Source organism: Ictalurus punctatus, chromosome 26, assembly GCF_001660625.3.
Source record: "Ictalurus punctatus breed USDA103 chromosome 26, Coco_2.0, whole genome shotgun sequence".
Lineage (NCBI taxonomy): Eukaryota > Metazoa > Chordata > Actinopteri > Siluriformes > Ictaluridae > Ictalurus > Ictalurus punctatus.
Window position 1 is genome coordinate 1,553,792 of NC_030441.2, and position 60,948 is coordinate 1,614,739.

The 60,948-nt window shown below is 40.4% G+C and overlaps 3 protein-coding genes and 1 long non-coding RNA gene across 8 annotated transcripts; 2 read left to right on the plus strand and 2 right to left on the minus strand.

The window, feature by feature from the left end:
- The first annotated feature begins 17,177 nt into the window (after positions 1–17,177).
- Positions 17,178–38,189, plus strand: LOC124627521 (interferon-induced protein 44-like). 2 transcript variants are annotated; one of them, XM_053676185.1, is made up of 8 exons: positions 17,178–17,861; positions 18,842–18,929; positions 19,431–19,464; positions 19,704–19,902; positions 20,257–20,406; positions 20,608–20,773; positions 21,356–21,456; positions 37,780–38,189. In XM_053676185.1, exons 2-8 carry the CDS (start codon positions 18,875–18,877, stop codon positions 37,960–37,962), a joined length of 888 nt encoding a protein of 295 aa, XP_053532160.1. In that variant the 5' UTR covers positions 17,178–17,861; positions 18,842–18,874; the 3' UTR covers positions 37,963–38,189. The 2 variants fall into 2 exon arrangements, with proteins under 2 accessions (XP_053532160.1, XP_053532159.1); XM_053676184.1 differs by lacking the exon at positions 37,780–38,189 and adding an exon at positions 22,000–22,393 and having other exon boundaries at positions 17,182–17,861.
- On the minus strand, positions 25,503–33,923 carry LOC128628755 (interferon-induced protein 44-like). 3 transcript variants are annotated; one of them, XM_053676147.1, is made up of 9 exons: positions 33,631–33,923; positions 31,841–31,888; positions 31,572–31,605; positions 30,675–30,867; positions 28,824–28,967; positions 27,343–27,514; positions 26,688–26,788; positions 26,401–26,554; positions 25,503–25,631 (listed from the first exon to the last, which is right to left on the minus strand). In XM_053676147.1, the coding sequence occupies exons 1-9, from the start codon at positions 33,713–33,715 to the stop codon at positions 25,525–25,527; spliced, it is 1,038 nt and encodes a 345-aa protein (XP_053532122.1). In that variant the 5' UTR covers positions 33,716–33,923; the 3' UTR covers positions 25,503–25,524. The 3 variants fall into 3 exon arrangements, with proteins under 3 accessions (XP_053532122.1, XP_053532124.1, XP_053532123.1); XM_053676149.1 differs by lacking the exon at positions 33,631–33,923 and adding an exon at positions 32,184–32,890; XM_053676148.1 differs by having other exon boundaries at positions 25,503–26,554; positions 33,631–33,910.
- Positions 38,190–38,444: 255 nt separating the features above from the next.
- Positions 38,445–60,379, plus strand: LOC128629198 (caskin-1). 2 transcript variants are annotated; one of them, XM_053676162.1, is made up of 6 exons: positions 50,715–50,831; positions 52,432–52,546; positions 56,477–56,678; positions 56,889–57,465; positions 57,678–58,422; positions 58,523–60,379. In XM_053676162.1, exons 4-6 carry the CDS (start codon positions 57,063–57,065, stop codon positions 58,596–58,598), a joined length of 1,224 nt encoding a protein of 407 aa, XP_053532137.1. In that variant the 5' UTR covers positions 50,715–50,831; positions 52,432–52,546; positions 56,477–56,678; positions 56,889–57,062; the 3' UTR covers positions 58,599–60,379. The 2 variants fall into 2 exon arrangements, with proteins under 2 accessions (XP_053532138.1, XP_053532137.1); XM_053676163.1 differs by lacking the exons at positions 50,715–50,831; positions 52,432–52,546 and adding an exon at positions 38,445–38,571.
- Positions 41,705–52,135, minus strand: LOC128629211 (uncharacterized). The gene is made up of 2 exons (XR_008393552.1): positions 51,298–52,135; positions 41,705–49,809 (listed from the first exon to the last, which is right to left on the minus strand). It is a non-coding gene; the product is annotated as an uncharacterized LOC128629211 (long non-coding RNA).
- Positions 60,380–60,948: the final 569 nt, after the last annotated feature.

The window sequence follows — 60,948 nt, forward strand, 5'->3', positions numbered from 1 at the left end:
GACGAGGATACGGACAGGGTCGAGTTTTGCCAAGGCCAAATATGGCAACTGAAGGGTGTTGGGGATGCGGTGATCCTAGCCACTTCAGGAGAAATTGTCCACGTGTCCCACGACCAACTTGGGGAGACCGCGTGGATAGGGCTGAAAGAAGAGGTCAGGTGCTTGGACCGAGAGCACCGGAGAGCTATGGAATGCCACCTCGGTGCCAACCGCTACCCCCAGTACCCCAAGGTGGCCCCATGTATGGCCCCTATGGGGAGCCGGGACCCAGCCAGAGTTGAGGAGGCCGAGAGAAGCCCGGGGGGGAGCTCATGCAGTCCGTCACCACACTGCATCCAGAACAAGAGCCAACTGTTACAGTGACGATCGGAAACACCTTGCAAGCACCTTTTATGATCGACACTGGAGCTACATATTCAAGTATAGGGAAAGAAGGTTCACAGCTCCCCCTCACCTGTAAGGCTATTCAAACTATGGGCTTCTCAGGAAAAATACAGACCTTACGATTCACCGAGCCTCAAGAACTATCTCTGGATGGTGTGACAATACAAGCACCACTGTTATATTCGCCAGGAGCGCCTGTTAACTTACTGGGACGTGATGCCCTGTGTAAGTTGGGAGCTCAGATACAGTGCGAAGCGACTGGGATTTGGGTGACGTTCCCCAAATCAATATCCACACAATTCTTACTGTTGCACGAGCCACCTAGCACCGCCCGTAATGTGAGGATGGTATACTGGCTAGAGATGTCCGATCCAGCTAACTCGGAACTCTGGCACAGATACGCAGAATGGAAACCATGGTTACAGTACATGCGGCCCGATTGCACCGAAGTGGAGGCCCCTTTATATTGCACTATTAAAAATGATGACGGTGGACGAGACCAGGAATATGCTCAGCTTTGGGAGGACATGGAACAGGGACAAGTAATGGACATTAAAACCATGGAAATAATAAGCGGCCCACAGGGAGTGGCGGCTATTATAAAACTCCCAGATAGAATCGCTAACTGGTATCAGCTGGAAGGGACAGCGCCCCATGTCACACTCATGGTCACCAAAGGCCTGGAACGGGAAGAGGTAGAGCCAATGATAGGGCAGGCAAAAGAAGTACAAGAGTGGAAGCCAACTACCAATCCATCCTTGCACAAGTCGCCTGATGGAAAGTTTGTGCGAATCTCAGTAACAGCAGTTGATACCGCCGTGGCCACTAGTGTCTGCATATGCACGAACACGGACCGGAGTGGTTTACAAATGGCAGTTAAGGCAGCAAAAGATCAGGACAATGAGGAAATACTGAAAACTATTCCAGAAGAGCTATGGACAAAACATCCGACCGACGTAGGGTTGGTTAAATCCGCCGACCTAGCTCAGATTAAGGTAAAAGAGAATGCAAGGTTGCCCTACCAGAAACAGTATCCGTTGTCAGTGCAAGCTAGAGAAGGCATACGGCCCACAATACACGGATTGGTAGAGGCCGGAGTTCTAATCTCCACGCGAAGTCAGTGCAATACCCCCATTTTTCCAGTTAGAAAACCTGACTCAGAGAAGTGGAGGCTAGTACATGATTTGCGTGCTATTAATCAAATTGTGATACCGGAAACACCAGTAGTGCCAGACCCACACACCCTATTGTCGAACATTCCAGAAGGGACCAAATGGTATACTGTCATAGATTTATGCTCAGCATTTTTTAGCGTGCCACTGCACCCAGACTCACAGCATTTGTTTGCTTTCACATACGAAGGGCAGCAGTACACATACACTAGACTTCCGCAGGGATACTGTGAAAGCCCATCCATATTTAATCAGGTACTGGCTCAAGACCTCTCAGCCCTGGAGTGCCGTAGCACCATCTTGCAATATGTCGACGACCTTTTGATTTGTAGTGCGTCTAAAGAGCAATGCCAGCACGACTCTCTAAAGGTTCTAAGAATGTTGGCCGAAAATGGCCACAAAGTAAGTAAAGAAAAGTTGCAATTTTGTAGACAAAAGGTGGAATACCTAGGTCGTGTGTTAGAGGGAGAAAGCCGTACTATAGCACCAAAGCATGTAGAGGCCATACGCAAGGCCCCACAGCCAACCACCGTGCGACAGATGTTGGCATTTCTAGGAATGGCGGGGTTCAGTCGTCCATGGATATGTGAGTTCGCGCTAAGGGTCCAACCATTACGGGATATGATTAAGGCAGCAGACCAATCACAGCCAAATGCCCCCCTCGTCTGGACTCCTGAAGCTCTAGCTGCACTCGCAGATATTAAAATGGCCTTAATGACCGCTCCTGCATTGGCTAACCCAGATTATAGCAAACCTTTTCACCTCTATGTATCCGAAAGAAAGGGGTACGCATCGGCCGTCCTAACTCAGCAGCAACAAGGGATGGGAAAACAGGCCATCTCCTATTACAGCACGGCTCTTGATAACGTGGAAAAAGGGATGCCCCCCTGTTATCGGTCTTTGGCAGCGGCCGCATTTGCATATCAGAAAGCGTCCTCAATCACCATGGGGCACCCAGTTACATTATATACGACCCATGCACTGCATGCGCTCCTAACGAGTCAGACCTTTGTGATAACGAACTCCCGTCGAACAGGATATGACTCCATTCTGTCAGCCCCGGAGCTCACCATAGAACGGTGCACCACGGTGAATCCGGCCGATAAACTGGTAACCCCGATAGATGGTGTACCCCATGAGTGCGTAGCGGTATCAGAGATATTTTTGAAAGCGCGTTCAGATTTGGAGAACTGCCCTATTGATAATGCTAAGCATACGTATTTTGTGGACGGTTCCTGTTATCGTACTGATACGGGCAATAAGGCTGGGTTGGCAGTAGTAGAAGCACGACGAAACCCGGCGACGTTTGAGGTAGTGATGAGTGTTCCGCTCCCCCAACCCTGCTCGGCCCAGCTAGCTGAACTACGGGCGTTGACAGCTGCATGTAATTTGGGCCGTAATGAGAGTTGCAATATATATACGGACTCAGCCTATGCTCATGGAGTCTGCCATGTGTTTGGACCAATCTGGGCTCAAAGGGGATTCCAGCGGGCAGATGGGACCGCCGTGACCCACGGGGAGGCGATTTCAGATTTACTATATGCTATGACATTGCCCGCAAAATTAGCTGTAGTGAAATGCAGGGCACATAGGACCGATGACTCCTTTATCACTAAAGGGAACTCACTGGCGGATGAGGCAGCTAAGAAAGCTGCCGTAGGGCCGGGGCAGATGATGGCCCTAACTCAGCCAGGGGAAAGTCCGATGCGGCATCCGCAGGTAGACAATGTGGCCCACTTGGTGGAGCTGCAGAACACCGCAGGTGTGGCTGAAGTATCGGCGTGGATAAAACGGGGGGCGAGAAAAGAGGCGGGTACTGGATTGTGGCGCAGCATAGAAGGATTGTGTATAGCCCCAGCCAGTTACCTCCCGCTCTTGATCAAAGAAGCCCATGGCTTGGATCATGCCCATAGAACCGAAACAATCCGAAAAATCCGTCAGGAATGGTGGTCCCCATTTCTGGCCAGTATGGTGGACTATGCATTGAATAGATGTGAAGTGTGTATCAAGAACAATGTGCGAAAGAACTTCACTGCTCCGTTAGGACATATTCCCCCGCCGACAGGGCCATTCCGGCATATAATGATGGATTATGTAGACATAGGAGCAGACAACCGGAAAGAAGGGAAGCGCTACATTCTAGTAGTAGTAGACCGCTTCAGCAGGTGGGTGGAAGCAACTGCAACTTCCAAGGAAGATGCAAGGACCGCGGCTAAATTTCTATGTCGCGAAGTCATTCCCCGGTTCGGTATTCCAGATTTTCTGAGTTCGGACAACGGTACCCACTTTGTGAATAACGTCATTGACAATGTGGCATCTGCCTTGGGGATAGATCATAAGCTAGGATGTGTGTATCATCCTCAATCCCAGGGCATGGTAGAACGAGTGAATGGTACCCTAGTTAATAAACTGGCAAAAATATGCGAGAGCTCTCGCCTGAACTGGGTACAGGCCTTACCACTGGCCTTGATGAAGATGCGTTCTCAGACCAATCGTATGACGCACTTGACTCCTCATGAAATGCTTACTGGGCGCCCAATGCCTATGGCATTCACCCGAGGTCCATACACAGGGCCGTCTTTGGCACAATTGGAGGACGAAATGCAGGATTATGTGCGAACCCTCACCAAAATCCATAGACATTTGTATTCACAGGTTCGTGAGGCAGTCCATGGAGAGAGCGAGGTACGGGAAGACGTACGCCTAGTGGCACCGGGGGACCAGGTATACATTCGTGTTTTCAAGAGAAAGAGCCCCCTTGCGGGACGTCGGGAAGGACCATTCACCGTGGTCGCTGCAACCCCCACGGCTGTGAAAGTAGAGGGGAGGAATTACTGGTATCACTTGAACCACTGCAGCAGCGCCGAACCAGGTAAGGGACCGCTACTGCAAGACACTACCGACGAACAACCATCGACCTCAAGACTAGACAGTACAAGGAAGCCCACTGGGGCAGTGGTGTTCACTGATAGTGACAGTGATTCGGGTGCATCCCTGAGCCCTGCCTACAGCACTCGAGCCCAGAACAAGCGGCGAGCTGTGGAAAAACTCGATAGACTGTCTCAGTCTGATGCCAGTAGCCTCACCGTTCTCACGCCCCAAATAGAAGTGACGGGTGTAGTTATCTGCCCACAGGAAGTTGTAACCCCAGCAACGGAGGATTTTCTGTCTACATTCGCCACTCTCTGTCAGGACCTTGACGACACCGCTTTGCCTCTGAGCCTAATCAACTCAGATACGCTACAGTCTCTAGCAGCACAGTTGAACTTACCCGAGCTTACTCCTGAACGTCAGTCTCCGCATGAATCCTTGCGCACTCCCCTACCCCCGGTTCCGGAGGGGACCGGTGGAACAAGCTCCACAGAATAGTAGCACGTATGTGGGTAAACTGATTTTTACAGCAGGGCTAATAGTACTCTTTTTCTTTTTCTACGACCCAATGTTTAAAAGAAATGCCCTGGATTCCTATCATACATTACACCCACTAGCGACTGCTACTTCCCGCACAGCCCTCTATCCTCGTATTAGGCGTGTTCGATCCTGGACGGCCCCTGGCTCCACTATAGGTTCCCGTAGCTCGATGTGCGCGTTAGCTCTCCTTAGACTCGCCCATGAAGAGTCCCTGATTGGGAGAAGTCCCTATTTGGCCTCATTCACTTTCTCCCCAGCTCGGTCTGTGGAGATTCGCGTAGGACATCTTAGAATTACTGGTAGGGCACGGACGAGTAGGTGCTCCTTCGAGCTGCCCACGATTGGCCCCCTGTGGCTACCGTTCCTTTGCTCGGCTACGGCATGTTCTTACAATGATAGTACAGGGTCACCCTTCGCATCCCGGGCTCTCCACCCCCTCCTCATTTCCCCGATGTCAATTCCGCTCGCACATAAATTAATGAAATTACAATATTATTCAATCTCTACCGCTAACACTTCGCTCACGGAGGAGCAGAGTAACATGTACATGGCATGGATGGTCCACACTGCTCGATCTGTGACGGATCGCTCGTGTCTCGTATGTCATGATCGTAGCCTCACCCCCCATTTTATGCTGTCTATGGGGAACCTCAAAGAATGTCTCACCAACCCCTATTCTGTTGATTTTTTGTGTCCTACTGTGTGCCTCCTTGGGGCCCTTTCGGCTGATTTTGGCCCATCGTGGATGCACAATGCAAGCTCCTCATGCCTGTTTCACCCTGTAACCACTCAAGTGTCGACTTTTGTCCGCGTCCAACCATCTCTGCCCTCGTTCTTTCCCATCTGCCTCTGCTCCTCTGTTGGCGGATATCCTGTGGGAAATATGTCTGCCCGATGTAATGTCTCCCTATTCGCTAATGATTTGCAAATTGAAACCCCCTCTGTTTGTGATTCACCCCCATGCACCCCCAACGTGGTAATTCCCCTACCTGATCTTAGTGGTGGTACTGTTCCCCTTGCGGATGTGTTCTGGTTTTGCGGGGGCCAACGTGTACGCCAGACCTTGCCTGCGGAGTGGCAGGGATGCTGCGCCCCGGTTAGGTTGGATGGTAAGACCCGTGTTTTGTTGGTGGCTGACCGACCGTCATCCGGCCGGTCCCGTTCACGCCGCAACGTGGCCCAATGGACTCAGTATGTCCGTGACGCTGATGCAGCGAACTATTCTGACTGGGCTGCTGATGAGACCGTCCATCTTGACTTTGGGGGTACCCCCGTTGGCGTTCCTGCTCGCTACAGAGCCATGGAGGCCGTTGGCAGTGGTGTAGCGTCTATTTTGCTCCCGGCCGTGCAGATCAACCGCAACGTGGCATGGATTAATTACATGTGGTACAACGAGCAACGCTTCATTAACTACTCACTGAGTGCTCTCGGACTGGTCCGTGATCAGCTCCATGCCACTTCCCTCATGGCTGCTCAGAACCGTTTTGTCCTGGACCAGATGCGGGCCCCGGAGGAAGGTGTCTGTACAATGATTGGTCCCGAGTGCTGTGCTGCAATCCCTTTGCACACTGGTTCTGAGGGAGCCCTCTCCAAGGTCCTGGGCCAACTACAAGCCCTCCAGACGGAGAAAGCGGCTAACTCCGGCTTTGGGTCTAGTCTCCGCCTCCCGCCGTGGCTCTCCTGGTTTCTTTCTGGAGATTGGACTGCTACCCTGACCCGCTTGGGAGCGTCCCTGTTCGTCCTCCTTCTCCTTATGGCTCTGGTGGCCTGCTGTGTGATCCCCTGCGCACGGCGGATGGTGATGTCCTCAGCCTCCTTTTCTGGCCAGTACGTTGTTAAGGGTGAGGCGTTACCGCCTCAACGGGGGGTGGTGATTGAGACCATGCGACGGGGGTCAATGAGCAGCGACAGCAGCGACAGACAGGGGTCAATGAGCAGTGACAGCAGCAACACCAGCGTCTACGAGAACATGAGACAGGACATGAGCCAGGACTGATGGGAAAGGGGGCGCAAGGACCCGTTTGTACAAGGTAGTGGCAAGGTAATGGGCCTATCCGAGACAAACGGGACCTATTGGTGTTTTCTATATGTTCATTTGTGTTGCAGATCTACTGAACCCTGAGGGGTGAGAAGAAGATGTGATGATCCATACCCTGGGTGTAAGTGCTAGCCTAACCTCTCCCCAAAGGGTGGTTCTCTACAGTACGTAAAGTGCTTGAGCCGAAGACAACTGGAATACAGAGGGATACTGCCGATAGAGACTGTTATGCCGAGTGTTATAAAATGTGTATGTATGTATGACATGTAATGTGATGGGCAAAAAAGTGTGACGCAATCAGGCACAGAAAAGTATAATGGTGCTGCTGAGCACATGGTGCTGGCAGGGTGGGAATTTTTCCTCGTAAGAGGTTTTTTCGCCCACCCCTGACTGCGAAAGACTGGGGTTTGGTTTTTGAGGGGAAGCAAGAATCTGCAGGTCCCGACAAATACAAAACTGTGGGCTGACAGGCCTAGTTGAGAAAGATAGGGACGTGTAGATCAAGTAGTTAGTTACTGTAGTGTACTCATACGTATGGCAGTAGTAGTAGTAATAAATGATTAGAGGAACTCAGTTAATCTTATAATCGATGTAGGCAAACAAACGTATAATCAAGGTAGTTAAATTCGAAATGAGATATATATATACATAGTTAAAAGGAGAAGTAAGTTAAGGGTTAAGAGTTATGGCTAGGTACATCTACACATGTCCGGCGCAAAGTGGATGTATGGGGGTCCTAAGGCCCATTCTCCAGCTGCCAATCTACTATGAGACCCCAGGGCGCACAACACTAGCACGTCTCCCACCAGGTCTACAAAACCTCCTCAGCTCCTGTTCGGATCAGGGTTGCGTAGAAGTGGTTAATGTAAGGGACCCATTGGATTACGGGGACGACGGGCGCAGGGATTATGGCCTTGTTAGAGTAATCCTCCGACAGCTAGCGGGGGACGGCCATGGGGTGCGGCAGAACCAGTTCCTCCACAGATACCCACTTAATTAAGTTAGTGTATGAGGCTTCACAGCCTCAGAGGGGGAAATGTTGTGGATAAAAAAGGTCATAAAATAAACATAAGGGAGAAGAAGGAAAAACGGGCACCTTGACACGTAGAAGCGGGATTAGGCGGACATTGACAGATTGGAATTACGAGCAATTTAAGATCAGTAATAGTCAAAAAAGTCAAAAAGAAGTGTACGAGCTAAGGAGTGCTAAAAACACACACACACACACACACACACACACTCGTACAGTCAAGGGCGGGCAAGTAGACACAACATACATACACACACACTCTCTCTTCCTCATACACACACATGAATAACTTTAATAATATCTTATAGTAATAGAGAAACTCTATAAAAAACAGAATAGTAGGATATGCAGGACAGTAGAACTGTAATGATATTAAGAAGTTGGAAGTACAGTAAACCGCTTTTCAAGTAGTATAAATATATATAAACTAAGAAATATAGTGCAAATATGAAAATAAATTATAAATGAGAAGTACGGGGAAAAAAGGAAAATATAACTTACTCATGATTCAGATGGTGAAGATTCTCGTCTCGCAAGGAAAGCCTTAATTTTTAGAGAACCATGAAGAAAGCCAGTTATAAGGGTGGCTGCCCCCCCCCCTCGAGATAACGATAAGACCAAGGTCCCTCCCGGTTGTTTAGTCGTCTTGCTTACGTCATTTTTATTACCTAGGGAAATGGGAATCATGGTTTCTGAAGACCTAGGTAAGGGAGAACCCTGGTTTTTGAAGACCTAGGTAAAAGAGAACCCTGGTTTTTGAAAATCTAGGTAAATAGAAACACTGGGTTTTTGTTTCCTGGGTTGTTGGAAATGCCTGAGTTCTGATTTTATGTGTAAAGTAAAACCCCGGGTTTCAATTCTATGGGTAAGTGAAATAGGCCTTTTCTGGAAACCTATGGGTTATCTAGTGTGTAAATACAGTATAAATACTGGAGCTTAAGCTCAGGGTAGGGGGGATCACTTCTGAGAATTCTCATCGGTGTGGATCTCGTGTGGTGGAATGGAACAATAAAGCTGGACCCTTGCTTCTTCTCACTCACGGCTGGTGTATTTTTTCTATCTCCAACTGGTCTCAGAGGTAGATGTGAGTATTGGCTTCTAAGTTGAATTTTAAATGTTTTTGGGTAATAGGCTAAATTCGAGCCAACAGAATACATCAGTGTAAAACATGTCACTTCCTGTTGCCAGCAGGTGGCGCTATGACTATAACTGAACATTTGCATGTAGATGTCTTCAGGCTGGGACGTTTATCAAAAGTTTGTAGTTTGGAGCAGATTGGACATTGTATGTTTGAGTTATAAAAACTTTATAACAAATTATCAAACCATGTCCACGCCATGCAGCAGAAACAAACAAAAAGTAGCTTCGCAATTTAGCATTGTCAAGGCCTTTAGATTAGATGGACCGAATATGATGTTGATCCGATAAAATCTCTAGGAGGAGTTTGTTAAAGTACGAGGCCTGGAAAAGGCAAAATCTAACCTAAAATAGTTAAGAGAAATATCAAAAAGTTTTTTTTTATTATTTTATTATTTTTTTTTTTTATGTAATGGCACATTACTCATGTTTACTGAATTTTGTAAATGTTGGTAAAACATAGTCTGAGGTGCACATTGTTGAAATTTTGTAGGTGGTGCTTTTGAGCTATTTTGCCACACTCGATTCTGGAACCCCAATAAGATGTACATTTTCACTGGTTCTGAAGCGTCTGCAAAGTTTAGGGAGTTTTTGGTTATATGTAGGCCTTCTAAAATGCGATTCATTTGAGAAAAGTAGAGACGGAGCAGTTCCAGTAGGGCCTCACACCATTGGTGCTCGGGCTTTAATTAAACAAAAAAGAAACATAAACTGAAAATTAGTTTGTTAGTTTATTATTAAAGGGACATTTGTAGTTTATTGCAACTGGAGTTAGCAATATTAACTAAACTGAAAGTATGGCATGTGAAAGCTAATAAGTATTCATAATTTCAAACAAATTGTACTTTGTGCCTCACTTTTCTGTTTCAAAATGGCTTCTTGGTAGACCTTGGTTTATTGATGTTGCATGACTTTCAGATCTTAGTCATTATTAAATAACAAAACTGCACAAATAAGACCCAAGTTGTAATAAACCATCATTTTCTTTTAATGCAAACCAGAATCTGTGTTATACAGCGAACTTGTCAGATGAAGATGTTGCATTCAGTAACCCTCAATACACCATATCAATACACACGCCTTTTGCTTTGTCGTAATTGGTTCTTGTCCCAACACCCCTCTTTGTTAATTTCCTGGATTAACCTTATGTTGAGCAATTCTTGAGAAATGTAATTCAGTAAAGCAGGTCAATTTGGTCATAGAACATACTGTTTAAGTTGAGTGATGAAAGAATAATGGGCATGTTATGTTACCATTACTGTGTTTTATTATACAATAATTTTTTAGCGTTGCTTATTGATGCAGCCTATTTAATCCATCTGAGTAATTGTGTGTGTGTGTATGTATGTGTGTGTGTAAGGATTAAAATAAAATAAATAATGGCTCCATTAAATTCAGAAAGAGTGACAGTGTAAAAAGTCAGCAGTAATCATCCAATTCATTATCTCTAACACTCTAAACTCTCTTTTCATTTGCTTTACAAGGACACAAGAGTTTGAGGCAGGACTTGACAGGCAAGTGATGAAAATTGCCACCATCAGTGACTGGTCCACCCCAGGATCTGACCACAAGACAGCAACCACTGATTTAAGGTACTCCGTATTCTATCGCACTCTCTCACTACTCAATCATTTTTCCATATCAGCTTTTCAGTTCTTTTTATATCCAGCGTTTCGAGCTGTAGATCTCAGGTCTTGCTGGATGAGCCTAATGTCCAGAACAGCTTTCTCAGTGGCCCCCGAACCAGAAGACTTTCCAGTCCGTCTTTCTCCATGTTGCTGTCTTGCCCCCCTCCTTCTCCTTGCGTGGTTCTGTTGCTCCAGCCTGTCAAGGTTGGGGTTCTTGACATAGTTTAATTATAATATAATACAGTTTTAATTGTTTTCACATAACATAATACATCAGCTTGTATTTTACAATAAGCTGGATATAACGGTAGGACTGAGGCTGCATATATCAGATCTAAATCTCCTATAACACTACCATGCATGTCTTTGGACTGGGGGAGGAAACTGGTGTACTAGGAGGAAACCCCCGCACCACGAGGAGAACATGCAAACTCCGCACACACAGGGCCCCGGCAGGACTCGAACCCCAGACGTGTGAGGCGGACGTGCTAACCACTAAGCCAGCGTGCGCTAATAAAAACAACAACAACAACAACAACAACAACAACAGAAGGCGGCATCAGAAGTCAAATGCAAGTTTAAAAAAGTGTGTCTTAAGTTGAGCTTTAAAAATGCCAAAGGTCTGAGCTTCCCTGGGTTCAGGGAAGTTCCAAAGTTAAGGAGCATAGACAGAAAAAGCCCTGTCACCCATAGATTTGTGGAATATTTTACAAATTACACTCTGAGGAGGGTAGTCTGGGATTTGGGGTGTAAGGTGTTACAACCTGCTATCTTGGGACAGAAAGCTTTTGTGTGCTGTGACATTTTGTTTTGCAGGTTCAAACTCCCTCCCAGACTTTCCAGCCTTCCCTAGCCTGCCTTGCTCCCGCCTCCCAGGATGACCTCACTGATTGGCGGCCATTTTTAAAGAGGAAGACGGAGTGAGAATGTGTAGGATGTTGGAGGTGGTATCATGTGTTGGGAGATTGTGTTTGGTTGTATGCTATTTTCTGTCTGCTGTTTTGGTGTTTGACTTTGACTTTGGTTGTCCCTAAATCGGTTATTGTGCATTCTCTTCACTTTTGTATATATGTTCACTTGGTTCACTGGCCATAAGGGTGTGGCTGCCATTTCTTTTGGGAGATCCTGGCAGCAGAGTTATATATATGTATATATATATATATATATATATATATATATATATATATATATATATATATATATATATATATTGCAGTTTGTGGATTTAGAAGCACCGGCTAAAACAGCGTTACAGTAATCCAGCCGGGTGACAACAAATGAGTATCAGCTTTTCAGCTACAGAGAAGTTTAGCATTGTCCGCGATCTAGCTAAGTTTCTGAGGTGAAAAAGGATGTTTTAACAGTGCTCTGAACAAAAGAATCAAATGTAAGACTGGTATCGAAAGTTACTCCAAGGTTCCTCATCTTACTTTAGACAGTGGACAAGCTTTGAGAATTTGACGACGGTAGCCTATAAGCATAACTTCGGTTTTCCCGCTGTTCAGGCACAGAAAGGTATTATTCATCCATGATTTTATCTCAGAAATACATTCAGAAAGAAAAACAAACATCAAGGTTTTCACCAGATTTTGAGTGAATGGAGATTTGGGTATCGTCAGCATAAAAGTGATAACGGAGGCCGAGCGTTCGCAGCAGATGCCCAAGTGGAGATAGATAGATATTGAAAAGTAAAGGGCCTAAAACTGAACCCTGAGGAACACCAGTGAGCACAGAGTTAGTGTCAGACCTGTAGCCACCCATAGAAATAAACTTCACAGTCAGTAAAATAGGATTTAAACCAGTTTAAAACTGTCCCGGACACACCAAAAACTCTTTCAAGGCGGGTAAGTAAAAGACCATGATCCACAGTATCGAAAGCAGCTCCAAGATCAAGAAGCATAAGAATGGAAGTAGCTCCAGATTCAGAGGCCATCGACAAGTCATGGGAAACTTTGACCAACGCCGTTTCAGTGCTATGAAATTTACGAACACCTGACTGAAGGGGTTCAAAGAGGTTATTAATTGCAAGATGATTACATAGTTGAGAGGCAACAACACGCTCAAGTATTTTTGCCAAAAACGGAAGATTTGAGATGTGAAAGATTTGAAAATTGTTAAAATCATCCACGGCCGCATTTTCTCTCTTTGGCACAGGTATAACAGCAGCAGTCTTTAGTACTGCTGGAACGACCCCAGTCTCCAGTGATTCATTTATAATGCTGAGGATGGCAGGGCACCAAACATTGACGCACGATTTAAATAGGTTTGTGGGAATTGGATCCATCAAGCAAGTGGTAGATTTCATGCTGGATACCTTCCTTGTGAGAGCCTCGGAATCAAGCAGTGAGAAATGAGTGAAAGAAGCACCCGTGAACCCAGAGTCAGGTGTGACAGGAATTTCTTTGCAAACATTATCAATCTTAGAATTAAAAAACAGAAGAAAAGAATCGCATAGCTGCTGAGAAACAGGCAAGGTGCTAACAGCATTAACTTGAAGCAATCTGTTTATGGTTTGGAACAAGTGTCCGGGATTATTTTGATTATTTACAATAGCCTGAGAGAAGTAAGATGATCTTTCCGTCTCGATTAATGCTCGGTAATCACCAAGAAGATCCGTCCACGCTTGATAGTAGACGTTCAGTCCAGTAAGGCGCCATTTACGCTCCATTTTCCGACAAGCAGCCTTTCTAGAGTGCAGGCTGTAATTATACCAGGGAGCAGAGCGGGAGAATGTGACCTTAGGCTCTGAAGTGAAGAAGACAGTGGTTTAATCTCCACACGGGGAACCGATATTATATTACTGTGATCAACACCAGTATGAAACAGTTTGTTGGTCTTACGTCGACAGGTAGGGACAAAGATGTTAGGAGAGGACGAGACAGTAAAACCGTGCCTCAAACAACGATGGATATATGGTTTAGGATGTTGCAATCCAGAGTCTCGACAGACTCTGTAAGAGTCTTTGGCTAGGCAATAAAAGCTCTGTTTTAACTTCAGAATCTGGAGTGTAGTGTACCTTAAGGCCATGGTCATTGAGTGCACACTCACAAGGCCAAGGCGTTGAAACTCGTATAATACATTCACGCAGCCAAACCGAGGCGATGATTCCCCATTGCACGCTGCAGGTTATTCCAGGTGGAACACAGAAATAAAAACAATAGTCCAGAGTATATAAAAAGGCACCACCACATCGCAATCATAATGGCACTAAAAACAATGCAACTTAAAAAACTCGCAGTTATTTAAAACACTGTGACTTAAAATAACAAACAAACAACAAAAAAAACATTATTAGAAGCGGCAGCAACATGCGCCAGCATACCCTGTCACCAGAACCGGAAGTGATCAAGTTGTGGTCTGATCTGCCCAGAGGGGGAAGGGCGGTGGAGCTGTATGTTCCCTTCACATTGGCATACAGCTGGTCCAAGATTATATTTTCCCTTGTTTTGCATTTTACATACGGTGTGAAGTTTGTAAGGGTTTTAGAGAGGGCGACATGGTTGAAGCACATTTGCATTTATTAATTTAGCAGACACTTTTATCCAAGCAATTTACAAATGAGAAAATACAAGCAAATTAAGGCCTCGTTAATTATCATGAGTGAACTTGGGTGTGTCTGACGTTTTGCAGTGGTGGAGTGGATGATGTCACAGGTGCGTGCTGCTACTGCCAATGGTGGAATGTACACAGTCACAATAATGGCCTGGGCAAGTTCTATGGTTTCAGTCCTACAGCCAGTAGCTTTGGTTCTGGAGTACACATGCTCTCATTCACTGTTATGTGCCCAGCATTGCACCATTTTGAGGTGACAAAGATGGATATACCTCCTCCCTTCTTTTTACCGCTATGTTTTCCTCTGTCTGCTCGCACTAGTGTGAAGCCAGCTAGCTCGACCAAAGAATCAGGAATGTTCCCTGTTAGCCACGTCTCCGTGAAGCACAAAAAACTGGCCTCCTTGTACTCGCGCTGGCTACTCGTCAGTGCTTCAATCTCGTCTGACTTGTTGGCCAGTGATCTTACATTCCCCATAACAAATGATGGAAAGCAAGGTTCGAGTCTCCTTTTTCCTGGCGCAAAGTGCTATGTTTGGTAGAAATCCAACTCTGCTCATCACCCATGACCCTGTCACCGGTTCACCGGTTGTTCTTCCTTGGACCACTTTTGGTAGGTACTAACCACTGCATAGCCATCACAATTTGGCCCTTGTAAAACTCACTCAGATCCTTACGCTTGCCCAGTTGTCCTGCTTCCAACATATCAACTTCAACAAGTGACTGCTCACTCACAGCCTAATATATCCCGCCCCTCAACAGGTGCCATACAAGATAATCAATGTTATTCACTTCACCTTCCCACGGATTAAACATTATGTCTGATCTGTGTATAAAATAGCTCTGATTAGTTCATAGTGTTAATGTCTTCATTATTAATTAAAAGGAAATGGTAGAAAATCTAAAAATAATGAGCATGATGGTCTACAAACATTTCACTGGTTGTTGATATCATTTCGTCTTTTAATTAACCCAAATATGCTGGAACAATTCAATGTGGCCCTCAGAAAGTTGCGGTTTTGCCTGTATTTCAGTTTAAACTGTCAACTTATTTGTCCCAAACGATGCAAAGGAACTCTTGAAATCTGAGTTAAGTGGATTTCAGCTTAACCATCCAGGAATCAGCCAATTCAGAATCCGGCTTCATGGACCCGTTGGGGCTGGGAAATCCTGCTTTATAAACTCCACGGAGAGCGTATTCAAAGGAAGAATTGTAGTCAAACAGAGGAAGTGACATCTGCTGGAAAGAGCTGCACAAAAACAATAAGAGCTGCTACAGTGGTGTGCACATGATATTATTCTCATTACATTTCTGTAATAATGAGAATACGACAACAAATAAATCAACCATCCAACCAAAAAGACGACACTCATTTTATATATATATATATATAAGGCTGATGAAAAATTAGCAAATGATTAACCCACTAACCCCGTAAGGCCAAAAACCCGACTTGCCAGTCTTTGACCTATTCCGGTAAGGACGATATACCGGCTTGGTCATCTATGCCAAATACCCGTAAGGTCGATATAGTGGCTTTACAGTGTAAACCTTATCCCCGTAAGGCCGGTGTACCAGCATTACTCTGCTGTGATACCTTACTTATTTAATTATTATTTGTGGACCCGGAAGGTTGATGACGTCATTATGCTGAAGATTACGCTGAATAAGCATGAATGTTGTTGATAAACTTATGGTGTAATAGTAGAAGTTAACTAAAAATGCTCGTATGGTACTTCTAAATGAGTATAAGGATTTTAGCGAGCATTTTTTGTAATTTCTCTAGTTAAGAATTGTGCTCCAAGTGGAGTAAAAACACTGAACTGCTTCAATTTCAATGTAATATAATAATAAATAATAAAAAATAAAAATAAAAACATTATTATAAGTTGTTTCAAGGCCTAAAAATGTTCAAATAAAAGTGTTGATTTTGGGCCAATTTTGGCCCGGGAGCTCAGGGTTGGCATGCTGTTTCTATGGGGAATATAGGGTTGTGGGACATAATACTGCGGGAACTAAGAGGGTTAATAATGAATTTCTGCACACATCCAACCAAAAATATGACATTTTTCCACATTATTTAACAGGATTTTAAGCGTTGTGTACTTAATTACCATAATTCTGAACACAAGTTTTTAAGTTGGCAATCATTTTAAAATGACGTTGCTCCAGTTAGATTTTCTGCAGTAGAATACAGCCTTTTAAACCAGGAGAAATGACTAACTTGAAGTATAACAATAGTAACTAAAATCCGGTGTAGTTTACAATACAAATCTCATACCTAACATCTTTGCAGGTTTTATAGACATTAAAGCACTGAACGAAATGAGCAATATAGACAAAAAAGAAACACTCTGCGTCTACTACTTTTATCTCTCTCATAGAACTATCCACAGTCCAAAGGCTGCTAACTCTGCTCAAAGAGCAAACTGACTACAATGGAGCTAGAAGGCTATATGCACAGCAAAATCACCAATGTTGATTAAACACCCACAGTGTTGAATTCACACCCTACAGTGTTTATATGAGTCCATTGGACTCAAACACTCTGGGTGTCAATTCAACACTAGGGATTTTATTAAATTTGCCAAATGTATAATGTACCGCTGACATGATGGAATGAGTCAATGGGGCATGCCACTTGATGATAATCCAGTGACCAGTATGAGGGAGTGTGAGAGCGATGACAAAATTTAACACACCTGCTCCCCATTCACACCTGAGACCTTGTAACACTAACAAGTCACATGACACCGGGGAGGGAAAATGGCTAACTGGGCCCAAATTGGACATTTTCACTAAGGGGTGTATTCACTTTTGGCGCCAGCGGTTTAGACATTAATGGCTGTGTGTTGAGTTATTTTGAGGGGACAGCAAATTTACACTGTTAAACAAGCTGTACACTCACTACTTTACGTTGTAGCAAAGTGTCATTTCTTCAGTGTTGTCACATTAAAAGATATCATCAAATATTTACACAAATGTGAGGGGTGTACTCACTTTTGTGAGATCTCTGTTGTTATATATCTTAGTTTTGAAGCTGTGATCTAAGAAACATCAATATCTCTGCCGTCGCAGAGGCGAAGTTCCTGGAACTTCTTATAAGAAATTGCTCCATGTAATACTTCTCTCAATGTAATACACACATTTCTTATATCATCGACTCCCTTCCATAGAGACAGCAATGTACAATGACTTTATATAATTCTAATTCTAAATCATTTACTCCCTTCCATAGAGAGCAATACTCGATGACTTCATAAAATTCTAATTCTAATTCTAAATTCTTGAAGATTCCTACCGGTCAGTGGTAAGGCTTCATTGGTCTTTCACTCTGCACTAAAGGGCAAATTGCCTGTGTGTTAACACTTACTTCAGGGTGAAACTTTTCCACGAACGTCCTCCGGTTTGCTTGTTGTCCAGAAGAGCTTAAAGACTCACGCAGCCCAGCCAGGAGACGCCAAATTGTCGTGAACATTAGACAACACTCGCAGACTCGTCCTCTGAAGGTAAAAAGGTTTATTACAGAAAGATGGTTAATACAGGATAGAATAAAGCAGGAGAGAATAATGAGAGCGCTCTGAAGCGCTTGTACTAAAGCACTACTATAGATATGAAACGCAGAGCATGACATAAATCTGTGTACCGATAAGAAGCAGTTTGAGGCAGCTCAAACAGGCTTTGTTTTAGGATCTTGGACAGACGAACCTTGAACAGAAGAACACATATTAGGATTACAGTTCTTCCTAAATGGAGAAGGGTACCAAGTATGCATCGCTAAAATAAGAGTAATGTAATATTCTGTCTTTATGGAATATATTCGATTATGTTATGTTACTTTAGTTACAGTTAGAATAAGACAAAGATTTCACTCCCTTTCAGAGTTAATACACAGTAAATGTAAGACTCTGACCAGGATGTCTCACATGTCAGTCTCAGTCCTTCAGTCCAGCGGATCAGCTGTTTATAAATCAGATTTGAAAATCAGCAGAATTATCATGTTAGCCAAGTTCTTTGGTCTGTGGTTTTAAATGGTGCCTTGCTTTTCTTACTGTTGCCATTAATTACAGATTTAAGTGCATTTTAATAACCTTTTGCAGCACAAAACATAACATCTACAAATATGTAATATTGTATTAGAGATGTCTGAATGAAACAACAGATTGTTTATTTTGAGGCCATTGTCATTATTTGCATGATTATTAATTTCTGTATTATATAAATAAACTGTACCTGAGGTGTTAAAACGCTTCATTAATATAAGACATTAATATAAGACCACTACTACAAAACTGCACAACAGCAGCTGATGTAAACACACAAGGCGTGCACCCGGAAATCACCGGACTTCCTGTAAAGAGTAAGCTCATGTTTAAGGGTGTAAAGAAAACATTGATAACTTTTTAAAAATTATTTTATTTATTTATAAATTTTTTGCTGGAACATTAAAAACCTTTTCTTACATGACAAAATCTACTTTTCTCATCAGCATTGTTCATCTAGATTCAGTGAACTGAATGAAATGGGAGAGTCTGCATCTACACCTCAACAACCTCAAACACCTCCACCGCCTCCAGGCGAGTCTCAGTCTTATAATATTTATCGGATGATGATCAATATGTTAACCTTAATATTACATACTGATACGGTTTATTATTTACTCCCGATTTAGCCTAGTTATTAATGAATTTATTTTCCCAATTATGGGAGTTAATCTAGGAGTGAGAATGTGTAACGCACGAGTACGTGATGTGACTCGACTAAAATCATGGAGCACAGCATAAAATGAACATTATTTGGAACAGGTTTAACACTGATTATTTTTAATTTCTGGGATGAAAAACCATCCATTTATAACAACAACAACAACAACAAATGTAAAAACAGGAGTAAACTTGTTGCAGTGTCTCTGTTGTAAAAATCCATGTGTCTAGCAATCAGGTCCATTTTTTTAAAACATGGAAATATATTGAACACTCTGCATGTCCATTGACTTATAAACTTACATGTTAACTGTATTTCACATATAAATGCAAAACTGTAACCAGGGTAACATTATTTTTTTGTTTGTTTTTAAGAATTTGATGAGCCATGGAGGACGATGCTTTGGAAGTGAGTTGTATTAACTTCCATAAAGAAATGTTCATATTTCAGCCTCAAATCCTGTTAGATTTTGACAAAACTGTCCATTTCTGCTCACTTACTGTATCAGTGTGACATATTCTGATTTTCTTTTATTATTGACGATTATTGACTTCTTCTTAATTAAAGTTCTTCTTCAGTCACTAACTGCCAGGAAGTTAAGTGTCAGGATGGTACGATCCTTCTGTGACGTTTTGTGTTTTTGATAGGTGCAAATTCTTATTGGAGGAAAAACTGAGGAACTTTAAGCTCTGCGGTTCTGACGTAAAGTTTGTCAGGATTCTGGTTGTTGGTGAAGTTGGAGCAGGAAAGTCCAGCTTCATTAATGCAGTCAATAATGTTTTCCAAGAGCAGATCACCAGTGGAGCTCTTGTTGTAGGAAGATCTGGAACCAGTTGCACAAAAACTGTAAGTATAACTTCTCAACATATTCACTGGTCTGATTTCTTAATGCAGACAAATAAACTAGTTTGATTTAAACTAAGGTCATTTTCACACTTCCAGACAAAAGTTTTCAAGCTCAGGACTGGTTCAGAGATACAATCCCTGGTCCTCTTGAAAAAGTCGGTCTATGGCTCGCTTCAGCCGAACATTGGAGTGGTCCAATGACATGCCTTTAAAATGTTTTTTTAAACACCCTGAAAGCCTTAGTGTGTGGACCTCAGCTCTTAATGAGGCACAGCACTGTACAGTTCAATATTGTGTTTAATATGGAATTTGATCCTGAGTCAGAATCATATACAATCTGTGTTTTTCTTACAGTACAAAACCCATCATATCATGGGGAAGGACGGCTCCTGTTTACCTTTTGTGTTCAGTGACGTCATGGGACTTGACTCTGCCGATGGACAAGGCGTACATGTACAGGACATCATCACAGCCTTAAAGGGGTTTCTTGAGGAAGGATATAAAGTGAGGGGAACATTTTACTCTCACAATATGACACAAAACAGTTATTTTTAGCATTGTTACAGTATATAATGTTAATATATATGACGTTAGAATACTGTTCATGTAGTCAGTCTTTATAGTACAGCTGTAGCTCTGTAGTAACCTACACTGATTTTTGCACAGTAAAACATCTGTAATATTTATTCTTTCACCAATTTGCAGTTTAATCCTGTTACTCCCGCGTCTCAGAAGGACTACAACAAAAACCCCAAAACTTCTGATAAACCCTTCTGCCTGGTCAATGTTATAGCTGCAAGCACAGTGTCACTCATGGAACAAAAGCTTATTGAAAAGATGAACCTGATCCGTGGGGTGGCTATAGAGTATAGTAAGTCCTGTTATTATAGTTTAGAATCATCTCGAAATGTTTTTTTATAGTGGCACAATTATTCCCCAATAACATACCACTGTGTGTGATTTGGTCCGAAGGCGTTGATTGTTTTTCTATAACAGCAGCCCTGACTGTAGTTCTGACTGCAAAACAAATCACAAGTTTAGATTAATCCGTTCATTCTAATAGTTTCTATAGTAACAACTCAAACAGGGACTTTTATTTGTTCTATGGAAGGAGTCTCCAGTTTCAACACTTTGTAACAGTCAGAGGTAAAGCTGCAACAGAGTTTTCTGATCTTCAGGCCAGAGGAGTTTATGATTAGTGGTTTCTCAGGAACACGACAAGCTGTGATTTTTATCTTAACATCAGGGGAGAAAATAAAGAGAGAGGCTCGTAAGAGAAACTTAATTAATTAATTAAAGTTAAAACTTTAATTAATAAAAATTGTAATCAGTGATAAATGACTGTGATAAGAATTAAACATTGCAGGACGTACTGTTATAGGAAAATCATATCATATTAGAATTCCTGTTTTAGTCTTATTGTAGATAATAAACTGTTCATCCTATTGTACAGATTTGCCTCAAGTTATCATCATGACAAAAGTGGATGAAGTCTGCCCTCTGGTTAAACAGGACCTAAGAAAGGTCTACACCAGCAAGAAGATCAAAGAAAAGGTAATTGTTTAATAAAATGGTGTATATTAGGATTGTAACTGATTACAATATTGGGATTGAACAGATATGTTCTCAATGAATGTAAATACTGACATGAACAGAAGGCACTTCTATTTATTTGGCTCTTTTTTAATCAAATAGTGTTCAATATCACCATATAAGAATATTTACTTTCACACAGCACAAAGTAAAAGTAAATCTTCCTGGAAGTCATAAAGGCATTAAAATGAAATGGATCCCAGATTGATCTCACAGCAGCACTGTTTCTCCGCTTCGCAGTAGGTTCTGATAACGAGTCTAGTGAACTTCTGGAAAGTAACAAACCCCCAAAACTGAAGTAAATCTAATTATTAAATATTATTAGATGTTGCTGTCAACTATACACAGCAAAAAGTGTGTCAGTGCATCTGTTTAAGGAGTTAAATAAAGTTCCGTTCTGCAACTTGTGATTTGTTATAATTGTGGTAGATTTGATCATTTATCAGTTAAATAAATTGTTAGATTCATTGTTGTTGTTTTTTTTTTTTTAATAAATATTTTCAGATGCAGGAGTGTAGTAATCTGCTGGGCATTCCATTGAGCAACATCTTCCCTGTGAAGAACTACCACGAGGAGGTGGATACGAAAGATGAAGTGGATGTTCTGATCCTCAAGGCGCTCGATCAGATCGTGAATCTCGCCAACGATGCCCTGGAAGACCAAAACCCTAGTGAGAAATCTGAGTGAAGGCTTTGTTGTTGTTCTTGTTGTTCTTTTCCACCCCTACACCAGTGCAGAGTATTTATGACCGTGAAAAAACATGAAATTGTGTCTAAAGTACATTATTAAAGTAAAGCTAATTTCTTCTACTGTAATCATAACTGGTTTGTGTTTCTGTCGTTGTCACGTTCCTACTGCACTCTGGACTTTTTATATTCCATTAAATTAATAATTATAATGACATTTGGTCCTACTCATTTTTAAGATTTATACCTTTACACTAAACATGTTTTGACAGATACAAATAACACAAACACGAGTAATGTACAATACTGTTTCATAATTCATACATAAATATGCAGGACTAAAACATCCAAAGAATGAAACCTCTTTCATTAACTACCAAGGAACACTGACTAACTACTCTCTCAGTAATTACGGCTAGGCCTCGGGAAATAAACTTAAGGCAGAACACCTCCAAAGAGGGGGAAACAAAGGGTTACGCCACACTGGACTTGAACCTGAGGCTGGAGGATGGAGAAACCAACATGCAGCGCAGTGAACTACCAACCCTGCACAAACAGACCATGGAGTGGGCCTAGCCAAACGCTCAAGAGGAGTAAACTGAAAAAAATAAGGTCAGAGAGGACCGACTTACAAAGGAAATAAGTAAACAAGTTTTTTTTTAAAGCAAGGAACTGGAGAAAACCAGAGGAACCCCAAGAGACAAGGTCCAAGAGGTTTGGACTGACACAGCGAGAAAGCTTCAGAGAGACAGGAAACCTGAGAGATAAACTCGAGAGTGTTTACCAAATTACCGGCTTATCCTCAATACAGCACTCAACAAGGAGAACTCAAGACTAAACATTTGATTAACATGTAAGAAGCCCTTCAAGCCCTTCAGGTGGAGCTGGTTGCTGGTCAGAAGGTATTAATGAATCTTTTATAACAGGAACTCTGACAGTAGTTACAGACACAAGATAAACCACAGGTTTATATTAATGAGACTCATTCTAATTCTTCACTATTTCTAGAGTAACAACTTACAGAGTAACAAAATACAGAGACTTTTGTGGTGGACTCTTCACATTCAGTAATGTCAGGGATTTCCCTCCAGCTGGAGAGCTCAGCGCACATAAGTGACTCGTTTCATGTAAGTCATCAAGTGTGTTTACATTGCCAGACATCGAGTTGAAGAAAGAAGCCTCCTGAGAGAAGCTCTTGGTCTGTGAGACAAAAATTCCTTTCAAGAGGAAGTGGATAATAATACATGCAGTCCCAGTGATAACTCGCGTAGTAAAGCATCCCTGATATACAGCCAGGATTGAGGTTCTAGATCCTGTAGCAAATTTTCCTGTGTTATTTGACCCAATGTGTGGAGTTTAGCTGTCAGATAAGGAGTGTCTTGAATGTCATTTTTACTCTGTGAAGGTCGTGTCTGAATGACGTATGACATTGTGAGGCTTGCGGATATATAGTCTTTCAAATGGGAAGTACCCCATCGAGGCTTGTGGGACCTCTCTGAATGCAAACCACTTATCCCAAATCCGAGCATCTCTAATAATTCATACAAAGTGTAGGTGACACAGTTTGCTTAACTCGCTGGAAGTAACAGAAAGCGATGCCCTCCTGCATTATTATGGCCTGACAAGGTCGATGTCAATTCTTTTGAGGAAGACCTTGATCAATGGAAGGGGTGGACACACGATTCATTAAATTGCTGCGACTGCCCGGCCAATAGCAACGCGTTGGCCAGTGTGTGTCCATATAAAAAACATGAAACCAACACTGGTATCAGGAAGCACCTCTAAGTGCTCCAGGTGCACTTCTGTTAATGAAGATGATCATAGTTTACATTCTTCAGGACTGTAAAAGTGTATTTTTAATGAAGTATACTATGCTTTTTACATTTCTACGGGAAATCAATCGGCTTCACGCTGGCTCTCTTTGCCGATGGGTGCATTTTATAAAAACAACAAAGCTCTATAATATTTTAATAAAATATCATATGGACGAGTGTGGAAACATATAGGGTAGATGTGAAATTATTACGTTACATAATAACCATCAATAACTATAATTACTAATCATCTTCTTCCAGACATCATTTGAACTCTAGTCCATTTTCATTTCCATTTCCATGAAATGTTAAATATTCAATAGAAAGTTGCCAGTAGGCAGTACAGCAGTGCTATGCTGTGTGGAGGATGAGAGAGTGGTGCAGGAGGAGGAGACTGAAACCTGAAAGATGTGCTATCAGAGGAGCTGTGCAACCATTAAGTTTAAGTACATGTTATTTACAGATTTATTAAATATGAACATTTTTTACATCCATGCTTCTTAAGTGCTGTGGTATTTGATTGTATTTCCTTATAATATATATATTTCCAAAGCCTCTTACGTCTTAGCAGTTTGATTGCATTCTTCAAAAAAATAAATCTAATTTATCTAAATATATACATCTACATCTGACATCCTCATGCCAAAGACATGCATTGTAGATTGATTTGCAGCTCTAAATAGTGTGCGAGTATGCGATTGTGCCCTTGTGATTTGATGGCACCCCATCCAGGGGGTCCCCCGGCTTGTTCCCCAAGTTCCCTGGGATAGGCTCCAGACTCCCCGTGACCCTGTGTAGGATAAGCAGTACAGAAAATGGATGGATGGATGGATGATGTACACAAGAGTGCCCCGGAATGCTCGATTCTGATTGGTTAGAAGACGTTGAATCGTTTTCAATAAAAGAAGCTCTAACATTAGTGTAGTTGTGAGGAAAATCAGAAGTTTATATTAACATTTATGGAAGAAGTCTCACACACACCAAACCTTGAGGCAAATGAGCTACAATAGCACAAGGTTCCCCTCTTTGTCGGAACATAAAATAGACAGTTGAAGATTGGGTAAATGTTGCTTTTCGGTGGAATTATTTGGTTGTCAGTGGACTCTGTTCACAATATGTCGTGGCTAACATTATGCTATGTGAAAATGGGATTTTAAAGAGGTGTAACAAAATATACCACACCTCTATCCACATTGTGTTGCTCATACTGTGTACTGATAATGCTGGGAAAGACCTGATTGAAGTGAAAATAGCTCTCTTATAGGTACATTATTAAACTTTCTCACAGTCAACAGTATGTAAAGGCAAATTTGTGGAATTAATGAGTGTTACATAAACACACAATGTCATTCAGGCTCTCATGTGGACTCTGGCATTATCAAACCATAAAAACGTCTCTGGTAACTACAATGTTCTGGTACTTGAAGAAAGAAGTCACTGGACAAATGTTTTCTTTAAAACCCAACATAACTGTGGATGTTGAGGGTGTAATACATTTTAGTAACAGTCAAGAAGAAGAAGTAGTTTATTCAAAAGTTTTGATGCTGGTTTGCTACAAAGCAAAATGATGAAGTGAAAGAGTGGTGTCTGCTTTGTTTTCTTGCTCTTGCAAACAAATCTCTTTCCTCTTCTTCTTCTGAAAGATGAAGTGAACGAGTCAACTGTTCGATTTGATTTTTGTTTTCAGACAGTTGTCCCACCTGCCCACAGTTCAGCACAAATTGCACCACTAAGACAGAATACTAAGAATTACTTAACCATATGCTGCAGTTAGACACAAAAGTTAATCACTTAATGGAAGTTCATTATAAGAGAAAACTGTGGACGTTGGTGGCATTTTTTTTTTCCTCTAAAGGAAACTTCAGCTTGATGAACCGTATCATAAGAAAAGTTTACAAAGCTACTTGTTCAGTTGCATGGATGTCTCTTGAGTCTGACCTTCTACTTAATATTCTTGAACCATGGCAGGTCGAGTCCATGGAAGCCATTATGTTAAATGAAACCAAATTTGCAGTGATTAATGTGATTATTCATTCAGCAATATATTACCAATATACTATTCAATGTTTGTCCTCTTCTCATTCATATATCATATTATTCTTTTTAAACTGTCTTGTACTGAGTTTCTTCAGTCCACATATTCTGTCCCTGATTTAGGTGTTTTAGGTCTCATTCTATCGAAAAACCCTGTCTCAGGCGCTTCTTTAAAAAAATATCTGGCAACCTGAACTTTTTCTTCATATATGGAAACTTTGTGTACTACACTGAGCTTCTAATACATCTGCTACACCAAGACTATGACTCTTAAGAATAAAACATGGCACACAACTAATCTAAGGTTGACCTCAAACCTCATTTCACTTTATACTTGGGGATTCATCACTAGGCTTCTTCTTCCAACTCACGTTCCACATAGTCATTGGCAAAATTTAGAATATCTCTCAATGCTGTGAGGATGAGCGTTTCAATGCCGTCATCTTTGGTGATCTCTTCAGCATAGTTCTTCACAGGGTAGATGGCGTTTTTTGAGATGCCCGAGTTAATACTGCACAGGTCCATCTGAGGAAATAAATCAGATCTGACCTTTGGACTGCTTGAAAAACAGGACATTCTAAAGTTTGAAGATTTGCACACACACACACACACACACACACACACACACACACACACACACACACACACACACACTTACCTTCTCTTTGATCTTCTTGCTGGTGTAGACTTTCTTTAAATCCTGGTTAACCTGCTCACAGGCTTTATCTACCTTGGTCATAACAATGACTTGAGGAATTCCTGAGAAATTAAACTTAAACTCTTTAGTAATCAAAGATGTTTCATTTCTTTTCTTTTTTTTTCCTGTTCTAGCTCCATATTATATAAAATATTTGTACATCACTAGAGATAAAAAAAAAGAGAACTAGAGAGAGAAAAAAACTTGAGAGAAAAAAGAGAGGTTGGTGAAAGAACAGCTATTTATAGCTGCTATATCATAAGTGAAAATAGACAATTTTGCAGTTTCAGTCGTTGAATAATTAAAAAAAGTAATTATTGGCAAATTGCTGTGGTATAAGAGCAATAAAACACTTTGGGGTGGTAACAGTACCTCTGCTTTGTGTTTTGATTATTTTCCTATAACATCATACCCCATAGTGTTTTATTCTTTACTTAACATATGCAGTACAGTACATTGTGAATAAGAAACCTTTGTTTCCCACTTTTGCTGACTCTGCAATGGTTCTAAGTTAGCGTTACTGGTACAGTATGTCTCATTTGAATAATAATGAATAATAAGTTCAACGGAAAACTCTAGCAGGAAAAACCCAAACGTAATAAATAATTTCGCTTACCCTGCTCGCTAGCAGCCGCTCTAACCTCGGCCATTTTTACAAAGACGCCGTCTTCCATTCTTGAGACAGAGTCTGCAGACAGAATGCTGACCAGACAGTGGACCTTATCATACAAAGTTGGGTTCTTTTTGTATTCTGGTTTCTCAGCAGTTATGGACGACACAGGATTAAACTACAACAGAACAAATAGATAATGTTATCAGCGACAATCAATATTTGGCATTTGATAAACCATATTACGCATACTTTTTTCTATGTAAGGCTTACTTATTTATAAAATAATTCTCTTCTGTGAAATGTTTGTTAACAACTCTATTAGTTATGATTTAGCACTAGCATTTTTTATTATTATTATTTCTATTGAACAATTATTTAAACAGGGTAGTCACACTGAAACAAAATTCTGTTTACATTCTGCCATAATAATAGTTTAATCAGCATTTATTATAAAAGCATAAGAAAATGCACACTGTATTCATTATTAAAGGAGGTTACAACCATTGTAGTTTATAGACGACGCTATTCGAACATTTGGGAATTTTCCTACAAGAGAGAAAAACACTCTAGATTACACGTACATTCTGGGTACCTACAAAGCTGTGCTCGAATCCCATTTTGGACAGTGAGACAAATCTCTCTGTTTCTCTACCACTATATACAGTATACACTGTATACAGGCAACTCTTAAAACAAGCTCAACGAGTAAGTAAAACTATTAAAACATGGACTGAGGTTATGGACCCGCACAACTGCCTTTGTCTTAATAATAATGACTACAAAAATGCCAAGTATAGTTTAGGTAGAATTATCAGAGAGGCCAGTGAGCCCATGGAAAGTGTCACGTCCAGATAACATGCCTGGACGTGTTGCCTCCCATAACACCACTATCATCAAATTTATTGAAGAGTCAGCAATCATTGCTGAGCGTGAGAAGTCAGCCCACAGGAGAGAAGTGGAAGCTCTGGTGGCATGGTGCCAGGTCAAAAAAACATTTCAGAACCTGACAATTAAATATCCAATCAAATCAGTGGACCTGAACTAGTTATTATATGAATATCAGAATCAGGGGACAGGATGCAGCTGCGCAATAATATTAATACAGGAATGATTGCCATGTTAGGTTAGTCCATGCAATTATATATCGCATTGTGTTATTTTCACACATAGATTGTAAAACAACAATGCAGTGGAAAGTGTAAAGTAATTTTAGTCATCACAGAGAGATTTCAATAAAAACATGTACATAATAGACAAACATCCACAGCTTTGGTCTTTGGGGGCCCAAAAGAGTCGGCTCTAATTCTGAACTAAGCAAAATGATCTAACTCTCTGAAAAAAGCAGAACTTCCCATCACTACCATGCAAAACTGGTTAGAAAGCCGTGATTCACTTGAATTGCCAGCATATTAGTTACTAGACTGGCTCGAAATGAAAAGAATGCAGATTACATTAAAAGATGACCAGAACGTGTAAGTGCTTACCGTGTACTTATCTGGAACGTGTCCCTTGAGTACACTGATGATGTCATCAGCTGTTATCCCTCCTGAATGCTGAAGCCCCATGATGTCAACAATTTCCAAAGGATAATGCTCACCTCTGCCTTTCTTCAGCTTGTGTATTTTCATCTAAATTCAATTTAAACATAGTTCGACGAATATTGAAGATGACTCTGTTCTAATAATAAAAAAGGCAACCCATCAGGTCAGCTTGGCATAAAGAAATGAATATTATCTGGTTGTTGTAGGAGTGAGGAGAACGTTGCAAGTTTGTGCTATCAGGATGTTTAATGGGGCTACTCAAAAACATATCAGTGTTATACCAGGCTGAATGCGTGCTCAATAGTAAGAAAGACGGAATGCTCAGAAAACATAATGAAATACTGCAGCTGCTAAAAAAGAAAAGAATAGAACACCAAAACAAAAACATTAAAAACCACATTGTGAATGAAACTGCAACCTAGAATTGCTCATCTCTTCACTCAATTGATCTCAGTTCGAGCCAACATCCTGATTTATTCAGTCACTTCTACTCTGTTGAGTAAATTTCTTTAGACATTTAGACTGTCTTTATCTAGTTGCAAACTGAACTGATTATAACACATAGCAATCCAAAAACCTGATTAAATCCTGTCATTTGCCCTGAGAGAAAAGCACACTTGGGCAGAGAGTTTTTAGAAATCTTCAAGCGTGGCGGTTTTTACAGCTAAAAAACAGTCTAAATATAATATTTCCATGACATTAGTAATATATAGTCATGTAGTGATGTCAACATTTATTAATGGTGTAAAAAACTCAGATCTTTTCTAACATCTTCAGCTATTCCATCGGTATTGTTGATGTCAGGATGACAGGGCATTAAAGAATGTTTCTTGTCTGCTTGATTCCCCCAAAAGTGTTTGAAAGATCATGGGACTCTTTACCCAGGTGGACTCTTTGTCACAGATGTGTGGAAAGACGTGGCAGTAATGATCACTTTGCACACTATAGCACTTTTCTGAAAGGAGTAGATGCCCTCCTTCCATCACGCTGCCCAGGTATAAGATATGGGATCTCATGTGTTATAATCTTTAATACTGCTCCATATGGACCTAGGCAGAATGCTGGGAGACAGGTTTTTTGACTGGTGATCACCTTAGCAAATGGAACGAGAAAGCATGCAGTAATGCCAGGATAGTTGCAGGGTGACCAGATGACAGAACTTCAAAGATCCTACTTAAAGTTAGATGTCTCAAAACTAAGAACCTGGTGGTTGACTTCAATGTGCTCCAAGGATCAACCTGTAGAACATTCCCTATCATGTCCAGTACACACTTTACGAGCCGCACTGCAGCACAGAGCTAATTATTCATTAGGCACAATATCTGTCTAATCTGAGTGTAGCATGGCAGGTCATCACTATGCTGTAGAAGACAATAACTCTGATCATGATGGCCCATACCACATGAAATATTACATTCTCATAAACTAGACGTTCTTGGAGGTCTGTACTGCTGCTACCTGAGAACTCCCATTGGAGTGAGTGCTGAGTATATCTGAACAACCTTCAGTCAGTCTGAGGGTGAGTCGGCATTTCATGACCCACTGGTACAATGTTATCCACGGGGTGAAACAGGATAAGAAGGGATGAAATACAATATAAGTTTACAACCCTATCTTATGAATACCAAGGTTCCTCTTCAATTGAAAACGAAGCCAGACTCAAAGAGAAAACCATTTCCTTGTATTAAACTATACTGTAGTGGAATCGTAGAGTTACTGTATTTGCATTTGTGTTTTTCAGTATCCATGGTATCTTGTGTACATCTCTGTACCTCGCAATTGATTGTTCCTTACTTTTTTTGTGAAGCTTGCTCCTGTAAACGTGGAGTTTTCCAGAGCACTCATGGCATTACGGCCTAAGAGAATTCTCTGGACTGAGTTGATGAAGGATGATTTCCCAGCACCAGTCGGTCCATACAACACAATTCTGAGGACCTCCGAGCTGGGTTTGAATTCTTTCACGTCGTGCAGTATTTCATCGTTTTTACTGTGAATATACAGTCATACTTTTTTTTTTAAATAATAAAATAGCATTAAACAATATAACACTATGCAGTTGTAATAACTTGACAAGCATTTCATTAATATGTATGTAAGGAATAACACTTGAGGCTGTACTGCAATTTGTTCAATACAGCCAATGGGCTGGTTTCATGCAGACTGACACAAAGTCGAGTTACTCTTACCAGCCAGAGTTAATTATTTTCCTCTGACAGAATGTCCTGAAGTGTTTAATTCCTCTTAAACCACAGAAATTTGACAACAGTTCATTTTCAGTTATTACAGAACAACACGGCATTTTTTTTTTAGCAGATTATAATTCGATCTAATGTCGTAAAACATCAGTGAGACAAGTTAGTTCCACTTGTTTTATATCAGCCATAAAAAGCTGTTCCCTCAGTGGCCCCTCTTCTTTTTTTCTTGAATTTAAAAAGACAAATAATGAGTTATATTAACCCAAGCATTGCACTTTTTTTAATTAAGAGGAACAAAGAATAGTAGTATTTTCATACACCTGACTTGAAGTGAGCTAGTGACTATAATACTGAATGTAAACGCAACAATGCAATATATTTTACATGATAGTGAACCAAGTAATCAAGTGCATTGAATCAAATGAATTTGTCAAATGGGGTGTTCAAGTTGTGATAAATTTATATTTAAAGAATGCACAGAAAGATAGATTCTTACCTCCATGCTACTGGTCTCCAAGGCCTCTTGAGTTCTTAAATGCATGCATAAATAAATATCTATTAATTTGCTGATAACAGCATGATAAAATTGATCTCTATCCTTACAACTGTGTTGTTGTTGTTGAGGTTTTGGATATTATTTGTTGCTGTTGTTGACTCTAAGGCAAATTGTCCGCTTTGTTTAACCGTATTGTATCAGTGATAGAAAAGTGATAATATCTATAATATAAATATAGTATGCAGAATAAAATTAAAGATAAAACTCACCCGGTGAGAACCGACGCGGAGGATGAGCAGGTTGATTATTTCCCATTTCTGTGGAATTTATATGGTACATATTGTGAGATATACAAAACGCAATCAATAAATCCATTTATAGCATATATTTATTATATTTTCATATTTGCTTGTTTGTTTTCAGCACTCTACATAAACGATTGAGACTTTTGCATGGAATGAAAAGAAAAATTGAATTCCTTTGGTGCTATCAGGAGAAATCTTTCTTTAGAATTCGAAGATTTAAGCAAACCTCCAAAAGTGTACTTGTGAATTATATGTATAATTGTTCATTCCGTATTGGCACTATGAAAAAGTTAAAAGGCCCCCTTACCTTGGACGGTAGTACTGGTCTATAGACTTGTATATAGCTATAGTCAGTGACTTTGGGCTTTTTAAAGTCTGCATAAGACATGCCCACATTTGATAAATGGTTTCACTCTATGCATCAAGTTAATTTTTTAAAAAAGAAATATACACACATGGGACAAGAAAGAGGAAGATAGAGGAAGTCAAGTGCACACATGATTTACTTCATGATTCTGAGATTTTGCTGCTGTCATGGAAATTCTGCCTTATGGAAATCACAACCTTAATATTCTCAACCTGTGTGTATGTGTGTGTGTGTGTGTGTGTGTGTGTGTGTGTGTGTGTGTGTGTGTTTCTGTGCTAGGGATGTAGCTGCACACATATTCAAATTAAATAAGTAATACTTCTTAAATGAATACGAATGAAGTAAAACGTATGTGGACACCTGACCATAACACCCATACGGGGGGTTCCAGCATGACAGCGCCCCTGTTCACAAAGCGGCTCCATGACCAACCCAAGGACATTATGTTCCATACTAATACCTGTGGTTTTGTAATGGGGAGAAAGATTAACTCCCAGTGCAAGACTGGGAGTTCCAGAGGCATAAGATGTGTGACGTACAAGATGTAGTTATCTTGTTTTGTCAAATAAGGAGTTTTTTCTTTTTTTTAGCTGATATGGAAAAATAGCTGCTCACAAGGCACACAAATCGTAGCCACAACTACTACAGCGCAGCAATGGCATTTTTTTTTTTAACCCACAACTGCACTGTAAAAAAAAAAAAAAAAAAAAAAAAAAAAAAACTTGAAATTTATGGTAAAAAACCAGCAGGTGTGGTTGCCAGAACTTTACCATAAAAAAATACGGTTTCAACATTTTATGTTGGATTGCACTTTGTCTACTGTATTTTCTAACAGTTCATAAGTGTCTAATTTAAAGATTTATGGTGTACTAATCAGGAACAAAAACTATCATTATAAAATTGTTTCCCAAAGGGCACAGGTGTTACACCACCGCCAGCAGAGGGCACGGCACTGCTGCTTCTGAGAGACTGAACTGCGCGAAGTGGTCATGTGACGTTTGTTTTGGTTTCTTTTACTTTTAAATTGTAATTTTAATAATGCTTTAAACAATGAGAGGCATTTAAGGTTAAGATTATTAAGAGTGTTTTTTTACACTAATTAACAAATATATTAAACTTGCAAACCTAAATCAAAAACTAATCCATAAAAGACCAAGACATCAATGTGGTCCCAAGTATTTTTTAATTAAGACTGGCAAGAAATGAAGGAGATACAGTATGCTGTATTACTGAATTTTTCTGTTTTTGAACAGAAGTAGGCAGCAGTTTAAACAAAACACAAATGCTCCAGTTAGTCCAGACTGTAGAAGTTAAAACATTACCCTTACTACTCTACAGGCACTTCCAACATCTTCTTACTTGGACAAGCACTAACTTTTATCATTACCTTGACAACAGTCCTTGGGCCTTTTCTTGGCTTGACTTGGCCTTTTCTGTCTCTCAAGGGCCTGCATTAATTCCTCAGGAAACATTTTCCATGGAATTCTGAAACTGTCAACAGAGTTCACAGTAGGAGGGGAGCCGGTGCTGGAGGATGAGCAGAAAGAACTCTGGGACAGGGAAGATGCTTGAGATGAATAGACTGGTTGCTTCAAGGGTTCTGAACTTTGTGCTGTAAAAAAATAATAAAGAAAAGAAAAAGCGTCAGTGATATGTACTTCGTTAGAACAGGTATAGTTCAACCGAAATTCATATTCGGTCATCATTTACTCACCCTCAGGTCATTCCAAATCAGGTATTTTTTTGGAATGACAAGAGGATGAGTAAGTAACTTTCATTTTCTGGTACTCAACAATTTCTTTAATTGTTGTTACCAATTTTACCCCACTGTTAAACAAAAACATAAAATGATCAATAACATTTTAGAATAAAGATGTGACAACATATTTGATATTTGATTTGTCCAACCATTAAGGTCTTTGTAATAGAAATAAATACATGGACTTACTGGTCTCCTTCACAGCCATAATAAATTTTCTGGCTTGAATGGGCCTCAGTACAGCAACCAGATCTGATTCCACAAGAAATTTTAAATCTTCTGGGGTCTCCACTCAAAGCAATTTTAAGGTGTCGTCAAGAGATTTTTTAGTTGTGACTGTGAGGTCAGGTAATACGGTAGCAATGGCACCGTTAATGTTGGGAATGCTCAGCTCTGATTCACCCATTTATGAAAAACAACCAAATAAGAATAATTAACATGAATAAAACATGTGTGGGAAAAAAAATAGAGCTTCAATGGAATTAGTAGTTTCTCATTCATCATATATGATGTTAAAGGATAGAAATCTGGCGGGACATTGATGCTCACACATTGCATTACTTTGTTCTGTTTTTTCCAATTCATGCAGACTGTACTCAGGAATGAGTTCTGCTACAAATTTTCTCAGTAGAAAATGAACAACGTCATCTTTTATCAGAATAAGTGCAAGTTCTCCAAACTCCATTGAGTCCACATTCTGTGTCATAAGGAACTGGCATTTTTTGTATAATGAACCCCTGTACATTACTTCTGTTGAGACTTTGGTGTTGTTCTCTGTGAAACCAAACTTTCTCACTGCATCTTTAACAGAATCATCATACTGCTCTGGGCAAAATGCTGTGCTGTCTTTCATGTGGAAAGTTAGATGGCACATTGATTCTTCTGATAGATAAGCCTGGAACATTTGATGACTTTCAGAGAGAGTGAGGCAGAGGTTTTTGAAATTCTTTAAGTTCCTAGCACATCCTTTAAAGTACCTGTGCTTACATTCAAAGTGCATTGTCCACAATCTGATCAGAGGGACAAACTTTAAAATCAGTGCAGGGTAGTGTCGCAAGTAATGATGCTTGGGTTTTAAAAAATCTTTTTCCTCAACACAACATTACAAGTGACATGTGATCTGTATTTGATCTTATACGAGGTGGTAAATTAGCCAGAGAAAGATACACTAGTATTTTGTGCTTGCGTTTTGGGTTCACCACCTCAAAAGGATCTTCATATAGAATTAGTTTAAGACATGCTGGGTTTTGAAGGAAAAACTGGTTTTTGTATAGCTGACCATCACTGACATCATAAAACACATCTGCACATGCGTACGCTGTGCAACACACTTCTGCCATAGATCAGACTCCAATAAACATCTCAAAGTCTCCTTTAAAGGAACATAGTAGGCAAACCTCACTGACCTCGTGTCATCTCTACCTAAGTAAACCTTTACAGGTTCTGTGTATTTGAAGTTTAAAAAAAAAAAAAAAGCCTGAGTTTTTGAATAAATGGTTCCCAGACAAATGGTGTATAGGTCAGATTCCTTCACAGCATCACATATTCTACCAGTGGCATCATCCATTAACAATAAATCATGTTTCAGAAGTACATTCAGTTTATTCAAAGTGTACATAGATCAGACTCCAATAAACATTTTAAATGATGTGAACAAGCACACACTGCACTGCACCGCTCTGTTAAACACCGAAATGGTGGCTTCATATCACGGACAGGAATTTTCAGACTTGCAAAGCCAACTACAAGCGCTGATTAGACATGTTTCTACCTCGTGAAAATAACGTGCATGGATGCTATTTATATTTCAAACCTGGCAATGCTAAGACAACTAAGTATTATTCACCAAACTATCCATATAACGTTTATCTTACATTATGTACCCCTGACTGATTCGGAGGTGGGCATGCTGCATTTTGAGTGGATGATGCGCAAGCGGCATCTTTTAAATTCTTGTGGAATTTGTCTTCTCATCTTGAAATATATCCCTGAGTGCAGAGACAAAAAGCTTCACTTTCAATATATTTTCTTTCAAACGAACATGTTTTCCACATTAAAAAGTGAGTTGTTTATAATCAGTGTAGGAAAGCTGTTTTTCAATGCAAGTCATTCTTAATCAACAGCATTTGTTGCATAATGTTGATTAGGACAAAACATTAGTTTAACTCATCTCTTATAATTTATATAAAAAATTATAAGCTTATAATTGTATGAAAGTATTTACATTAATCGGTTAATTAAAACATGTACTATTTAAGCTGTAAATTTGTTTAAATTGATTTTAAGGTTGTTTTAGGGTTTGTTGACATTGCGTCTTCATGGCAACAAAGCTGTAAAATTGATCATAACTACCCAGAAAAGGTCAGTAGCTGATTTTATGGCACGAAAATCATGTTAATGTACATTTGTTTATGTCCTGTGACTATATAAACATGAGTATTTTAACATTTACAGATGCACTTCCATTGTAGGTGCTTCACTTTTCTGCATTTTTAAAGTGTTAGAATTTTTTTTTTTTTTTTTTTGTGATACTCAACATTATACAACAAATGCTGTTGATTGTGCTAAACTTGTATTGAACCAGGAATATTCCTTTAAGTGCACACTGCATAGGAAACCAAATAAGTATGTGTAATAATAAGAAAATAATATAGCTGCAAGCAGCAATGATGGACCCAAGCACTACGGTGCCATCACCACCCTGTGGGTGTATGAAATCAATGCATAGTGAAGTGAGTGGTGTAGAGCAGTGGTTATTAAAGTGTGGGCCGCCAGGGGGCGCCCAGGGGGCCTCAACAATTTGGTGTAAAAAATAGATAAATACATTATTTTCTCTTTCTCACTCTCAGACAACCACACACACACACACACACACACACACACACACACACACACACACACACACACACACAATTCCTAATGTAATATAATGTAAAGATGTAATTATTCATTTAAAAAAGGGAGATATATTCAAAAGTCTGAATTAAAGTTTAAACTTTAATAAAAATTGGAATCAGTGATAAAAAACTGTAATAAGAATTAAACACTGCAGAACATGCTGTTATAAGAAAATCATCTTCATATCATATTAGAATTCCTGTTTTAGTCTTATTGTAGATAATAAACTGTTCATCCTATTGTACAGATTTGCCTCAAGTAATCATTATGACAAAAGTGGATGAAACCTGCCCTCTGGTTAAAGATGACCTAAGAAAGGTCTACACCAGCAAGAAGATCACAGGAAAGGTAATAGTGTAATAAAATGGTGTATATTAGGATTGTAACTGATTACAATATTGGGATTGAACAGATATGTTCTCAATGAATGTAAATACTGATATGAATAGAAGGCACTTCTATTTATTTGGCTCTTTTTTTAATCAAATAGTGTTCAATATCACCATATTGGAATATTTACTTTCACACAGCACAAAGTAAAAGTAAATCTTCCTGGAAGTCATAAAGGCATTAAAATTAAATGGATCCCAGATTGATCTCACAGCAGCACTGTTTCTCCGCTTCGCAGTAGGTTCTGATAACGAGTCTAGTGAACTTCTGGAAAGTAACAAACCCCAAAAACTGAAGCAAATCTGATTATTAAATATTATTAGATGTTGCCGTCAACTATAAACAGCAAAAAGCTTGTCAGTGCATCTGTTTAAGGAGTTAAATAAAGTTCCGTTCTGCAACTTGCGATTTGTTATAATTGTTGTAGATTTGATAATTTATCAATTAAATGAATTATTCATTTTTGTTGTTTTTTATAAATATTTTCAGATGCAGGAGTGTAGTAATCTGCTGGGTATTCCACTGAGCAACATCTTCCCTGTGAAGAACTATCAAGAGGAGATGGACACGAACGATGACGTGGATGTTCTGATCCTCAAGGCGCTCGATCAGATCGTGAATCTCACCAACGATGCCCTGGAAGACCAAAAACCTAGTGAGAAATCTGAGTGAAGGCTGATTTTGTTGTTCTTCTTGTTCTTTTCCAGCCCTACACCAGTGCAGAGTATTTATGACCGTGAAAAAACATGAAATTGTGTCTAAAGTACATTATTAAAGTAAAGCTAATTTATTCTACTGTAATCATAACTGGTTTGTGTTTCTGTCGCTGTCACGTTCCTACTGCACTCTGGACTTTTTATATTCCATTAAATTAATAATTATAATGATGTTTGGTCCTACTTCTTTTTTAAGATTTATACCATTACACTAAACATGTTTTGACAAATACAAATAACACAAACACAAGTAATGTACAATACTGTTTCATAGTTCATACATAAATATGCAGGACTAAAACATCCAAAGAACGAATCCTCTTTCATTAACTACCAAGGAACTCTGACTAACTACTCTCTCAGTAATTAGGGCTAGGCCTCGGGAAATAAACTTAAAGAACACCTCCAAAGAGGGGGAAACAAAGTGTTACACCACACTGGGCTTGAACCTGAGGCTGGAGGATTGAGAGACCAACATGCAGCGCAGTGAACTACCAACCCTGCACAAACAGACCATGGAGTGGGCCTAGCCAAACGCTCAAGAGGAGTAAACTGAAAATAAAAGGTCAGAGAGGACCGACTTACAAAGGAAATACGTAAACAAGTTTTTTTTTAAAGCAAGGAACTGAAGAAAACCAGAGGAACCCCAAGAGACAAGGTCCAAGAGGTTTGGACTGATACAGCAAGAAAGTTTGAGAGACGAGAAACCCGAGAGATTTTATATAATGTTCAATCAACCTATAAGAAGCCCTTAAATAGGGGCGTCACAGGTGGAGCTGGTTTTCACTAATCACTGAGGAGCAGCTCTCTGTTTCCCTCTGTTGGTGGGCCAGGACCATGGCAACCTATCCCTTTCGTTATTTGAGTAGTTTACAATTAGCCAAGTATTAATTACTGATTTATTTCACATTTCTCTTGCAAAAATACAGCAAATAAACTTTATATATATATATATATATATATATATATATATATATATATATATATATATATATATATATATAACAACTATTTGCAATTTTAAAAAATACTACGAGATGTACCATGATTAACAATTCAGTTTGTAGAATTTAATGTTAATAGTATTTACACCACAGTGGTACTGAATGCTTGTTTCTGATTGGTCAGAAGGTATTAATTCATTTTCTATACCAGGAGCTCTTACAGTAGCATTAGTAGATAAATCACAGCTTCATATTAATATGCTCATTTTAATAATTCACCTTTTCTATAGTAACAAACAGTAGGAAAGAAATACCCGGATGGCGTACTGCTTCCGGTGAAAACACCCCTCAGGCAAGGTGCAAAGATATCCTACCAGAGGTAAGTTACCTGACTCTGGTCTTGTATAGAGTTTTGGTACTTTACACCTCAGTTGTTAAAGATATTAAAATGTTCACATGACAAAGTTTCCTTTAAGCAAGGAATCTCCAGGGTCAGCACTTTTTAACAGTCAGTGTGATTTTGACTGAAGACTGATATGAAGACAGTGACTTGGGTAACATGACAATGTGCTTTATTTTTGTCTTACTAACATAAAAAAAGGTATTGACTGTTAATAGCTGCTAAGTGATACCAAGAACTTATCATGCTCACTGACCTTGATTACCTGCTGCAGCAAAACATATTAAAATGTTTTATATTAGATGTGTTTATGTGAATCAAATAACATGTTGTGTATTTGTGAATACATTTAATGATTACGTGAAATATCCATCCATCCATCCATCTTCTACCACTTACTAGTTTTCAGGATCACAGGGAACCTGGAGCATATCCCAGGAAGCATTGGGCACAAGGCGGGGTACATCCTGGACAGGGTGCCAGTCCATCGCAGGGCACAATCACATACACACTCACACAGCCATTCATACACTACGGACACTCTGGACACGCCAATCAGCCTACCATACATCTCTTTGGACTGGGGGAGGAAACTGGAGTACCCGGAGGAAACCCCCGCAGCACGGGGAGAACATGTAAACTCCGCACACACAGGGCCCCAACCAGCAGGACTTATGTGAAATATAATATAAAAATTTATAGAAATAAAATAGACCTGAGGTGAAGCTCTACTATTAAAACTACTGTCCAACAGAGGCTGATGTAACAGTGCACAATTATGGAGCTATTATGGGTGCTCCTGGGAGCTAAAGAGAAAATATTTGTGTGTTTTTGATCGAGAAAGACATGTAGATGCAAGAGGTTGAAGATCCAAATGGTTTCTAGAATGCAAAGCCACCGTCTTTATCTGTAATTGTTTTGTGCTCCAAATATTACATTCATATTTGTATTTAAATCAGAATTGGGCTTCCTTTCCATTCATAAATCAACTAACAATTTGCAGAATATAACCTGCGGAACTTTCTGGCGAGTTCTTCTATTTATAGTGTGACTGAAAAGTCAGGAAACAGAATACAGTATGTTGAGCAAAAGTGTCAATCTGAATATGATGAGCAACAATCTGCAAAATTACCAGGATGTCTCACACGTCAGTCTCGGTCACGCCTACTCGGTCCTCAGACCTTCAGTCTAGCTGATTTTAAAATCAGATAAATTAGCATGTTAGCTAAGTTTTTTTTGGTTGTGTATCTGTGGTTGTAAATTGTGCCTTGCTTTTTGTTCTGTTGCCATTAATTTCACAATTAAAACAGATTTCAAGTGCATTTTAATTACCTTTTGCAGCACAAAACATCTAAAATATTAGAGATGTCTGAATTAAACAACAGAAGGCCTAATAAACTCTTCAGGAGTTAAAACTCTAATATAAGACATTAATATAAGGCCAGGACTACAATATAACATTTCAAATGATATCTTTCCACCGTTAATGTTTAAGAGTTTAACGCTGGAAAGATAATGTTTGAAATGTTAATGCTGGTCTAAATTACTTTCACTTTTAGTTTACAGTAAATCATGTTCTTTCAAGGAGGAGTCTTATCAGGTAACAAATGTGTGTGTGTGTGTGTGTGTGTGTGTCTGTGTGTCATGCAGAGAGAAAGGGATCAAACAGGTAATGATCCAATATTATCAAACTGTGGATCTGTACATCTACCTAGAACTTCATACACGTTTAGAGTCGCATTCAGAGTTGAATATAGTGAAGAGTTGAAACTGAAATTGTGACTTTGTTCAATTTTGGACACAGTTAACTCTCAGCATCAAATAATGAATAAAAATAAAAGCTAAACTACAGTAAGGGCTGAAAAGTAAGTGCTATTGTATAATCCGTAAAATAATGAGAGTGAAAGCTGCATTGTTAAATTAAAGCAATGATTAAAGTCACGATTACATTCTGTTCATGAAATTGTCCAAACAGCCAATCATGTGGCAGCAGCATGATCACTCCGATCCAGGTGTTTAAGAGGCATAGTGAAGAAAGACCACACCCACTTCTGATTTACGGCTGAATACAAATACAGATATGAATATTTGCACACCGATACAAAACTAATACAACTATGAAATTACACCGTGGCATCGTTTCCTCTTTTGTTAGAGAAAATCTGTTCAGAGTTTTGTTATAGTGTCAAAAGTGACTGAAAGGCATTTTTGTGTATATACACATCATACATATATCAGTACTGTATATTAATCATGACCGTGTAAAGCCGTACGTGACTTTTTTTTTACCTCAAGATTTTTGGAGACACACTTCCTGTGTGATGCTGACCACAATCCATTAAAGAAAGAAAAAAAAGAGAAAAAAGATGTCTTTATTTGTCACATTACAAATACGCTGAAATGACTATTTGTACATACGGTGAAATTATTTTCTTGGCATATCCTCGCTCGTTATGAAGTCGGGGTCAGAGTGCAGGGTCAGCCATGATACAGCAACCCTGGAGCAAAGAAGGTCGAGGGCCTTGCTCAACTCAAGGACCCAACAATGGCAGCATGCTGGGGCTTGAACCATCAATCTTCTAATCAGTAACCGTTGAGCCACTACTGACCAACTGATGCCCTTATATGATCGATCCATCCATCCATCCATCCTCTATACCGCTTTATCCTTTTCAGGGTCACGGGGAAACCTGGAGCCTATCCCAGGGAGCATCGGGCACAAGGCGGGGTACACCCTGGACAGGGTCCCTTATATGATGTCACATGAAATTAACTGATATTATTTATATCACGCAGTTCCTCTTATCACATCAGTTTTGATCTTCACTTATCAGGATTGTCCCAATTCACCTGAAGTCACCCTGCACATTACCTTACAGGGCTCAATAATCTTGTTGTATAATTTTTTAACAAAGTTGATCATTAATATTATCCACTGACAGCTAGATGATTATCTACGGCCTTCTGTGTTTGTAAAATGCTGTTACTTTCCATTTGAATTGGAATTGAGGCCAAATGAGAGGCTACATGTCCATGTGTGTGTGTGTGTGTGTGCGTGTGTGCTAGAGTTCAAAAACTGAAGGTATAAAAGTGGGAACTGGGGAAGCTGCTCTAACAGTCGACCCAGTCAGAAGCTGTGAGTACATCTTTACAAATCTGTGAATTAACAAACAAAATGAAATTCTGAAATTGGAATTATTTTTATTTGTATGACTACACTGTTACGGCTCAGTCTAGGTTAGACCGTGCAGAGTAACCAGCTCGGGATTCAATGGAATTTGACCTTTAAATAAGGGAAGCCAGGAATAACAACACACCCAGGTTTGTGTTAAAAAGTAGTGGTATATTGTAACACACAAAATTATATACATATTACTGTACAAGGAACCAAACCAGGCGTAACTTCAGGGTGGGCCAAGGCCAAAATAATAGAAAAAAAGAATTCTATTGTTAGGTAGCAATCTTACCTTAAAGGAAAATAAATAAAATACAAGGATGCTTCCCTAACTACCTAAGCAAAAAAAAAAGACAAAAGGACCCTCTCCCAAAAGAAATGGCAGCCACACCCCTATTGCCAGTGAACCAAGTGAACATGTATACAATGGTGGATAGAATGAACAAAAAGGGTACAGGGACAACCAAACTCAAAGTCAAAAACCAGAACAGAAGTCAGAATATAGCATAAAGCAGCACAATCAAACACAATCTCTAAACACCAACACATGTAACCACCTCCATCATCCCACACCATTCTCCCTCCTTTTCCTCTTTAAATATGGATGTCATCCTGGGAGGCAGGAGAAAGGCAGGCTAGGGCAGGCTGGAAACTCTGGGAGGGAGTTCGACCTGCACACAAAATATGGCACAGCACACAAAAAACTTCCCATTCCAAAGATAGTGGGTTGTAACACACACACACACACACACACACACACACACACACACATATATATATATATTAGTTTAAAAACATCTGATGATCAGGGCCGATTATATCCTGTCAATCAAAAGAGGGCGGGAAAACACATGGATTTCGTGCTGTGTGTAAAGATGTCGTCTCTTGTGTGGAATGATGACAAATCTGCAGTTTGTAAACTCTGCAATGTCTGTCATCTCTGCACTAATAACGGAAGTAAATTTTACGACGGAGGAGTTTCAGTGTTGAGTCGATCCCCGCCCCCCTGAATTAAAAGGCCAGTACACGTTGAAAGATTTAAATGAAGACGAGTTGGCAAAAAAAGTATATATATTGTACATAAGAATATATTTGTAAAGTAGTATATCTCATAATCAATGTTAATGAATTAATAACATTCAATAAGTGAAGAAATCTTACTTTAATCTTCAGAATTGAGTTCCTGTTAATGCGAGTAATGTGTTTTCTGTTCATGAGACCAGTTACCGTGAAACAACTTGCTGAAATGGACAGAATAAGGTTTTTATTTGCAATTCCTTCAGAATTTTTTTAAATTAATTATTATCAATTTAAAAGAAGGAACAGATGGCAGAACTATGGGTATCGGCCGATATCACTCTGAATAATCGCTTATCGGTATCGGCTGAGAAATTTAGTATCGGTGCATCTCTAATATATTATTATTATTTATAGCTTTTTTTTTTTTTACTGGAACTAACAGTCAAAATCTACTTTTTCCCTTCAGCATTGTTCAACTGGATTCATTGAACTGAATAAAATGGGAGGGCCTGAGACTAAAATTCCTCCATATATTTCTCCTCCACCATCTCCATCACCACCTCCAGGAGTCTTAGTCTTATAATATTTAATCAGATGATGATATGTTAACCTTAATATTACATACTGATACTGTTTATTATTTACTCCCGATTTAGCCTAGTTATTAATGAATTTATTTTCCCAATTATGGGAGTTAATCTAGGAGTGAGAATGTGTAACGAACGAGTACGTGATGTGACTCGACTAAAATCATGGAGCACAGCATAAAATAAACATTAATATTGATGATAGTCAAGGCACACATGTAAAGGACATCACAGCCTTAAAGGGGTTTCTTGAGGAAGGATATAAAGCAGGGGTGTCCAAACTACGGCCCGCGGTCCAGTTTTTATTGGCCCGCGGCAAATTCTGAAAATATAATTGAATATGGCCCACACTAGAAGCTTGAGCTCGACTCTGTTGCACTTCTCAGTTTCAACACTAGATGGAGCCAGCCACGGAAACGGTGCTTCTCAACCGTTACCGCTACTAAACAAAATTAAGCAAAGAAAAACTTTTACCGCAAGTCACCATAAATGGCAGCACCCAGAAAATGAAAAATAGCAAGTGAGTGTAGAAGATTTCAAACACGGTGGGAAAATGAATATTTTTCAAAGAAATCAACGGAAAGTGTGTCTGTTTGATTTGCAATGAAGATGTTGCTGTGATGAAAGACTATAATGTCCGTCGGCACTATGAAACCAAACATCAGAGCTACACATCGTACACCGGTGCCGAACGAACACAGAAAGTCAAGCAAATGGCAGCTAGCCTGCAAGCTCAACAACAGTTTTTTTTTTCGGTGCCAAAAAAATACAGGAAAACGCCACAACAGCAAGCTATGAAGTCGCTAAACTTATTGCCCAGCACGGTAAACCGTTCTCAGACGGTGGTTTCATAAAGCAGTGCCCCATCAAAGTCGCAGAAATAATGTGCCCGGAGAAAGTGCAGGATTTCAACAACGTGAGCTTATCCAGAAATACAGTGGTGCGAAGAATCGAGGACTTGTCAGCTAACTTGAAACTTCAGCTGAGAGACAAAGCTTGTGCTTTTGATTTTTACTCGATAGCATGCGATGAGAGCACAGATGCTACAGACACTGCACAGCTGTTGATGATAATTTTTGTTGTACTGAGGAGCTGCTTGATATAAGCCTAAAAGGCACAACGACGGGTAGAGATATTTTTGAAGCTGTGTCAGAGGTAGTTGAAAAGATGCGGCTTAAATGGGACAAGCTCTGTGGAATAACAACGGATGGAGCTCCGCCCATGACGGGCGATCGTAAAGGAATGGCATCGATGGTGTGCGCCAAGGTAAAAGAGAGCGGAGGTGAGGCTTTTAGGATGCACTGTATAATCCACCAAGAAGCACTGTGTGCCAAGACTGTCCAGCTGGGCGATGTGATGAACACTGTTGTAAAAACTGTCAACATAATTCGAGCTAGAGGTCTGTACCACAGAGAATTTCAAGCTTTCCTTTCTGAAGTGGATGCTGGATACGGGGATGTACTCTACCACTCTGAGGTGCGCTGGCTGAGCCGCGGCTATGTGCTGCAGCGGTTTTATTCGATGAGATCAGAAATCGATCGGTTTATGAAAGAAAAGGGCCGACCTCTTCATGAACCGAGTGACCCTCTGTGGTTAGCCAACCTGGCATCTTTAGTTGATCTTACTCATCATCTGAATACACTGAACAAGAACCTACAAGGCAAAGAACAGCTGGTGCCACACCTGTATGCGCACATGAAAGCCTTCTGTGTAAAGCTCCACCTGTCTGAGATGCAACTACGAAGCTGTAATGCTGCACACTTCCCTGTGCTGTCTGAAATCAAGTCTGCTTTTCCAAAGGCCGTCCTTTCTGATAAAAAGGGGAAATGTGTTTGTGATTACATCTCTCGTGACAGAATTCAACATGCGTTTCCAAGATTTTTCTGTCATTGAAAAACAAATCAAGCTGTTCTCGACCCCCTTCCTGGTGGATGCAGAAGAAGTGGAAGAGAGTCTGCAGTTAGAACTGATTGAAATGCAATGCGATGATTCTCTGAAGAGTCAACATCAGCTTCTCTCCCCCCTTGACTTCTATCAGAGTTTGGATAGTGCCAAGTTTCCTCTGATGAGACGCCACGCAAAAAGAATGATGAGCCTGTTCGGCTCAACATACATCTGTGAACAAGCATTTTCTCTGTTAAATCAGAACAAAAGCAGATTGAGAACCAGAATGGCTGATAGCCATCTCTGTGAAGTCCTTCATGTCTCAACCACCAAACTTTCTCCTGACATTTCAGCCATCCTTCAATCCAAAGGACAGCATCACTGCTCCCACTGAGTGCAACGTTCTTCACATTATAGGTGAGTTAGAAATAGACACACAGTTACGACACCTGTGCCACCTACAGGCCTGTTCGTTCCACTGCACGGGCAGTGCAGTTCCAGTTATTAACCTGACTCTTTGCAAACACACACAACTGACATTGTATTTAATTCATGCCACACTTTTTACTTTAATAATAAACAGTTCTTTATTCATTTTAAATTTTAAACCCTAAACTGTTTGTTCGTATTCATGTGTCAATATTTCACCTCTAGTGTGTGGCCCGGCCCTTTGTTTATTTTTCTGTATTTGGCCCTCACTAAAAAAAGTTTGGACACCCCTGATATAAAGTGAGGGGAACATTTTACTCTCAAAATATGAGACAAAACCGTTATTTTTAGCATTGTTACGGTATATAATGTTAATATATATGACGTTAGAATACTGTTCATGTAGTCAGTCTTTATAGTACAGCTGGAGTTCTGTAGTAACCTACACTGATTTTTGCACAGTAAAACATCTGTAATTTTTATTCTTTCACCAATTTGCAGTTTGCAAATTGCAAAACTTCTGATAAACCCTTCTGCCTGGTCAACATTATACCTGCAAACAAAGTGTCACTCATGGACCAAAAGCTTATTCAAAAGATGAAACGGATCCGTGAAAAGGCTTCAGAGTATAGTAAGTCCTGTTATTATAGTCAGAGGTAAAGCTGCAACAGAGTTTTCTGATCTTCAGGACAGAGGAGATTATGATTAGTGGTTTCTCAGGAACACGACAAGCTGTGATTTTTATCTTATTAACATCAGGGGAGAAAATAAAGAGAGAGACTCGTAAGAGAAACTGTTTATAGCTGCGAGAGCAGAAGCGATAACAGAAGATAACTTCTATCGTGGATGTTACACAACACTGAATGCATCTAATTAATAAAACTTATTTAATAAAAATTGTAATCAGTGATAAATGACTGTGATAAGAATTAATCACTGCAGGTATTCATCCTATTGTACAGATTTGCCTCACGTAATCATCTTGACAAAAGAGGACGAAGCCTGCAAACTGGTTAAAGAGGACCTAAGAAAGGTCTACACCAGCAAGAAGATCAAAGAAAAGGTAATTGTGTAATTAAATGGTGTATATTAGTGTCACATTGTGGTGAACTTGCAACTGCAATTCCCAGAATGCAGTGCCAACTACAAACATGGCCGACAAGAACTACACTTCCTGGCCATGCACGAACTCAAGTTCAAACAATGACGTGGATGTTCTGATCCTCAAGGCACTCGATCAGATCGTGAATCTCGCCAACGATGCTCTGGAAAACCAAAACCTTAGTGAGAAATCTGAGTGAAGGCTTTTTTTTTGTTGTTGTTCTTTTCCACCCCTACACCAGTGCAGAGTATTTAGGACAGTGAAAAGACATGAAATTGTGTCTAAAGTACATTATTAAAGTAAAGCTAATTTCTTCTACTGTAATCATAACTGGTTTGTGTTTCTGTCACTGTCACGTTCCTACTGCACTCTGCACTTTTTATATTCCAATAAATTAATAAATATAATGATGTTTGGTCCTACTTATTTTTTAAGATTTATACCATTACACTAGACATGTTTTGACAGATACAAATAACACAAACACGAGTAATGTACAATACTTCATAGTTCATACATAAATATGCAGGACTAAAACATCCAAAGAACGAATCCTCTTTCATTAACTACCAAGGAACTCTGACTAACTACTCTCTCAGTAATTAGGGCTAGGCCTCGGGAAATGAACTTAAGGAAGAACACCTCACCACAAAGAGGGGGAAACAAAGGGTTACGCCACACTGGACTTGAACCTGAGGCTGGAGGATGGAGAGACCAACATGCAGCGCAGTGAACTACCAACCCTGCACAAACAGACCATGGAGTGGGCCTAGCCAAACGCTCACGAGGAGTAAACTGAAAATAAAAGGTCAGAGAGGACCGACTTACAAAGGAAATAAGTAAACAAGTTTTTTTTAAAGCAAGGAACTGGAGAAAACCAGAGAAACCCCAAGAGACAAGGTCCAAGAGGTTTGGTCTGACACAGCGAGAAAGCTGCAGAGAGACGGGAAACCTGAGAGATAAACTCGAGTGTGTTTACAAAATTACCGGCTTAGCCTCAATACAGCACTCAACAAGGAGAACTTCCTAGTTCTTCTTAGTTGTCCGTCGTGGCGACGAAGACCATTTTGTCATCAGAGATGAAGCATGCGTAGATGGCTGGTCAGGCCAATCTTTGCACGTAAAGTCCTAAGGCAGGTGGGACAGGGGATGGGGTGGACGTCTCCGGGAAGGTTGCTGGCACGGGTTTTTCTGGCTTGCCCCTTTCGTTCGGCTGCAGCTGTCCAATTTATCTCACACAGCAAAGAGCCCTTGTGGATGGAGGAGCACCAGGTGTCACGATCCAATGCAGTCTGTTCCCAGGAGGCAGGATTGATGTTAAACGCTTTCAGTGAGGCTTTAAGGGTATCTTTGAAGCGTTTCTTTTAGCCTTCTTGGCAACGCTGACCTTGCTGGAGCTTGCCATAGAGGAGTATCTTTGGTAGACGTTGGTCTGTCACTCGTCCTGCCCAGCGTAGCTGGGTCGTCATCAAGATGGTGAAGATGCTTAGGAGGCCTGCTTGATTGAGAACCACAGTGTCTGGGACTTTGTTCTGCCACTTGATGCCAGGGATTTTCCTGAGACTTGTGGTGTGAAAATGGTTCAGTTTCCTGGCATGACGTTGGTACACTGTCCACGTTTCGCATGCATACAGCAGTGTGGGGAGCACAACTGCCCTGTACACTTTCAGCTCGGTCTGGATGGTGATGCCTCTTCGGTTCCAAACCTTGGCATACAATCTCCCGAAAGCTGAGCTGGCTCTCGCAATGTGGACGTTAACTTCGTCATCTATTGTGGCATTTTGTGACAACGTGCTGCCGAGGTGAACTTGGTCACTGTTTTCAGTCTCTGACCATTGACAGTGATATTGGACTCTGTATAGGGCTTCCCTGGGCTGGCTGAAGCATGACCTCAGTCTTCTTGGTGCTGATGGAGAAGGAAGTTTGTGCAGACACTAGAAAACCTGTTAACGCTGCGTTGCATGTCCGTTTCTGTGCTATTGTTAAGGGCACGGTCATCAGCAAAGAGGAAATCCCTGATGATGTCTGTCGAAACCTCGGTTTTCGCTGGGAGCAACCTGAGGTTGTACAGATTACCATCTGTGCGGTACTTGTTGCCGATCCCAGCATCACCGTCTCCAAAGGCGTCAGTCAGCATTGCGGAGAACATGAGGCTGAACAGGGTCGGCCCCAGGACACAACCCTGCTTGACGCAGTTTAGCATGTAAGAAGCCCTTCAAGCCTTTCAGTACAGTCACAGGTGGACCTGGTTGCTACTCATCACTGAGGGGACAAAGAAAAATTGGTTGTTGTTTTTTTTACGTCACCAGCACAAATTCTACAAATAGACTTTTATTTAATAAAACAATGTATTTACAATTGAAACATCTGCTATGAGCCGGGGCCCTGTGTGTGTGGAGTTTGCATGTTCTCCCCGTGCTGCGGGGGTTTCCTCCGGGTACTCCGGTTTCCTCCCCCAGTCCAAAGACATGCATGGTAGGCTGATTGGCGTGTCTACAGTGTCCATAGTGTATGAATGGGTGTGTGAATGTGTATGTGATTGTGCCCTGCGATGGACTGGCACCCTGTCCCGGGTGTACCCTGCCTTGTGCCTGATGCTCCCTGGGATAGACTCCAGGTTCCCCTGTGACCGTGAAAAGGAGTAAGAGGTAGAAGATGGATGGATGGATGGACATCTGCTATGAGATGTTCCACTGGCAACAATCCAGTATCTACAATTTAATGTTAATATTATTTACCCGCAGTGGTACTCAATGCTCGATTGGTCAGAAGGTATTAATGAATCTTTTATAACAGGAACTCCGACAGTAGTTCCAGACACAAGATAAACCACAGGTTTATATTAATGAGAGTCATTCTAATTCTTCACTATTTCTATAGTAACAACTTACAGAGTAGCAAAATAAGAAGAGAGAGACTTTTTTGTTGGCGTTTGTGTTACAATGAATTCATATATTTTGGGGCCTTGGGACCAGTTTTCTTTATCATGTTGCTGTAGACAGTGTGGAAATAGACAGGGTTTTGTTAAATCCGATGTCCTGACAATTCATCATCCCAGGGATACTAGCCAAGAACTGATCACAGAAAAAAAGTGAAATAATCATAGAAAGCCCTCACTGGCCTTCAGCAACAGTCATTATACGTTTGTATTTTTGTAGATGGAGACGTGCAGGAATCTGCTGGGTATTCCAGTGAACCACATCTTCCCTGTTAAAAACTACCATGAGGAGATGGACACAGACGATGACATGGATGCTCTGATTCTCAAAGCACTGGATCAGATCGTGAGCGTCGCTTGCGATGCACTGAGAAAAAAAACATTTCTGACCTCTGGCGAAAAATCTGAGTAAGGACTCGGATCCCAAACGCCTCAGTGGCATTAGTGCAACACAGAGTGCTTTACAAAGCATTAAAAACACATTAGGATTACAGTTCTTCCTAAATGGAGAAGGGTACCAAGTATGTGTGGTGGAAGGCTATGTACAACCACATTGTAGGGGAATTATTCAAAACTTAACTAAGGAAGACTGAGTGAGCAACAGGATCCTAGTCCCCTCACCCAATGCTTTTAGTCTCTGTACAGCTTGTGGTTGTATGTTGGTATCCATCGTGTTGCAACACAGTGATGCTCAAGATGAGGTGAGCTTCAGGATTTGTTCTGTAGCACAGCAGCCACCTGAAGTGTGTGTATAGATAACAAGGTCAGTATAGTTTGGTCTTTATCACACAACAAACACGACACTTGCTTACCAGTGTTCAGTTGAAGATGGGAAGCATAATGTCCATCAGCACTCTTATAACTTGGATGAGGCGCTGAATGTCCAGCAGAGGGCAGAGTAATGTCTCTCCACCCAATGACCCTTAGCGATTGTGCTCACGCTCAAGACTAGTTTGATCCAGCGAGGCCGCAATCCCGGCTAACGGAGATCCAGTGGAGAAAACGGACAATACACGACCCTATCCGATAAGTCAGCCAACTCTTTTCACACCATAAGTAATGGCATCCGTTACGTTTTGAGTTCGTTTGAACAAACAAAACAAAACAAAACTCTACGTGAAACATAAAGAAAAAACGGGAGTATTCGACTCCACCGGCTAATAACTCTGTAAGCGCTAACAGGCCTATTTCCCCGCTCCACCCACACACACACACGAAGGAAAACCCGTTTCATCGCCTTCTAGAACAGACTCGTTAAAGACAAACTGATTTTTAGAAACAACGTAATGTGTCTCTGGAACACGTCAGGGGTCTAAACTGAACTTTTTTTTTTTTTTTTTTTTTTTTACCGCTGTAATATTCCCGAAGTTCACTCCTCAGCTCAACTCCCGCCGCTGCTCTAATTCCCTCTCACCCCGCCTCTCCTCGCACAAAATGGCGGTGTACATGTCATCGCAATATCAAAATAAAAGTCTTTACCGAATAGACTTTGTAGGCTCCCCTACATATGCATCGCTAAAATAAGAGTAATGTAATATTCTGTCTTTATGGAATATATTCGATTATGTTATGTTACGTTAGTTACAGTAAGAATAAGACAAAGATTTCACTCCCTTTCAGAGTTAATACACCGTAAATGTAAGACTCTGACCAGGATGTCTCACATGTCTTCCTCAGTCCTTCAGTCCAGCAGATCAGCTGTTTATAAATCAGCAGAATTAGCATGTTAGCCAAGTTCTTTGGTCTGTGGTTTGAAATGGTGCCTTGCTTTTCGTGCTGTCGCCATTAATTACAGATTTCAAGTGCATATATATATATATATATATATATATATATATATATATATATATATATAATTTTTTTATTATTTTATTTATTTATAAAAAAAAATTTGCTGCAAGATTAAAAACCTTTTCTTACATGACAAAATCTACTTTTCTCATCAGCATTGTTCATCTGGATTCATTGAACTGAATAAAATGGGAGGGTCTGAGTCTACACCTCAACGACCTCGAACACCTCCACAACCTCGAACACCTCCACCACCTCCATCGCCTCCATGTGAGTCTTAGTCTTATAATATTTATTAGATGATGATCAATATGTTAACGTGTATAAAACCTGTTAGATTTTGACAAAACTGTCAATTTCTGCTCACTTACTGTATCAGTTTGACATAATCTGATTTTCTTTGATTGTTGATGATTATCGACTTGGGGTAGTTGTCCACAAGCCCCTCATAATACTGTACTCTGCTATATTTTTTACCCATTCTTCTAACTCAGTCAGGGTTGTGGTCCTCCTTGCTTAGACACAGTTTCAGTTCAGTCCACACATTTTTCACAGCTAAAATGGTGTTCCCTTTCAAAGGGAACTTCGATGTTGCGTTTAACTTCGATGTTGCGTTTAGCATAACACTATGGGAACGCCTCTCACGCGCGACCGGCATCTGAAGCTTGTGTAAAATCATGCCTATTTATAGGCCTGCCATGATCAAGTGACGTGGTAATTAAGCGCGTCGCGTGATATAAATATGGCACCTCTGAACCGCGCCATCAGCCTCTATTATCTGAAGCGAAGACGCAATTCAAAGGCCTGCCCTGGTATGACAAAGCTACACAACGTCTCGTTCCATTCTCAGGGAACCGGGTTACCCAGACCTTCCCTTTCAAAGGGAACTTCGACGTTGCGTTTAGCATAACACCATGGGAACGGGAATACCCAGTCCGTCATACTGAGGGTACGGCCTATTCAAAAAGACCCAAGCCCAAGGGTCACTGCAAGACACGAGCCCGGGGTGGAATGAATATCCAGGCTGTAATAACAAATGAATGTGTTTGGCATAGACCACTCTGCAGCAGCACACACATCCTGTAAGGATACCCCTTTGGACAAAGCCTTCACGGAGGCGACCGCCCTAGTGGAATGAGCCCGTAAGCCAAGAGGCGTAGTGAGACCGCGCGCTTTTTGAATCGTGAATCGTGCGTTTTTTTTCGACTATAAACATGTTTTCGGAAAATGATTCGCCAGCGAGGATACGTACACAGAACTGTTGCTAAATACATAAGCTTTTGTCTATGCTTTGACATCCCATGTCCCCACTGGCTGACAGTCAAGTCGTGTAAATTTATGACCTCTGGTAACACTGTTTGATCTGAATATGTGATCTTTCCTGGCAGTTGTCTGTCTGTGTGTGAGAGAGACGTGTGATTTCTGGGGGTTTTGCTGACTAGAATGCTTACAAATGTGTTTATGTTAACGAATTAAGGAGAGAGTCGGGCATCTCAGTGCTTAAATAATGGTTAAAACGTTGTAGTTAAAACACAGTAAAAACTCTGCAACTATCTGTTACGATGTCTGCTTCGAGAAATCCTAATACCCCTAGAGGAATGTTGTGTATTCACCAACACGAGGACCTGTTGAAATGTGAGAGGACCTGACTTCTGCTCCAAGAAAAAAAAAAACCCAATATGTTAGTTTGATAATTTATTCATGAAGATATTGTAAAGACGTTGTTGTTTAACCCTGAGCAGCAACAACTCCACAGATCGTGTCTTAAGTCCGAAGGTTTATTTAGGGAGTAGAAAAAACATTTAAAGATGTTTTAAAAGAAACAGGTGTTTTGTACATAATGCTAAAAAAGAAAAATGTTTGTAGTCCAATGTGAAATAAATGGGTGGAGACACACTGAGTACATTTCTGTTCCACAGTCTATAAGGATCCCCACCATTAATGCAGAGCGACAAATGTACACACCCTCCATGTGAAGGATTAAGTTGACTAGTCACATACAGTTATAAAGACGTGTCCTTGTGCAGACTTACCTTCACACCAGCATTGCCCACTGACACGTCTTCTCCCATGTCAATGTATAAGAAAAGGCAAAAAGTAATATGAGATATATAAGAATATATTTGATATAATATAAGATATTATAATGAAAAAACGAAATAATATTATTTAACTAGGTCTGGCATTCAGCCCTCTTAAGTGTAAGAGCATTATCAGTATTGTACGGCAGTTGGAATGGTAGTTAGGGGCAGTTGGGACACTAGTTAGGGGCAATTGGGACAGTAGTTAGCTTTCATGAAAAACTACTTTTTGAGTCACAGTGCCAAAGTACTGCAGAATATTTCAATGCTTCTTTTTCAGCCTGAAGGACTGGCATTTATTTAATAGACAGATGGCACAGCCATATACTTGGTCAGAGGATTTTAGGAATTTCTTTAAGAAACGTTCATTGTTTTTTTGTTCTTTTATCATGGCGTCAGTTTGTATACTTACTTTGGTTAGTGACTTAAACTGTTTTATTAGGAGGTGACAGATTTAGTTAACAGGGAATGATGATAGGTGAAGATTAAGTTGGTATTCGTGTACAAAATAAAACTGTCTATGTATATTTGTCTGTTATGTATCTGTTTAAGCACTACTGTAATAGCGATATAAAGAGAGAGAGAGAGAGAGAGAGAGAGAGAGAGTCCATTAACTAATTCATAGAACCCCTTTCTACCTTTTTAAGTTCGTTATACATGTTTCTTTTGAAGCATCGTGTTTAGACATTGCTAATCATTAGTCTGAAGGTTAAGGGTTCCTTAGACTTTTGCTTCTTCAGCATCAACAAAATCTAAACAAAGACTAAACTCAGAAACAATATAACTGTCTGGTTGTGATCGGAATAAATGGCAATGTGAAAGGTGACTTAATTCCCAATGAGATTTCTCTATGTTCTATATGACCTTTCTACAGTATATGCCATTAAGTCCTAGTTTCCAGCCATCATTACAGCATGGGAGAGGAAATCTCGTTCATCAGACGTGTGATGTACATCTAGACAATCTGATAACAAACTACACACAACATTTATGTTGAGAAAATTCAGCTTGCTCTTTGTTCCCAAATAACATTGGACCAGATCCACAGTTTACATCATCTGCTCACACGTATTTAATCTGTATTACAAGTACTGAACAAGTTAGAGGAAGAGAACGTGTAGCTTTACTGTTCATTGGAACTTTATTGTTTATTTGGATCTGTCTTGTTTCATGTTCATATTCAGGTTTTTTAATATTTATTTTATTATTTTTTATGAAGTACCTTCAACCTAGGAGAGTCTGGCATCTGACATAACATATGAATGTAGGAACATGGATTTTCACCATGCGCTCCACCGGCACACTAGTTGAAAAGAAAATCAAACATGTTAAAAGATCAAAGGTCAGGCAGTGCAGGAGTAAGCAAAATAAAAGCAAATCACCTATTTAGATTATATCTATGATTAAGTTCACTTTCAGTTAAGAAATGAAGCTTACGTTAAGGTTATTCTTCCACAGATGTCTTCAGAAGAAATTGATGACCGATTCCCTAGGTATTGTGTCTCAATTTAAAATAAACACTCACATGCAGATTCAGAAGGTGTGATATTATATAGGAAAGAAAATCATGATTACATTTCTGCTTATTCGTGTAAACGTCAACTGCATTGTGTAATCGAATTTCATGTATTGATACTTTTTTTTTTTTAAATCATTTGTCATTCACACATATAGCCTTCTAGCTCCATTGTAGTCAGTTTGCTCTTTGAGCAGAATTAGCAGCCTTTGGACTGTGGATAGTTCTATGAGAGAGATAAAAGTAGTATACGCAGAGTGTTTCTTTTTTGTCTATATTGCTCATTTCGTTCAGTGCTTTAATGTCTATAAATCCTGCAGAGATCGTAGGTATGAGATTTGTATTGTAAACTACACCGGATTTTAGTTACTATTGTTCTACAACTTCAAGTTAGTCATTTCTCCTGGTTTAAAAGGCTGTATTCTACTGGAGAAAATCTAACTGGAGCAACGTAATTTTAAAATGATTGCCAACTTAACAACTTGTGTTCAGAATTATGGTAATTAAGTACACAACACTTAAATTCCTGTTAAATAATGTGGAAATTATTGGTTGGATGTGTACGGAAATTCATTATTAATCATTTACTTTTTTTTTCACCAGCCTTATGTATGTATAGGGCGGGATCAACCAAGATGAGCCTTGTGATTTGTTTCTAAGTGTGACGTATTGAGAACGCCGCCATAGCGACTGTGGTCCTGCTTCTGAATCAGGGGTTTTAGGAAGTGTTTGAGACATCGCTGCCATGCTAGAAATGTCAACATTAGGAGGCAGAGCCAAAGGAGCTAGCAGGAATTACTTACAGGTAACATTGTTTTTATGAAATCAAACAACAGCATATCCATTATATGTAATGAATATGAAAACGTTATTCAGAATGAAGAAAAATATGAATAGGAGGCACACTGGTCGGTTTAGGTTTGTTTTAATGTTTAAGTTCCTGACGCATTCCCTCATCTTTTTGTTAACATATGGTTTATAGGGATAATAAGTAAGTATTTGCCCTGTACTGCAGGCGAGCCCGGACATCCTCAGATGAAACCATGACTCTCTGAGTTCAGACGAAGAGATCCAGAGTCACCATCACACCATCAGCGGCCCCTTAACTGACTACGAGATCCCCATTGCACAGCAAGAGGGCACAGAACAAGGCGAAGTTACCAAATCTCTGCAAATTACTGATGAACCAATGGAAACACTCCCTGAGAGACCAACCCCAGTGCCCCGCCCCCGCTCCATGCTCACTCAAGAAGAGTGGTCACGTGTGGATGCCACGGGAACCTTGAGGAGGCCCCGCACACCTCACGACTCGAGCAGCGAGAGGGTCCAGCTCAACGAGACCAGCACTGTGAGACGACGGCCAAAAGTAATAGCACCCACTCAGAGGGATGATGCGACAGATGCTGCTATTCGTGTAAGACCTGTATCAGAGGTGGAACATGTATATCGGGAAAGTGATATGAGCGAGGATTTCCGGCGAGCGCTGAAGCCTCCAGTTTCCCCCAAACCATCTCTGGGCCTCAGGAAGCCTGAGCCTCCCACCCCAACCAGGAGAGTCCCACTTCCAGGACCGGAGAACCAACACAGCACAGGTATTGCTAAATTAACATGGATAATGATTCCTGAGAAATTGCTAAACCAGCCTTAAGGACATGCTGAAAGAGCAGAAATTACGTCTCATTATGTGAATTTTTTTCATTCCTAGTCTTTAAAATATTTTGCCGGGTTTATGATTCTTTCGAATTAGATTATATACCTTGTGTATATATTCATAATTTTTTCTCTGATGGTTTTGACTCTTTAGTGGAGGGCAAAAGAGTTCCACCGCCTGTGTCTCCAAAGCCAAGCCCTCCTCCTACACTTCCTAAACCAATCAAAATGAAGCCCTTACCAACACACACACTTACCCCACCCAGTGACCTAAACACACACCCACACTCCTCTACCATTCTCCCCGAGCAAGTGGATCATCCTATACTCAGTCCATCAACCCCGACCCCCAAACCAGCAGAATCTCACACTTTGTCCCCACGACCTTTGACATCTCCCGCTCAGAGCCCCCAAACCCCCCAAACTCCTTCTACCCCTGGGTGCGGATCTGCCCCAGTCAAACCCCCGAGATCTTCCATGGCAGGGCTGTCAGTGGACATTCCCAGCCCTTTTGAGGCAGAGCCACGAGAGGTGGAAAAACACAACGAGGATGACGAGCTAAAGAGACAAAGGAAAGAGATAGCAGTGATTAAGGGGCAAGAGATGGGAACTTCCAGCGAGGTCACAAAGCTCACAGAGGGATCAGAGCAGGTGCTGATGAGGCGGAGGAAAGTGGGTGTGGCCAGACAGATGCAGATCGAAGGAGACATCGAAAGCACAACAGAACATGGTGTTGTAACTGCAGATGAAATTCGACAGAGGGCGCCAAATGTCAGCGGAACGGATGAAGGCAGAATTCATGGAGAAGAAGAAATAAACCAGCTAAGGCTGGACGAGATCAGTGCCTCCTTAGCTGCAGCACTGGAGGTTGTAGAGGAAAGGATCATGACCGAAGACAAGTATTTTTTAATTCATTATTAAATATTACAATTAATAAATATTAGTTGATACTAATTAAAATGAATAAATATTTTCAAATCCCACCTTGTGTTTTAAAAGCACAGTCAACATTCTTGATGATATTGGAAGCATGTTCGATGACCTCGCTGACCAGTTGGATGCCATGCTGGATTAAAAAAGAAAAAGAAAAAAAAAGCACAAAATAAATCGTAAACAGAAAAGCACAGCATCGTCTTCATCTGAGCGCCTGATCTGTTTAAAGCCACGCTTCAATGAATAAACGAATAAACACTGATTAGTTGATCTTATCAAGGATTTTTTTTTTTAAAAAAGGACCTACTGGAAGGCAGAGATCTTGGGTTTAAATCGTTAAATCCATGAAACATCGACATCAACATCGTTTGGTGAAGGTTTTAGAGCCAGGATGTACGGACTGTTCTCATGCTGCTTCCAGAGATAAGCACAATTAAATGCTAACAAACTATTTAAACATTGTTAAGGTCAAGAAATGCTAGCAATGTGTCAGAGTGTGTGTGTGTGTTTCTATGTGTGTACTATGTTTGGGCTTTCCTTCACTGGCGATCGACATTTGTGTATTCATTTTTCAATAATAATTGGAATCACCATTTTTGTGCTTTAATGTTGAGTTGGATACCCAGCTACGACGTTTTCAAAGGGGAACACAGGACAGAATTTTGGAGGGAAAAAAAACCCTGATTGATATGTTAAGGGATACGCTAAAAGTCGAGGAACATTGCTAGCTAGCTATAAGAAAAACAAAAACAAAAGTAGGACAAGCTATTTAATGGGTTCCCCTTTGAATCCATATTTAAAGCAAAAAAAAAGCTGAAATATTGTGACCCTTATGTTGTCACCGTAGTTGTTCGTGCGTGTTTGTGTACTTCATTGACGAATCCCGATTTTCAGCCAATAGAGTGGTGTAAACTATAATTTATCATTTATAAATGCTGCGTGATGTAGTGTAAATGTGACATATAGATTACAGCGTAGGATTTGGAATGCAACAAGAGCCCCTCCAGTCCCATTTAATGTGAACAAGAATTACGGGCCGTATTCAGAGTCCAGAATTCATGCAGGGAAAGTTACTCCTATTCAGAGTCGAGTTATGACTTGCTCTCTGTGTGCCATTCAGATTATTCGAATCCCCTGTGTGTCGTTAATGCCTTTGAGGTTGCCAGGTTTTTCATGAGCAGAGACGGGGTTTTTCAGTTGCATCTAGACCACCACCTTTAAACCTATAAAATAAAAAAAACTCTGCACTCTTGTTTCAGCAGCTTATAGAATAGCACTTGATCCAGTGCATGCTATTATTTAGCATTTTATTTTTAAATTGTGCGCCGACAGTTCATTGTGTGCACAACTTAACGAGATACTAAATCGAGCTCATGAAATGTGTCCTCATGCGGGAAACAATCGCAAACCTGTGTTTTAGGCTCCTCTCCATGTGCATAACTCTTGTGTAACTTCCAAGTAGCCTGCGATTCTCTCTGAACGAGCAATTTCAACACTCTGAATACAGCCCTCTGTGTGTTTGGGGTGTGTGTGTTTTCGGGGTTGGGTGTGTGTGTTTAAGATGCAAAATGAGATGATGTTTTTATGATTTTATGTTTCGCACATGCATTGGCCCATTGGAGAGAGCTTGCAGTCAAGACAATAGTGGCCAAAAGAACATTATTTAGTGTATATGTTATATAATTGCAGAGCAATATTTCTATCAACTCTCCATGTTGGTAACTTTTAGTTTAGTAACCTTATATCCTGTAAACAAACAAACAAACAAAAAAACTAACAAAATTCTATGTAATTATTCGAGTTATTTTGTGTACATGCTCAACTGGCTAATGTGTTTGACACTGGTGAAATGATCCTTGGAGATCCTCTTCCATGTAAAGCATATTGAGAGTATGTGGAAGTATGATAAATAAACTTTATGAATAACAGACACAAAGCGCATTCATTTATTTATTTATGCATTCATGTTAAATCAGGTCAGAGTCATGGTGGATCCGGAGCCTATCCCAGGAACAATGAGCGCAAGTCTGGAATGCACCCTGGTCGATAAGAAATAACATTTGTTAATCAATTGTCTCCACACTATCACAGTCGCACCAAACATCTGCAGTCATTCCTCAGACATAACATCCTTCTCTCTTTTAAAAGATCTCCTTTCCAACCCCTGTGCACATCGTCAGCACGTCCGATTAAGGCAGAGCGATCTGTGAGAGCGGAAAAGGGAGAGAGTGAGAGAATACACATGCACAGTACGTCTTCTGACGTAACACCCCATCCATAAAAGTCAAATTCATTTTGATTACATTACTCATCTACTCAGCATGAGCTCGAGAGAGTGCATCTGATAAGATATTTTCTGTAGCCAGTATTCTGTATTTTCTGTTTTGGTTATTTCCTAAATGTCTCAACTATTCTCATTTCCCTCTTTGATTTCATTCAGTACATTAGTGCCTATGGAATGGGCAACTTGCACATCTGGAAAGGCACCATCA

What these genes read in the sequence shown, in the direction of transcription:
- LOC124627521 (XM_053676185.1), top strand. Translation starts at nt 18,875, where the DNA reads ATGGGAGAGTCTGCATCTACACCTCAACAACCTCAAACACCTCCACCG. An exon ending in AACACCTCCACCGCCTCCAG is followed by an intron (nt 18,930 to 19,430) that starts GCGAGTCTCAGT and finishes TTTGTTTTTAAG; the next exon opens with AATTTGATGAGCCATGGAGG. An exon ending in TTCTTGAGGAAGGATATAAA is followed by an intron (nt 20,407 to 20,607) that starts GTGAGGGGAACA and finishes ACCAATTTGCAG; the next exon opens with TTTAATCCTGTTACTCCCGC.
- LOC128628755 (XM_053676147.1), bottom strand. Translation starts at nt 33,715, where the DNA reads ATGTTTCCTGAGGAATTAATGCAGGCCCTTGAGAGACAGAAAAGGCCA. An exon ending in TGGAGACCAGTAGCATGGAG is followed by an intron (nt 30,868 to 31,571) that starts GTAAGAATCTAT and finishes GTATATTCACAG; the next exon opens with TAAAAACGATGAAATACTGC. An exon ending in AGCGGCTGCTAGCGAGCAGG is followed by an intron (nt 26,789 to 27,342) that starts GTAAGCGAAATT and finishes TTAATTTCTCAG; the next exon opens with GAATTCCTCAAGTCATTGTT.
- LOC128629198 (XM_053676163.1), top strand. Translation starts at nt 57,063, where the DNA reads ATGGAAACACTCCCTGAGAGACCAACCCCAGTGCCCCGCCCCCGCTCC. An exon ending in GGAGAACCAACACAGCACAG is followed by an intron (nt 57,466 to 57,677) that starts GTATTGCTAAAT and finishes TTGACTCTTTAG; the next exon opens with TGGAGGGCAAAAGAGTTCCA. An exon ending in AGGATCATGACCGAAGACAA is followed by an intron (nt 58,423 to 58,522) that starts GTATTTTTTAAT and finishes GTGTTTTAAAAG; the next exon opens with CACAGTCAACATTCTTGATG.